At 34.8% G+C, this 71,191-nt stretch overlaps 5 protein-coding genes, 1 long non-coding RNA gene and 2 pseudogenes across 10 annotated transcripts; 6 read left to right on the top strand and 2 right to left on the bottom strand.

Annotated features, from left to right (window-relative positions):
• The first annotated feature begins 10,006 nt into the window (after positions 1 to 10,006).
• On the top strand, positions 10,007 to 13,900 carry LOC104736868 (uncharacterized). 2 transcript variants are annotated; one of them, XM_010456946.3, is made up of 4 exons: positions 10,007 to 10,268; positions 10,645 to 10,713; positions 11,153 to 11,387; positions 12,180 to 13,900. In XM_010456946.3, the coding sequence occupies exons 1-3, from the start codon at positions 10,104 to 10,106 to the stop codon at positions 11,342 to 11,344; spliced, it is 426 nt and encodes a 141-aa protein (XP_010455248.1). In that variant the 5' UTR covers positions 10,007 to 10,103; the 3' UTR covers positions 11,345 to 11,387; positions 12,180 to 13,900. The 2 variants fall into 2 exon arrangements, with proteins under 2 accessions (XP_010455248.1, XP_010455247.1); XM_010456945.3 differs by lacking the exon at positions 12,180 to 13,900 and having other exon boundaries at positions 11,153 to 11,564.
• On the top strand, positions 12,345 to 13,900 carry LOC104736867 (scarecrow-like protein 26 pseudogene; annotated as a pseudogene). The gene has a single exon (XR_015578777.1). The product of XR_015578777.1 is annotated as a scarecrow-like protein 26 pseudogene (transcript).
• A 3,730-nt stretch (positions 13,901 to 17,630) lies between these two features.
• On the bottom strand, positions 17,631 to 17,731 carry LOC147929623 (small nucleolar RNA R71; annotated as a pseudogene).
• Positions 17,732 to 32,347: 14,616 nt separating this feature from the next.
• On the top strand, positions 32,348 to 34,106 carry LOC104736869 (uncharacterized). Its single transcript, XM_010456947.3, has 4 exons — positions 32,348 to 32,598; positions 33,019 to 33,108; positions 33,204 to 33,335; positions 33,897 to 34,106. Exons 1-3 carry the CDS (start codon positions 32,386 to 32,388, stop codon positions 33,276 to 33,278), a joined length of 378 nt encoding a protein of 125 aa, XP_010455249.1. The 5' UTR covers positions 32,348 to 32,385; the 3' UTR covers positions 33,279 to 33,335; positions 33,897 to 34,106.
• A 9,568-nt stretch (positions 34,107 to 43,674) lies between these two features.
• LOC104736870 (WAT1-related protein At4g08290) lies at positions 43,675 to 47,564 on the top strand. 2 transcript variants are annotated; one of them, XM_010456948.2, is made up of 7 exons: positions 43,675 to 45,460; positions 45,645 to 45,707; positions 45,844 to 45,960; positions 46,049 to 46,295; positions 46,420 to 46,578; positions 46,913 to 47,064; positions 47,156 to 47,564. In XM_010456948.2, exons 1-7 carry the CDS (start codon positions 45,267 to 45,269, stop codon positions 47,385 to 47,387), a joined length of 1,164 nt encoding a protein of 387 aa, XP_010455250.1. In that variant the 5' UTR covers positions 43,675 to 45,266; the 3' UTR covers positions 47,388 to 47,564. The 2 variants fall into 2 exon arrangements, with proteins under 2 accessions (XP_010455250.1, XP_087337925.1); XM_087481799.1 differs by having other exon boundaries at positions 45,157 to 45,460; positions 45,645 to 45,763.
• A 4,034-nt stretch (positions 47,565 to 51,598) lies between these two features.
• Positions 51,599 to 52,808, top strand: LOC147929622 (uncharacterized). Its single transcript, XR_015577330.1, has 2 exons — positions 51,599 to 52,113; positions 52,208 to 52,808. It is a non-coding gene; the product is annotated as an uncharacterized LOC147929622 (long non-coding RNA).
• A 4,066-nt stretch (positions 52,809 to 56,874) lies between these two features.
• LOC104736871 (WAT1-related protein At4g08300) lies at positions 56,875 to 59,899 on the top strand. The gene is made up of 7 exons (XM_010456950.3): positions 56,875 to 57,286; positions 57,400 to 57,462; positions 58,296 to 58,412; positions 58,534 to 58,783; positions 59,005 to 59,163; positions 59,266 to 59,417; positions 59,514 to 59,899. Exons 1-7 carry the CDS (start codon positions 56,952 to 56,954, stop codon positions 59,701 to 59,703), a joined length of 1,266 nt encoding a protein of 421 aa, XP_010455252.2. The 5' UTR covers positions 56,875 to 56,951; the 3' UTR covers positions 59,704 to 59,899.
• A 480-nt stretch (positions 59,900 to 60,379) lies between these two features.
• LOC104736872 (uncharacterized) lies at positions 60,380 to 63,707 on the bottom strand. 2 transcript variants are annotated; one of them, XM_010456951.3, is made up of 9 exons: positions 63,456 to 63,707; positions 62,607 to 62,712; positions 62,190 to 62,500; positions 61,944 to 62,049; positions 61,500 to 61,865; positions 61,338 to 61,414; positions 61,131 to 61,255; positions 60,703 to 61,011; positions 60,380 to 60,620 (listed from the first exon to the last, which is right to left on the bottom strand). In XM_010456951.3, exons 1-9 carry the CDS (start codon positions 63,611 to 63,613, stop codon positions 60,592 to 60,594), a joined length of 1,587 nt encoding a protein of 528 aa, XP_010455253.1. In that variant the 5' UTR covers positions 63,614 to 63,707; the 3' UTR covers positions 60,380 to 60,591. The 2 variants fall into 2 exon arrangements, with proteins under 2 accessions (XP_010455253.1, XP_010455254.1); XM_010456952.3 differs by having other exon boundaries at positions 60,380 to 60,617; positions 63,456 to 63,685.
• Between the last annotated feature and the right edge of the window lie 7,484 nt (positions 63,708 to 71,191).

Raw genomic sequence — 71,191 nt, 5'->3', positions numbered from 1 at the left:
AGCAGGTGATGCTTTCGCGGGTGCAGGATGGGTGTGTTCATCTCCTAATGAAACGTTGATGTCCAGGGGAGCTGCCAATTTCCGTCAAAGTCTTTCCCCACTACATGCTGAAGTCGAAGCTTTTGTTTGGGCTATGTGTTGCATGATTGGACATGACTATAGGGATGTGGCGTTTTATTTAGATTGCTCAGACTTGGTGAAGATGGTGTCTTCGCCTCAAGACTGGTCGGTATTCAAGACTTATCTCGAGGATATCAAGATAGACAGGGAGGTAGTTTTCTTCTTTCTCTTTATCATTAGTTTCAAGAAGTGCAAATGTAAGTGCAGATTCTTTGGCACGCCAAGTGCGTACATCTCCGCATCCTGTTTTGTTTGTAAACAATTTTTCTTCCAATTGGTTAATATAAGCTGATCATTTTGTTGTTAAAAAAAAATAGATTTAATTATAACATATTTAAATAAATATTTGTGACTAATATGTCTTCTTCCTCTTGAATTGATAATTCTAGTTTTGTTTTGGAAAATAATATAATCTTTATGTTTAATATATTATTTACCCGTCTTGATTCATTTTGTCCCATCCGTACGTTCATATTCTTGCTTTTATTAGCTTTGAGATCGATCGCTTTTGCTTTTTCATCGTGTTTTTTTACAAAGACTTCTTCGATTGGTTGTTTTGCTGATTTGTGTGGATCTGTTTGATTTTTTGTTTACAGATCATTAACGATCGTGAGGCTGTACCATCACTGTGAATGAGGCTCAGTCAAGAGGAAGCGGCAGCGGTGGAGGAGGCCGTGGTGGTTACTGTAGCGGCGGTGGTTACGAGAGACATAGCGGTGGTTACGTATATGGTGGAGGAAGCGGCGGTGGTCAATGTGGAGGCGACACTCACACCCTTGATCGGCTCTAAATTTTCTTTTATAGCCAATTTCCTTCAAAACGTTTTATATTGCTCTATTTTGTTTCGTCTGTCCCAAAAATCTTAGAAAACCTGTAAAGACTCACAAAGAACCTAAAACACATCAAAAGACTCTATAAACTCTTATATCATGGTTAAAAACCACAAAACCATAATATATCAACTTCCCCAGATTTAGCATTTGTTTGCCCTTAAGCAAAATAGAAGCTCATCTTGTGAAAGAGGTTTGAAAACACGGAACTCACTTAACTGCAGATAATTCTCATTTGCATTCTTCATTTACCTAACTCAAAAACTTACTTCTATACTTAACCATGAGAAGCATCCACAATCCTTACTCAAATCCCAAAATTCTTTGGAACCATTGTTATCTCATTACATAAGTTTAAACACATAAAGGCGAGTTCTTACCATGGGAATATCAATCAGTGGCATATGGACTCTTTTCTTGCCAAGGCATTCTTCATACATCTCTTTCCTCTCTCTTTTCTCACTTCCAAGGAGTTTAATTTCCGTAGTTTTCTTGGGTATCATTTCTTTTTTTATCAACCCCTTGCTCTACTTTTTTTTTTTTGAATAAGGTTTCCATGAGATTCGAAGTATGCACGAGTTTACATGACATCCCTCAGCTCACTTATATCCTTATTAATTTACTTTTCTTTTTCTTCTCTTTTTTTTTTAAAGTACTGAAGGGAAGAGAGAAGGGAGACATACTTTGAAGAAGAGCAGTGTCTTATATGGCTCGAAGAAGAAGTCTAGTCCACTGTATTCCAACTCCCAAGGTAAGAGATTAAGTTCAATTAAAATTTTATAAAAGTTGATATAACGTTAGTTTAACCAAATATCCATTGAATAAGGGCTTTCAAAATTGTTGATACAGCTCACAGCTTTTCCAAACTTCAGTTCTAAGATCAAGCTTAATCAAATAATTATTAAAGTGTTAGCCAAACAAGAGAAACCATTAGTCATGATCATAATTCCCAAGGACAAAAATAAAAATTTGACTCAATAAAACAAAAAATTTATGGTTTTGACTGACACAACTGAAACTTAGAAACAAAAACGTAGTTAGTAAATACCTCTCCCAGACCTAAACAACATTGTCCCATTGTTATCAAGCAAGAGATTGGCGAAGAAAAAATAAAAAAATATTGAAATAGTATGGAAATAGAGAAAAAACAGATTACCACCTTCTATGATGATCAGTGTCAAGCGATACCAGTGATAGTGTCGATCAACACCCTCTGCATCTACAGACATGAAGCTCAAAAAATCCGAGTGTTGGCTGCAAATAATTGTGTTCTATATCGATTTTCGGATGTTAGCACTGCTAAAAAACATTCAAACACAGATTAAACACAACAAACACTTGTTTTTAGTCATTAGCTTTGACTGTGGTGAAGCTCAAGTGTCGGGTGGATCAGAATATGGCAATGTATGCCTCCAAGAGAATGGTCTCTTTATCCAAGGTGGTGTATAAGCTTTAGATGCATGAGGTCTGCCAAGGATGCTAGTAACAGGACCAGGGTCGGGCTTAAGTATGGGCGGGCTTGTTTTATGTCCTGCAAAATTATTAATATAAGAAACAAGTGCTCAACGATAATCGCGCGGCTTGGTTAACTGCAAAACAGTTTTTGTTCCATTAAAATTCTTATTGATGATAGGAAAAGATTTAGTTGAAGAAGGCGCGTACCTTTGCTTTACCTGCGGAGTATGGAGTGTGAGATTGTGAGTTTTCGGCTTCACAATCGTCCCCGGATTTGCAGCTAAGGAATCAACCTGAGAACCTTCGGTTTTGGTCAAGTCTGAACTGACTCGATGGGTGGTGTCGATCAACACTAATGTTGTGTCGATCGACACTGAGTCTGATGCTCTTCTTTCTTTGACGTTTCCGCAATTAATCTCAGCAAACTTCTCAACAGTTTTCAACTCTTTAATATACCCAGTAGTATTGTGTTCATGAAGCGCTATGATCAGATCATCATCAGAAACAAACTCCACAGAAAATGTTTGACCATCAATAGTAGGTTCTGTCATTAGCTTGTCCATCTCAAAGTTCATAACCAAATATTCCACATTCAGGGCTATGTATCCCCTCTTAACATCAATGATGGCACCAGCTGTAGCCAAAAATGAGCATCCTAAGATGAGAGGATCACTAGGCTCTTTGTCATACTCCATCACCACAAAGTCAATGGGAATCATGAAGTTTCCAACCTTAATTGGAATATCCTCTTAAACACCTTCAAGAATTCTTCGTGATCGATCAGCTAAGATGAGAGATATCTTAGTCGGTTTGAAATATGTCATCTCAAGACTTACAACAACAGAATGTGGCATCAAGTTGATACTAGAACCAAGATCGCAAAGAGAGTGAGGAAACCGTTCTGCTGAGATAGTGCAATCAAGTACGAAACTTCCAGGATCTGGTAGCTTCTATGCAATCCTACTTTGAATTACTGCACTTACTTTCTTAGAGACAACCACTTCCTGCGTCCTCTCTTTCTTTTTCTGTGGGGGCTGGTTCAATAGAATCGCGCTGACATCCTTGGTAAGTAGTGCTCCTTCCTCAGGACTCAACCATTTGATACCATTCTCTTAACATAGCGCTTAATCCCAGGAGAAGTTTGACCGCATCAACCAAAGGCATCTCTATCATCACCTTATCCATCATAGCTTTGCATCTAGCTTCTTCAATCTCCTGCTTGGACCTTCTTTACCTAGGAAAAGGGACCTTAGGCTTATAAGCTCGTTCTGAATCAGATGGTGGAACCTGAAGAGTAACTGAAGCTGTTCATGGGGGTGTCGATCGTGCAGGTGTTGAGCTCGCTCGATTCTCTTCTATGTCAAACTATTTTGTTGGTAAACTCTAGTTGTGTCGACCAACACTCTCCCCAATGGTGTCAAACGACACTAGCTTTACAATCCTAACTCCATCTTCATCGTCGTCTCTCACCAATATCGCATTGCAAGCATGCTTGGGATTTGACTCACTTCTTCTTGGAAGAAATCCTTCTTGCCGTCTCACAGAGACACATACCCAGCAGTCTGCACAACCTGATTCTCCAGCTTCTTGACGTGAATGTTCAACGCATCAAATTTTCCGGTCAGCTCAGTTTGGACAGAATCAATCTTCCCATTGAAATCTACTGTTAACTTCTATTGACCTTTCAATATCTTTCCAAGAATTGATTCCATCTTGCTCTCTGAATCGGGTGGAGGGAGGGGTTGGTAAGAAGAAGAACCATAGTTCCTAGTGAAGTTGTTGTTCGGATTTCCTTTGAAGGAGTTCTTCGGACCAAATCTCTGATTTTGATACCCATTGATGTAGTTCACATCCTCTTCATTCTCTGGCTCTGGATCACAAGTCTCAACCTCAGCAGTAAAACGGACTGACTTCTTACCCACAAGAAGACTGTGCACTGTATCTAGCTTAGCATTCACCTTAGCCAGCTGATTTGAATCATAGCTTCCATGCAACCTTTTCCTCTCATAATCTACACGCTTAGTGCTATTGTTGGAAGCTAGATTCTCAATCAAATTCTCAGCCTCATCTGGAAACCTTTTTTAAAATTCCCATGGCTAGCAGCATGAAAAGCTAATTGATACTCCCAATCAAATCCTCTGAAGAAAATACTCAGTAATTGTACCCTTGAGAAGCCATGATGCAGACAATCTCTCTAATAAGCCTTGAATCTAACCCAAGCTGCCTTGAAAACTTCATCTGGTATTTGCTTAAACGTGTCTAGCTTGACTCTCAGCTCATCCAGACATTGCATCATCATAAAAATAGTTGAGAAAAGCCACCTTGATTTCTTTCCAAGTTGTCAAAGATCTGGGATTCAACTGCTTTAACCATTGAGATGCTTCTCCTACAAGTGAGTATGAGAATAGTTTGCAGTATATATAGTCTTCAATAACCCCATTAGCCTTGATACTAGTGACAAGATCCTCAAAGTTCTCAATATGGTCCAGAGGCTTCTCATGTGGTAGGTTTGAGAAAGGTCTATGCCCAACTAATTGGAAGTACGCAGGCTTCAGCTCATAATCATTCCTTGGAAATGGAGGAGGAACAATGGTAGAACAGTTTTTATAAACCAGATAAGCTCGGTTGTTGTCTGCAATAGTCTTGATCAACTCGAACTTGTTGCGGATTGTTAGCATGGTTGGCAGCTCCATGTTCACCTGCGAGGACTAGATGTCAAGTGACACCCTGTTGGTGTCGATCGACACCATCAACGTTTTCATCAGCAACCACTATTTCAGCGATCACATTGCCTTCTGTATCGATCTTTTGGCCCTGCACATTGCGAAAGTGGCATGTTGATCACTCAAATCACCAGCCTCATTTGTTCTCAGAATGAATGTCTTGAGCATCTTCGAAGATTTAGCTGTTTTTCAGGTATCATGTTCTAACTTTCCTAACTCTTGGTTTGTAAGCTTCATTGTTGGACCAGTCTTATTGTTACGAGTGTTAGGCTTAGGAGGCATAAACCTGAAACAAAAAAAGAGAAGAGAAACAAAACGCGTGTCAGTAGTAAATATTAAAGAAAAATTTAGACGAAATTAAAAACTCAAATCTAGTGGTAGATAAAAAGATTCTCCGGCAACGGCGCCAAAATTTGATAAGCTCAAATTGTAATACCCTAGAGGTACTAACAGCTTTGCAGTTGTAGTACTTGGGGGTTGAATCCACAAAGACTCAAGATCACACAATAAATTATAGAGTTTTTATTATTAGGCTAAACAAGTTTATTTGAATTTAAAATAGCAATGCAAAATATTAAATAAAAGATGTGTAAATTCAAGGAATTAAAACGCTTAGGTCTAGAGAAATTATCAGGAAATCATAGAATATTAAATCAATCAATTAAAAACTGTTCTTGAACTATAAAATTGTAAAATAAATCAGTTCTCACTAAAAATATTAATTAAGTTTAAAAACCGAAAAATCTCTTTGTAAAATACAAGTTGAAAACCAATTTTGAAAACAAGTTTAGTTTGTTCACAAAATTAGTGTTAAATCAAATCTCTCTGCAAAAGGTAATCTTGCTCATCAAAGATTTTACCAGGAAAATCAATTATATTTTCATACCAATTTATTTTCCTAGGTTATTAGTTCTTGGTTATCAATCAAGAATTAATATGAAGAACAACCAATGATGAAGAACAAGAAGATAATGAATCCTAATTAATAATCGATTCAATAAACTGTAAAATCCCTAATGAGAAACCCTAAACCTAACAAGCATATCTACTCATACATGATTAGTGAAACAAAAACCATGAAATAAAATAAATAGCATTAAGAAATTAAAAGAAGAAGTAAAGGAGTTCTGAATCATCTTTGAAAATTATGAATCTTCTCTGAATGAGTCTTGATTCTTCTCTACAAAAGCTCTCTAAAAATCTCTCTCTCAAAAGTTGGAGACGCTTGCACCCTTGATTGGCTCTAAATTCTCCTTTTTAGCCAATTTGCTCTGACGTGACACCATCTCCGACCATGTTCTTCGACGCCGGCGGAGCTTGTTTTTGCCGGCGTCTGGAAAACTCATCTTTCCTCCGCTGTCTTAGAACACTTTCTCTTGTTTGGTTCTTCTACTCTCTACCTTTTATGTCTTTTAAGCCTTCCCTCATGTTGTCTTCTTTCCATGGAGATTTTAAGTTCTGCAACAGAGACTGGAGATGGCTTCCCGAGAGTCCCTCTCTAACCAAACCTCTACTCGCAGTCTTGTCTTCGAAGTCAACAACTGAGGAGACCCTTGTTTCCAACTGTTCCTCAATCTTCCATCTTGAGATATGGCTCATTCTCCCTCACAGTTCTGATTTTCTCTCATATAATCTTCAAAGAACACTTGGAAAAACTTATGTCGCAGCCACACCCTCCATCTCGAAACCCTCAAATAGCTTGTGTGCCTCCCCTCTGCTCAGCCGGATGACGCCTGTTTCAACGTCGGTCTTTCGTCGTATCCATACATTTGCGGCTCCCTTACCACCAAGTGTGTCTATGGTTTTGTGTGATGGGCCTCCCATCTTACCTAGGCCCAATAAGCCTATCCTGGCCCACTTCCAAAGTTTGTAATAGAGATCCATTAACCACTTGGTCCAGGTCTGTTTCTAATTTAATGTCACACCCATTAATTTTGATGCTTTGATTTTATGGCTCGAATGGTCGAAGACTCCACTCTTGCCTTAAATCAACATCTTGGCAATGGCTCTGTGATGATCGTTTACAAAACCTGCTGCCAATTTCCCCTACGGCTACACTCGATGGATACATAAGCTTGAAGAGTTTCGGTCCCATGCAGTCAACTTCAATTCGTCGGTGGTGTGATTTTTGTCACCAGTTTGTTTTGTCTAATCTCTTTACACCGATGTATGCTTCTACTGCTTCCAAACTCAAGCTTCTCACAATCCCCAAGTCTCGACCCATTAACAGAAGCTACTGCCCAAATCTAAGAAACTTATGGTTTAGGTCTTGGCTTTGTATCTCTGAAACCTTGGCACCATATTATCCTCTGGTCAAGCTCTGTAAAGACTTACTCTCACTGAACTACTTTCGACGTTGTGACTTTGGACATCGATTTTCTCTACCCAGATCCGATCCTTATAACCCTCTATTGGGATATGGAGAACCGAAGATCGACCGAGATCGACGGTCGAGATGATAAACCCGAAAATAGAAATCATGAAGATATCAAATAAATGTTAATATTGGTTTAGGAAGTTTAGTATATTCACGAATGTATAAATATATATAGTTTACATTTATCCTTATCTTAGTTTAGGAAACTCATCTCTATATAAGAGAATGTATTTTGTACAATTACAATCATGAGAGTCTAATACAATTCTTCCTCTAACACATTATGTGTCTTTACTCTCATCAAATCTATCACCCTCTATCAATCTCAACCCTAATACCTATTAACTCTGGATTAGATGGTCTTGATTACTATGCTAGAAGAGCCTTGGTTCCCCTTGGTTGGGTTGATATGTTCTTGGGTCGGTTTAGGCTAAAACTGTTGAAAAGCAACAGCATTATGGCCACACCTCCACGGAGTGTTGGCTACCGTTGCTTTAACCAGCCACCTTTGTCCCCCCGGAAATACAAGTCCATCTATGTGAAAATAATTTACTTCAGGGATACAACTGTCCTATTGACAAGAGTAATGCTAAGTTCTTAGAAGGCTGAGACTGTTTGCTTTGTCTCTAGTCAAGGTGGGTGTCGAAGCTTCTTAAGCTCTGATTTATCTGTACTGGTTTGGTTTTGGATTGTCCTATCTAGGTCTGTGAATGATAATGTGATATCAAACTCAACTTCTCTAGTTCCGATCATATCTGCTTGGTCAAGTCGAGGAGTCCTCAGTAGCAGTATATTATGTTCTTCAGAATGGTCTGAGCTATATCCTTTTCAAGGCCAGTCGATTAGCAGGTTTGGCTCCCAACTCTTGCGATCCCCGGTTGAAGCTCCTACTAGAGACATGAGGTTCGGCCTTAAAATGCTGAAGGACCTAGCTCCAACTACTCTACCTCTCATGTTGGCGAGACATTCGTCTAGTGTTACCCCTGTAGAACACTCTTTTCAAAGCTCGATTGCGTCAGTTGCTAGAGCCAATTATGATCACTTGTTGGTCAAGGATTTCGCGAAGCCTGTCTTCATGGTCGAATCCACTTTGGTCCCAATAGATCCTTCAAACATTGTAAAAGTTTCAAGAGTTGAGAATCTCTTTGAAGAACTCATGAAACCTTTATTCTCTCTTTCCTTTGATTATCTTGTTGTATGTTGTAAGAACCCACCTCTTTGTGAGGTTTTGAGTTGACTGAAGACAAAAAAATATATATATATAATAAAATAGTTTTTTCTTTCTAAAATTGTATTTAAAATTTTTATTTTTTATTTTTATCTTTCATTGTTACATATACTTTACTTATCAATATCTATGTAAATCACAGCATTTTTGAAGTATACTAGGATTTAACCCATGGTACACCACGGGACAATTATTTAATTTTATTTATAATGATATTTGATTTTAGCGGTATTTAATTTAGTAATAAAATTATATATTTTTATTTTTTTATATTTTTTATATTGAGTGATACAATTATTCTTAAAGTATTATACTTTTATCAGGATTGAAAACACTAAAATTATGAATTATAACTGTTTTTATAATGTATAATTAATCAGAAAATTAACTGTTTTATTTATTTAAAATAATACTATTATTGTTTTGTTTGATATATAATTATTTAATTTAACTGATTGTTTATTTTTTCAGTGTATACAGTTTAATGATTGATTTTCATTTTTTTTATTTTGGAACACATATATAGAAAAGAAATTTGCTATTAATAAGGAATTTAAGTAGAATTAATTAGTTTCTATCAAAAAATTGATTTTGTCAATTTACTATATTTTACTTATTGCTTTTAGTGCAATTTTGTAGGGACTAAAATTTTAAATAAGCAAAATTAAAAGGGTATAACCCAAAATGTACTTCAAAAATGTATATATAGATTGGATTTTCAGTTTAGGAAATTTAGTAATGTTAATATAATTATTGAGATTGTAAACTTTTGTTATAGAAAATCTGTGGTATATCATTTAAATTTGAGAGATTCTAGCATCCATAAAAATATTTTTTGAGATTTAATGAGTTAAAACTTTAATGGGTAGAGTTGTTTTGGGAAAAATCGGAATGTATAGATGTTGTTAAGATTTTATGGCAATAAATGTAACAAATGTTGGTCAATTTAAGAAAGTTTAGTATTTGAGTTTGTCTTTAATTTTATTTATGGAATTTATTTAAGGGTTAATGTTGTAAAATAAAAAATTATATAATTAAAACCTAAAGTGCATAAACGAACGATAATGTAAACTGTGAAGTGAGAAGGAAAAGAAAATAACATTAATTATCTATGTCTACTTTATGTTTGATTTTTTACACTTTGATCTTAAAACTACTTGATTCCCGGGTCTAAACTAGTAAACCTATAACTTGACAAACAAAAAATAATAATAATAACTTATAACAATTTTATTAGCCTAAATGGTCTGATAAGCTACCAAATCATTGACACAAACCAGGCCTAAGCCCATTAACGTACAAAACTACAGAATTTGTGAGATTTTCTCACAGTTTATGCTGACTTCTGAGAGAGAGAGAGAGAGAGAGCGATGAGAGGAGTCGGAGGTCCGTTGCTATCAATCGGAGATCTTCTCGCCGATCTCGTTGAAGAAACTTCCTACTCATCGGAAAACGTTACAACTCCTGAAATTTCTTCAAAACCGGACTCTGATGAGGCCATCTCTGGACCATTGGATCTATCCCGACTCTTTCAGGTCCCTCTTCTGGCCCCATTGATTCAATCGCTTTTTTTTAATCGGTCCTGTTCCATGATTCTCTATCATTGTTCATTCATCACAGTGAATTGCGCCTTAAATTGTATATAGTTTCATTGTTTGTTCAAATTTTATGCATCATCCTGTTTGAGTCTGAATCAAGGTGGTTTTGATATCTGTGTGTCTGTATCGGATCTCTCATTAGAGGAATGTTGAAATATTCTTTTGGAACAGCTCCACTGTTAAATAATCCTCAATCCCCATATCATACACTGAGTTGGTTTTGTTGTTCTTGTTAATATTGTTTATGCGATTAGCATAGTATTTGGATGTAAATATTTACGCAATTATTACAAAAACAGTTGTTTTGTTTCAGGAGAACTATGATAAACTAAATGATGCGTTTGCTGGTTCTGATCACTCATGGACCTCCCTAACATTGGAGGTAATTTGAAATCTTTTCGATTTGACTACGATCTCTTGTTAATCTTTTTTATCAGGCAGATCTTTCCATGCTATAGAGTTTATATATACTCTGTGAAATATGGTTGGTATGTTAAAAGGGTTTGATATAATATGAGTGGCTGATAAATAATTTTTTTTTTTTTTTTTTTTTTTTTTTTTTTTTTTTTTTTATTGTCTGTTCCTTTCTCTGTGGAAGTCTTTTGTCTTTCACATTGTTTAGATATGTACCATGGTTTGTCAGGAGACATACACTTAAACTCATCTTTTTTACTTCTTCCCCCATCAATTTCGGCTTAAGATTATATGTATAAGTGGCTCCGTAGATATGTTTTTTCTTAGAACAGACATATGCAAATGAAATGTTTCCATAGCCTGTCAAGAAACATTTATCGTTTACTTGCTTCCCCCTTCATTTTCAGCTTTGCACTGCCCTAGAAACCGCAAACAAGTTGGTCCATGCCACCACCTCGAATGCTAGATTGTTGTCAGAGAAGGTGGAAGAACTCGAGAAAATTGTTAAACGAGGAGACTCTGCAGTGGCAGCTGCCAGAACGGTTCACGCCACAGTTAACCAGAAAGGATTAGTGGATTACCCTCTGCGTGACAATTAGGACATATAACCATTAACCAATATCAGTTTAATACTCTACCAAGGTACAAACCAACCTTTTGGGTTCTATTATTAAATCTTTGCAAATGGGATCCACAACTTTGTTATTTCAGTCTAGATGTATATGACGATATAAATATATAATCTTCTGAATTTTTATGGAAGAGAAAGCATGTATTTAATTGGATTATTGGAGAATGTAGGATTTGGTTCTCTTAAAATATGATATGGTCTGATCGTATATTTCTGTGAAATTACACTGAAGGTATAATTGTGAGTGTGACCACATGATTTTAGCTGGAAAACAACTTGTAAACTACTAAAATTGCGTCACTGCTTCTGTCACTTTTTTTCCAAACCAAAACCTGTTATAGAGGTGAGGGAGATAAGGTTCTGCTGTTTTCTTAGTCTTCAATTGTGTTAAGAGACTAATCAAAGTGTTCTGAAGATTGTTAGAACGATTCGGAGTTTATTATTAATTCGTTTTTGATGTGATACCTCTTGATTGATTTGATTAGATGTGAACCAAATCTCAATAATGTCTTGGCTTTTCTGTTTGGCGCTTAGGTTCTCTACTCAGCAAAGCTGGCTATATGCATTTTCATATAATATATATAGTCCGTGCACTTCTATTTTATTTTAAATTGTCACTAGTTAGGTTAGACTGGACGCCGATTTTATAATATAAAAAAACTGATCAGTATGATTGGACTAACAATTCTCACTTGTTTTGTTTAATTTCCCAATTGATCATAGTGGTGCATATAACCATGGATTAATATAGTTGGCACTAACAATACTCTCTTGTTTTTTTTTTGTTTTTTTCCTGATCACAGTGGTCCTGCTACTTGTTACAAGGACCACAGGTTGTTCGACCTCCCTGAAAGGGGACCATGTACTTTAGATTTGACTTCAAATGATTTACTTCAAAAAATATTCTCTTGGGTCGTACTACACTATCTATATAATTCTGCAGTGCTCGTTTCTTCATTTGTACCTGCATGACCATGAATTATCCTTACGAGGACTTCCTGGACCTCTTCTTCTCTACCAAAACCAACACGCCTGCCACAGCCGCAAACACCTCCTCCTGTGGTTATAGCTTGAATGATCTTGACATTGATTGGGACTGTGACTTCCGTGATGTCATTGAATCCATCATGGGTGATGAAGGAGTTATAATGGAAACTGAATCTGCTCCAATGCTTCATGGCCAAGAGGGAATTAGTAACTCTACGTCCACGGGTTTGTCCGTGACTGATGGGGTTAGTGTAGAGGAGCCTAAGCTAGATGAATCAAAGGGCTTGAGGTTGGTTCACTTACTGGTGGCTGCTGCGGAGGCATCAACTGGAGCGAGTAAGTCTCGGGAGCTAACTCGGGTTATACTTGCAAGGCTTAAGGACTTGGTTTCTCCCGGTGACCGAACGAACATGGAGAGATTAGCTGCTCACTTCACCGACGGCCTTACAAAGTTGCTTGAACGAGTCAACGTTCTGCGTCCCAACAATCATTGTAGTGATGTTTATGATCAGGCAGATGTGATCTCAGCCTTCCAAATGCTGCAGAACATGTCTCCATATGTCAACTTTGGTTACCTTACCACCACACAAGCTATTCTTGAATCTGTGAAGTATGAACGTCGAATCCATATCGTGGATTATGATATCGCTGAAGGTATTCAGTGGCCTTCATTGATGCAGGCCTTGCTGTCTAGAAACACAGGCACATCAGCCCAACATCTAAGGATCACGGCTTTGTCAAGAGCCACCAATGGTAAAAAATCTGTTGCTGCAGTTCAAGAAGCTGGGCGGCGTCTAACAGCGTTCGCCGAGTCTATTGGCCAACCGTTTTCATTCCACCATTGTAAACTGGACAACGATGCATTCAACACTTCGTCTCTGAAGCTTGTAAGAGGAGAAGCAGTGGTGATCAATTGTATGTTGCATCTCCCTCGGTTTAGCCACAAAACACCGAATTCCGTAATTTCCTTTTTATTGGAAGCCAAAACTCTAAAACCGAAACTTGTCACTCTCGTTCACGAGGAAGTTGGCCTCATGGGAAACCAATGTTTCCTATATCGTTTTATGGACTTGCTACATCAGTTCCCAGCCATATTTGACTCTCTAGAGGCAGGCATCTCAGTCCCAGCACGGGGCTTTGTGGAGCGTGTATTTATTGGTCCGTGGGTTGCTAATTGGTTGACGCGTATCACTGCTGATGATTCAGAAGTCGAAAGCTTTGCTTCGTGGCCACAGTGGTTAGAGACTAATGGGTTTGAAGCCATGGAAGTGAGCTTCGCCAACCGTTGTCAAGCAAAGCTCCTTTTGAGCTTGTTTAACGATGGGTATAGTGTGGAAGAATTGGGCCAAAACGGCCTCGTCTTCGGATGGAAATCTCGACGTCTTGTGTCGGCCTCTTTCTGGGCCTCGCACGAGTCGAATCTGTAAATCTCGACGTTTTTTTTGAATCATATAGTACAGTACATGAGACAGTGGTTTACAAAGACATCAAAATATAATGATATAAAATAATAATAAAGGACATCATATTATGTGAATATCGTACGTCGTATGGTTATGAAATTTAAGAAAATAATATCTAGATATTAAAATAGAAAAAATATTTTAAAATTCTAAAGCCAAAAATCTATAAAACTAAAATAAAAAGTCTTTCTTAATTTAAAATAAAAACTATTTTTAATTTAAAGTTAAAAAACACTTGAATTTTCTGTAATTGATCCAATCAAATTCTTTAATTTCATAATCTTCATTCTTCATATATTCATATTATATTATATTATATTATATATATATATATATATTTTTTTTTTGTTTTTTTTGATGAACCCATGGGTAACTCATAATCGGGTTTACCCCGTTAAACCCAAGAGCCCATTGGACAAACCCATCAAAACTCATTTATTTATATGGGTATAAAAACTTAATACATACCCGTTAAACTAATAGACAAACAGGGTAAACCCATGGGTTTTTACCTATTTTGACACCCCTATGGTTATCCTCCTCTAATTAGCAAATAAAAAACAATATAATATGCAAATAAAAAAATCAAGAAAACAAAATCTATAGACTTTTATTAAATGAGCTTAAATATCAGTTTAAATTAAGAGGATTTGATATACGTTTGTTTGAATTTATAAATGAGAATTTAGATTTTAGATTTTCTAATTAATCAAAATTATATGTATGTTCAGGTTTATAAATAATAATTAATGTTTACAATTAGGCGAATTTATGAGTCGGTTTATGTTTATAAAAAAATATTATAATTTATATTTTACAATTAAGCAATATTATATGTCGATTTGGGTTTATAAATGAGAATTATGATTTTTTTTAATATTAAACGAGTTTCTATGTGGGTTTTGATTTACAAAGGAGAACCAGATTTTAAATTGTATAACTAAACAAGATTATGTGTTGATTTGGGTTCAACCAAATTAATATTTTTGTTAATGATTTTCGTTTAAATTTTTTTATTTATTTAATTTTATTTAAAAATAATATGACATGGTGCATTTTCATTGGTTAAAACGAAAGGGGTGAACAAAATGATTCACCCCTAGAAGTGATGTCAATCCATAAAGGGTGATATGCAAACAATCAAGATGTGAACATGCATTCAAGTTAAGCCAATTATCAAAGATGGTTTTGTTACTAACAACCTAATGATCAGAAATGAAATGCAATGAACTAAACAACATAAAGCAATATTAATGCAATATTTAACTATGGAATAAGAGCAATGACTAAACAAATGCAGAAACTACTCTAAGCATAAACAAGTACTAAGCAAGACCAATTTAAACCACTAAAATGATATAGAACATGAACAAAATAGAGCATGATGAACTCGAGCAAGCACTCGACCGAGCTCAGTAAGACTGTGGTCTAATGACATGGTCGAGTGGGCTAAAACGATGAACTAAGGCTATTCTAACAACTTAAACAACTCAACAAATGATCAGAAGTGATTAAACAGATGATAGACATAAACAGGTCCTAGAGACGGGAGTAATTGGTTGGTATCAAGCTAAGCTTATCCACATTGTTTAACAAACTTCACGGAAGCTATCTGATAACTCTCTAATTTACATGTTTTAAGCATCCCTTTTTGTCCATGTTTTGCATTGTTTTTACCCTAACCTTAGCATTTTTAGGTCATTTACTGTAGGAATCCACATTTAGGCCATTTAGGGTGTTGCATTCTTGCATTTGCATATTTTGGATGAAAACATGTGCTTAAGAGCCGAAAATGGGGAGAAACAAGGTCAAATCCGAGCATGTAGCCGAAGGAGCTATGGAACAGGAAGAACAATCCGAACACCAACCCGATCGAAGAGGATCTAAGAACAGAAAGAACAATCCGAGGACCTACCCGAAGAGCAACCCGAGCTCATCCTCGTGCACCCATCGAGCAGACCCTTGGGCAGGACTGGGAAGCTAGGGTTAATGGGTTTCCATGTATAACCCCCCCCCCTCTTCTTCCTATCGCGCTAGCACGCCGCAGACCCTCAAACCAGAGAGCGAGAGCTTCTGAGAGAGATCTTGAGCGACTCAAACACTTTCTTTACTTTCTTAGGATTTAATTTCATTTCTTTTTGCATTTTTGATTCTATACTCTTCTACTCTACTTCTATTTTTAATATAATGCAATTTTCGTTTGTCTATGTTTTTATGTTTTCTGCAATGAGATCTGAGTAGTGAAGTAAGATTTCTAGGGATGGGATAGACGATTTTGTGTTCTTGATCGGTTAGGATGTCTTAGCTTGGTTGTTTATGTTTTATAAATTCCCGTCTAGATTGGTGTTCTTAATGCTATCAACAGACCGAGAGGTTGAGATTAGATCTAGGGTGTTTTACCACCGAGAGGTGTAGATGAAATTCTTGAATCAATCAATGCTAGAGATTTACTCACTTAGCCTAAGAGATTAGATGAGTAAGGGGTTTATTGACAATAATGAATCGGTTTGTATTGCATGCTTGGTCATGTTTCTCCAACGAGAGTTGGGTAAGGGAGTGATCAAGGTTGATTGTTTCTATCACGAGAGTGTTTTAACAAGATTTTAGAGATTCAATGTCTAGGGAATATTTGCTTGGGCATGTAGGACATCCATACTGGTTAGGAACACTTAGGAGTCGAGTACCCCATCCTTAAGATCTTTCGTGTTTAGATTGTTTACAGTTTATTCATAACTCGATCCCTTACCCCGATCAGGTACACGACCACCTGCTTTGAGTATACCTTCGAGCTGTTCTTACTCATCTTGCTTACTCGACCACCCCAACCGATCTTGTACTCGAATGCTTGCATCGAGTACTTAGGTTGTGTGGTTCTTGATCATTTATTTTCTTTTAATCATCTTAGGATTGTTAGATCAAACTCCAACTATTGCTTGGCTTGACTTGCTTTTTTCTGATTGCATCTTATCTGCTAGCATAACAACCATTTGGATTGATAACCCTTTGTACTACAACTGCATAGGGAATTGATACCCTGGGTGAAAATACATGTTATCAATTTGGCGCCATTGCCATTTGGTTGAATTTAAATTTGCTACGTTTAAGATTTCAGCACTTGCTAGATCAAGTTCGATCTTCCATTTTGGTTTGGTACTGACTTGTTTGCATTCGTGTTTGTTTGTTTTGCATTTCAGGTACAACCCGAGTACCCACCCGACCCGTCAGTCGATCACCTCGATCAAGTTGACCCTCGGGTACTCACTTGGTCAACTCCTTGTGCATGCAAACACGATCCAAGGGTAGCAAACACTTGAGTCCTTTCATCGACAACATCGACAGACCTTGGCTGCTACGTCAACCACAAGTCCATCAACCACAACCACCAACAATTGAGGAGGAAATGAATAATCACAGAATGGTCTACCAGCTCCTCAAGAGATGACCAACATAGGAGCAGGAGATGCTCCATCTACTCACACTCTAAGACATGGCATTGTGCCACCTGCTGTACAAAACAAAAACTTTGAGACCAAGAGTAGTCTCATCTAGATGATACAGAGCAACAAGTTTCATGGGTTGCCAATAGAGGACCCATTGGACCATTTGGATGAGTTTGATAGGTTATGTAGCGTAACCAAGATCAATGGAGTAAGTGAAGATGGATTCAAGCTTAGGCTTTTCCCATTCTCTTTGGGAGACAAAGCACACATCTGGGAGAAATCACTCCACAAGGAGTCCATCACCACCTGGGAAGCATGCAAGATGGTGTTTCTAGCCAAATTCTTCTCCAACTCCAGAACTGCAAGGCTGCAAAATGATATCTCCAGCTTTGTTCAGAAGAGTAGTGAGACGTTCAGCGAAGCTTGGGAACGTTTCAACACCACCAGATGCCCTCATCATGGATTTAGCAATGCTTCATTGCTAAGTACACTATAACGAGGTGTGGTCCCAAAGATACGGATGTTGCTGGACACCGCAAGCAATGGTAACTTCCTCAACAAGGATGTCGACGAAGGTTGGGATCTAGTTGAGAACTTAGCTCAATCGGATGGCCATTACAATGAGGAATATGATCGTACTGTGCGATATAGTGGCGAGGATGATGCAAAGTACAAGAGAGACATGAAAGCCCTCAATGACAAGCTGGATAAACTCCTGAACTAGCAGCAGCATGTCCATGCCATTTCCGAAGAGGAGCAATTTCTGCAACAAGATGGGGAGAATGCTCAGCTAGAGGATGTGAACTACATCAACAACCAAGGAGGTTACAACAACTACAAACCCAACCTGAACCTATCCTACCGTAACCCCAAGGTTTCTAATTCTCAAGACCAAGTCTACCCATCCGCAGTACAAGAGAACCAAGGCTAGCAAAAGCTTTTTGTTCAATACAATCAAGGCTATGCTCATAAGCAGCAGTACTCCGGCAACTACACTCAACTAATTGCCCCACCTGGTTTCCAACAACAGCAAGGACCGCAAAACCTATTGAAACGAGTTCCTTTCTTGTGTGTGTGTGAAATGGAATGTGAATGAATGATATGATGATGATGATGAACAATGGTGAAAGCAGGGTGTTTCAATTCCCCTTATGCAATTGTAGTATAAGAGGTATCAATCCTAAATGAGTGAATGCAAGCAATCAAGGTGTGCAATACTTGTCTAAGTTAAGCCAATTATAGAGGGTGTTTGTCACTAACAACCTATTGCAGAATGTAAAATGCAGAATGTAAAAGCTGAATGGACAAGATACTAAATGTAATGGAACAATGATTATGGCAATAATGAAACTAGAACAAAGATCAAACTATAGTAATGCAGGTAATGAACTAATGCAAGGAAAGTAATGAACAAGAAACTAAATGAATGCAACAGAAATGCAACTAGAATGAAATAAGAAACGAGACAGGACAGACACAAATCATAAACAAGAGTTCTGAGAATGAACTCGAGCAGGCACTCGATCGAGTGTAGATCGAGTGCAGGGTCGAGCTGGATAAAAACGTAAAACAGAGCAATGCAAACAAAACAGAGCAAGATAAAAGTAAATCAAACAACGATCAAACAACAGGATTTAGACTAGGAAATCAATAGACAAGGAAGGTCTTAGGGATGGATTCATGGGCTAAACTTAGGTTGTGGTTATCTAACTTGATCAACAAACCTCAATCAACATGAGCTAATCTCTAGACATTAATCTCTAAGAACATGTTAATCCACTCTCATGGCAAAAACAATCAAGCTCATATATTTCTAGACTTGTTCTCACAAAGTAAAGAATCTATACAAGCAATCATTAAGCAATATGTCAAGAATCAAACAAGACTTCTAATCTCTTAGCAAGCCTAATGATAATCTCTAGATCTAGCCTTATCTATGCACCTTAGACATTGGTGTGATGCTAAGAAGCTTGAGATCAAACCCTACCCTCTCAGTTATAGGATCAGCAATAAGAACATCTAGCCTAGAAGAGATGTACAACAATCAAGCTTGACCAAATCAAATAACCACAACATCCATCCAGCCTAAACCATCCCTAAGAGCTAAGGAAACTACTCACAATCACACATGATGAACAGCAAAGTCATAAACCCAGAAAAACACGAAACTTGCATGATTAGAAAGATAAAACAGAGATCTACAATATTGGAGAAGGAATCAAACTCGAATTCTTGATACTTTGAAAGTTATGAAACAAACAAGTATGAAGAATCTTGTGTTTTTTCCTTCAAAAGAGGTACAAGATCTAAGAAAATAAAAGTGCAAAAAGCATAAATTCCCAAAAGGGTAAAATACTAGGTTTGAGAATATCTAAAAAGCTGCCCCCTGGTGGTTGCAGGGTACAAGGTACTTAAAAATGCTAAAAGACAAAATAGCCAGGCGGCTCGGGCAACTCGACCCGGTGCTCGGTCGAGTGACCGGTCGAGTTGGGTTTTCTTGTGCTCCTTCCACTCGGTCGATTCAGTCTCAGCACACGGTCGAGTGTCTGGTCGAGTGGGCAGTCGAGTGGGACTCCGGACCTTGATTCTCCAGCCTTAACTCCTTTGCTTTCTCCTCATGATTGCTTCACTTCTCCTCAGCATTGCTTTCATGCTCCTTAGGCTCCAAAATCACCTGTTTATGCAAGAAAAGATGCAAATGCATGCAACTACACTCTAATGCAAGAACATTCCTAAAACTATGCAATAATGGTCAAAAAGGACAGCAAATGATGAAAAAGATGTGAATATATTAAGGGAAAACAGGGTAAAATATATGAACATCAACACCCCCAAACTTAGTCTTTGCTTGCCCTCAAGCAAATAAACAAGACATAAGAAGGTAGGTGAGGGTTGAAAGTGGGATCTCAACTCCTAAAGCTTGCAAATAAACCAGCTAGAATCAATGTCCAAGTTACTAGTACTATGATGCAAGTTGGATGAGCTGTACTTAAAGACTTTAGACAAACCTATCACAACCTTTACTGATTTGAGCCTTAGATGTCCACATGCATTCAAATCAACCATTTCCTTTAACATTCATTTAATCAAGAACATGGATCAATCTTATGCAATGCTTTAAACTCATTTGGCTTGAAAATAAAGGTTTAGAGACAATGATGGTCTCTGTTTAGAGTGGGGCTTATCAATATCAAGGTTCTCTCATAAAAAATGGATTGAGCTTTAGAAGAATGCTAAAGGTAAAAACACTTAGACACATACAAGAACAAAACCTTGTCTATCCAAAAGTAACCCAAGTTTTTGATCCTATCATTCTAAACCCAAATGATCCTAGTTCTACCCTTTATCTTCTTCTCTTCTCAAATACCCTTTTCTCTTTTGTTTTCAAGCCTTAGGAGAGGTTTCTTATTTGAATCAACTAGTGGAATGGGGCATTCTTTTTTATTGCTATGGTTCCCTTTTTTTCTTATTTCTTAAGACATAAAAGCATTTTGCTATACTTTTCTTTTCTTTCTTTCTTTTCTTTGACTAGAACCATTTTTCACAAATCTTATAGTTCCCTTTCTTTCACTAGAACTTTATTTAAACACATTCCCTCCTAAAGACTTTAACCTTTTCTTTCTTTTTTTTTTTTTTTTTCTTTTCTTTTTCACAACAGCCAAGTCCCAAACCCAACAATTAAACCACCTAGTCCTATCTAGTTTAAAAATTGCAAACTAGAACTACACAAGGCAATATTCTTGTCAGTTCAAACCTAACACTTTCTACCAAGCTCAATCCCAAAATAGGCCTTACACACTCAAGAATAAACATGGCTTGAAAGAAGGGTTGGTTAAGGGTATTGGAAACTGATTTTAATGATTCAATCAGCTACTTGGATCAACAAGAGTGGTAAAAGGGAGAAAGATGATCCAAATATGTATATGATATCCATGAGTTTAAAGCAATGCACAAACTGATAATTACAAGTCAATATTAGGTTTATATAAATAGGAAATGGCATCAAATCACAACATGCTTCAATTTAGACCAAATGCAATGCAGGAATTCAAGGCTTGGTGCAATCTTATGCTTCTAACTACTCAACTAGCATCAAAGTACTATTAACTTGGGCATTGATCCTAGTTTAGTGAATTAAACAAGCTAACAAGGCAAAACTCATCATAGATCCCTAATGCAAATAATTAACAGTCCTACATGAAACATGCTAAACAAGATGCTATTATGCAATGCAAACTACATGAACACTCTTTTTATAAAGATTTTTGCAAAAATTTTCATATTTTTAGGGTTTTTCTATGTCTTAGATGTTATGCAAATACTAACATGATGATGCTAAAAATTTGAAGTTGAAATAAGAAAACAAAACACAACATCAAATGCTATCTCAAACCCTCCCCCAAACTTAAATCACACAGTACTCTGTGTGAAAGAAATTTGTTAGAGGATTCAAGACTAAAAACAAAACACAACATCAAATGCAATGGTATTTACAAGGAAGGTGATAGTGGTACCTCATGGATTCTGGAAGAAGCTGTCCACATCCTCATTCATGCTCTCATAAGTGTGGTTGAGGTCTGGTTGGTGACTTTGAGGGGGAGATGGAGGCAACTCGACGATGGCAATCGATTGGCACTCGGTCGAGTGCATGGTCGAGTGGGGGGGTCGAGTTGGACTGCGAGTCCCAAAATGTTGACCTTGCTGCTGGTAGATCTGTTGCAGGAGTGCTGGATCCATGAAGTACTGAGGTGGGATGGGTGGATAACTTGGATAGCCTGGAAATGCTACTGGAACTGGGAAGCCATGAGAAGTTCTGGGTTGGGACTCGGTCGAGTGCATCTGGGGTGCTCGGTCGAGTGGGTGCTCGAGTGAACCGGTCGAGTGCCTCGCAAATGGTTTTTCTCAGCTACTTGCACTTCTCTTCCTCTGAATTGGCTCTTACATTGAAGCTCTAGCTGGTTCCACAGGGTTCTCAGCTCTTGAAAGTGCTCTAGTTGAGCTACACCTCCTCAAAGGGCTAGATGGTGTTGGTGAAGAATTCCCACTCTTCAACTCAGCAATCTCCTTCTTTAAACCCTTGATTGACTTGGCCATATTGCCCACCTTCTTCTTTAGCTTCTCAAATTTCTTCCCATGCCATTTGTTCCACTTTTGTAGGAGTGTCAACCTCTTGCTAGTTTCTCTCACTCCTCTACTATCTCTTGGGTTAGGTTCATAATCCTCAAAGTAAAACTGCTCCTCCCCATCAGTCATTTGTACATCTCCAGCTTCATCAACTCTAACTTGAGCTGTCCCATCAAAGAAGTACTCCTCAGCTGGCCAAAAGTCAATGTTTGCTCTTTCTTGTATGGTGGTGAGCTGTTGATTGGGTAGGACAAGTTGCTTTTTCCCAATTGTTGGAAGCTCAAAGTTGAAAATGTGATTTCCTTGATGCATATCCTTAGCTAGTATGAGGGTGGAGGTGAGGTAGTTTGCATCTATCCATCTTGGCAAGACCTTCTCTCCTCTAAGTGGGACCTTAGCAGCTTGTAGTATTGGAGTAATGATGCCTCCAATGGTTAGGGCCCCTCTTGAACCTTTGTTTTGTAGCTTGCCTACCCAACTTCTCAAGTAGATCATGTGATCAATGAGCACCATTGCAAGATCAGTGCCTTCTTTGCTCCCAAGGATGATGCTTCCATCCCTTGCTTCAAGAATGATGCTATTAAGTGCCACATCAATCATCTTCAGCCACCTTCATTCAAGTTTCCAGTTTCCTTCCTAGCAAAGAAGGTGTTTGTTAAGGCCTTGTGGAAGTACCTTAGGACTGGGCTCCTTATCTTGGAACTCTTGGTCTTTGAAGATGAGTAAGTGACATTGTCACCAATGGTTTCCTAAATGGCATAGAGCTCTTCTCTTGGTATCTCCATGCTCCTCTCACTACCAACTTCAAAGCCCAAGATGGTAGCTATCTTCTTCAATGAAAGCTCATACTTCTTCCCCTTGATAGTGAAAGTAACATGAACAGGTCCAAACTCCTTGTCCTTCCTTGAATAGCAATGCATCTTGACTGTGGCTAGAAACTCACAACTTTCTTCTTTATACCCCTCCATGCAAAGCCCCATAAACTTGGTTAGGCTGCACTTCTCAAAGAGATATTCTACATCTTTATCAATGTCTAGCTTTTCCATGGTTTCCTTGTGAGGGTATCTAGTCCCCAAGAACAGCATCCTCAAGAAGGCTTCATAAAGCTGCCTCTTAGTCAAACCACAAGATTCTGCTTCACCATCATCTTCTCCCTCTTTTTCTTCATCTTCTTCTTCACTCTCACTTTCAACCTCCTCTTGTTCAACTGCTGGCCTCTTCCCCTTAGCCTTGTGTCTCCTTATGTGCTCCCTAAGAGTTAAATCCATCTCTTCTTCACTCTCATTTCGCTCAGGGTCCTCCTCAGCTGACTGGTTTCTGACATTCGGTGCTTCACTCGACCGCCTACTTGGACCACCACTCGGTCGAGTGGTTCTTCCAGCTTCTCCTCTTGAAACAAGGCGAGCATCACAACAATCCAGGAAGCTTTCAGCCGCTTGTTGAGACTTCCTAGTAATTTTTGAAGACATTTTCGAATAGAACTGAAAGGAATAGACTCAAAGCTTAAAGTTAATAGGTTAGTGACCCAAAAACTAAAAGAGCTAAGCTTGAGCAAAAAGATGAACTTTGAGAGATATTTTAAACTTGACTTTAACTTGCTTTAAGCAATGAGAGAGTGTGAGAGATACATCATCGAATCAAGCTCTATTTAAAGAAGCTAAGGGGACAAGGAGACAAGGGTGGAGCGTCCATACCATTCAAATTTGAAATGGGAATCTTTGACCTGCTTTTTGCTGCCACTCGACCCCACACTCGACTGCAAGTGGTCGAGCTCTTTGACTAAATTTTGAAATTTCAAAATTTTTCTTCTTTTTCTCCCTCCACTCGATCATTAAAGAGAAATGGGAATCGAGTGGGCCTTGGTTGCTTGTCAGCTCGGTCGAGTACCTCTCGTGGGCTGGTCGAGTGGGCTTGCGAGCCTACTTCCCCAAGTCCAAATCTCTCCATACCCATCTACACTTTCTTTGAAAAGCCTGCCCAACACAAACATAAAAGAAAACAAATCAAAATTACAATGAAAATAAAGCATATGTACAATGATACCTTAGGGACTTCCTCCCTAGTGAGCTTGTTTAAAGTCACTAAGCTTGACTTTTGATGCCTTTTCAAGCTTGATTTAGATACCAAGGAGGTGATGAAATCCTTCCTGGCACCTCTTGATCACTGAGAAGTTGATTCTTGATCACTTCACCCTTAACACACAAACCATATTTCTTCTTAATTTTGAGCCTTGGTCTTGCCTTCCTCAAAGACCTCTTGTTTAGCTTGACTTGGAGATCCTTCACCAATTCAGTCAGCTTTTGAACTGAACCCTTGAGCTTTTCCATTGATTCCTCTTGTAAAGAGAGCTTAGCCCTTGGAGTTGCCACTTCACTTATTCTAGGGGTTTGATAAAAAAAAGAGAGAGTGAATGAGAAAAGGGGTAGATTATCTAGAGCTAAGCTTTGTATGCTTTAATTGTTCTCAATCTTAGATAGTTTTCACAACTGTCTAGCATTCATTCTTTTGAGAGTAAGCCACCCAAAGATATTGTTTGAACCTACCTACCCAAAAGCCTTACCCTTGAAACCGATTGAGCTTGGTTCACTTTCCATTCGCAAGAATTCGCCAAACACTTTATTGAATGTAAAGGAGATGTTCTTTGGAATTGCAAGTCCTTGTTGTTAGTTGGAGGTTGAACTAGATCGATGCATGGTGATAAGCATAGAAAAATATTTGTAAGTATGTTGATTGATCTTAGCACCATTAAACTATCTTTAAGGACTATAGCTTGAATCTTTCGCTTAGCTCAAAAGGTTATGAGTCCCATTTTAAAACCACACCATCCTACTTCCTTGCTAGAGTACTAGCAAAATTTAAGTTTGAGGGTCTAATAACTCTCTAATTTACATGTTTAAGCATCCCTTTTTGTCCATGTTTTGCATTGTTTTTACCCTAACTTTAGCATTTTTAGGTCATGATGTTCATATATTTTACATTGTTTTCCCTTAATATATTCACATATTTTGCATCTTTTGCTATCCATTTTGACCATTATTGCATAGCTTTAGGACTGTTCTTGCATTAGAGTTTAGTTGCATTGCATTTGCATCTTTTCATGCATAAACAGGTGATTTTGGAGCTTAAGGAGCATGGAAGCAATGCTGAGGAGAAGTGAAGCAATCATGAGGAGAAAACAAAGGAGCTAAAGCTGAAGAACCAAGGTCCGGAGTCCAACTCGACTGCCCACTCGACCAGGCACTCGACCGTGTGCTGAGAGGGACTCGACCGAGTGGGAGGAGCACAAGAGTAGCCAACTCGACCGGTCACTCGACCGAGCACCAGGTCGAGTTGGTCGAGCCGCCTGGCTATTTTGTCTTTTAGCGTTTTTAGGGCTTCCACTACTTTTTCTATATAAGGGCTTGTACCTGCAGCCACCAATTGAGCCCAGCTTTTTAGAGAGTCAAAAACCTAGTCTTTACCTTTTTGGGATTATTCCTTTTGCACTTTTATTTTCTTAGATCTTGTACTTCTTTTAAAGGAGAAAAAGACTAAATTCTTCAATATTGTTGGTTTCATAACTTTTTTAATATTGAGAATTTGAGTTTGGTTCTTTCTTCAATATTGTAGATCTTTGATTTATCTTTCTAATGATGCAAGTTTCAGTATTTTTTGGGTTTATGACTTTATTGTTCATCATGTATGCTTGTGAGTAGTTGCTTAGGATCTTGAGGATGGGTTAGGCCGGGTTGTGTTTGAGGTTTGTTTGATTTGGTCAAGCTTGATTGTTGTAGATCTCTGCTAGGCTAGATGTTCTTAATGCTGATCCTATATCTGAGAGGGTAGGATCTGATTTCAAGCCTCTTAGCATCACACCAATGTCTAAGGAGCATAGATAAGGCTAGATCTAGAGACTATCATTAGGCTTGCTAAGAGATTAGAAGTCTTGTTTGATTTTTGACATATTGCTTAATGCCTGCTTGTGTAGATTCTTTACTTTGTGAGAACAAGTCTAGAGATGCATGAGTTTGATTGTTTCTTGCCATGAGAGTGGATTAAACATGTCTTAGAAATATATGTCTAGAGATTAGCTCAAGTTGTTTGAGATTTGTTGACCAAGTTAGATGACCTCAATCATAGTCCAGCCCATGAATCCCTCCTCAAGACCTTTCTTGTTTATTGATTTCTTAGCTTAAATCCTGTTGTTTGATCGTTGTTTGATTCGTTTTGGTATTGCTCTGTTTTTCTTGTGTTGCTCTGTTTTGCGTATTTGTCCAGCTCGACCCTGCACTCGATCTACACTCGATTGAGTGCTTGCTCGAGTTCCAACCCAGAACTTGTGTTTATGATTTATGTTTGTCATGTTTCATTCTAGTTGCATTTCTGTTGAATTCATTTAGTATCATGTTCATTACTTACCTTGCATTAGTTCAATACTTGCATTTCCATAGTTTCTATTTCTGTTTGTCATAATCATTCAGTTCCATTTGCATTTAGCTCCTAGTTCTTGTAGTTTTACTTTCTGCACTTTCCATTTCATCATAGGATTGTTAGTGACAAACAACCTTTACATCTGGCTTGACTTAGACTCATATGCACATCTTGACTGTTCACAAACACTCAGATTGGAATGACACCTCTTATACTACAACTGCATAAGGGGAATTGAAACACCCTGCCATCCATTCATTCATAATTCATCATTCCATATATCATTCAACCACCAAATACAAAATAATGTGTTTCAGGTCATTTACTGTAGAAATCCACATTTAGGCCATTTAGGGTGTTGCATTCTTGCATTTGCATATTTTGGATGAAAACAGGTGCTTAAGAGCCGAAAATGGGGAGAAACAAGGTCAAATCCGAGCATGTACCCGAAGGAGCTATGGAACAGGAAGAAAATTCCGAACACCAACCCGATCGAAGAGGATCTAAGAACAGAAAGAACAATCCGAGGACCTACCCGAAGAGCAACCCGAGCTCATCCTCGTGCACCCCATCGAGCAGACCCTCAGGCAGGACTGGGAAGCTAGGGTTAATGGGTTTCCATATATAAACCCTCCCTCTTCTTCTTCCTCTCGCGCTAGCATGCCGCAGACCCTCAAACCAAAGAGCGATAGCTTCTGAGAGGGATCTTAAGCGACTCAAACACTTTCTTTACTTTGTTAGGATTTAATTTCATTTCTTTTTGCATTTTTGATTCTATACTCTTCTACTCTATTTCTATTTTTAATACAATGCAATTTTCGTTTGTCTATGTTTTTATGTTTTCTGCAATGAGATCTGAGTAGTGAAGTAAGGTTTCTAGGGATGGGATAGACGATTTTGTGTTCTTAATCGGTTAGGATGTCTTAGCTTGGTTGTTTATGTTTTATAAATTCCCTTCTAGATTGGTGTTCTTAATACTATCAATAGACCAAGAGGTTGAGATTAGATCTAGGGTGTTTTACCACTAAGAGGTGTAGATAAAATGCTTGAATCAATCAATGCTAGAGATTTACTCACTTAGCCTAAGAGATTAGATGAGTAAGGGGTTTATTGACAATAATGAATCGGTTTGTATTGCCTGCTTGGTTATGTTTCTCCAACGAGAGTTGGGTAGGGGAGTGATCAAGGTTGATTGTTTCTATCACGAGAGTGTTTTAACAAGATTTTAGAGATTCAATGTCTAGGGAATATTTGCTTGAGGCATGTAGGACATCCATACTGGTTAGGAACACTTAGGAGTCGAGTACCTCATCCTTAAGAGCTTTTGTGTTTAGATTGTTTATATTTTATTGATAACTCGATCCCTTACCCCGAACAGGTACACGATCACTTGCTTCGAGTATACCTTCGAGCTGTTCTTACTCGTCTTGCTTACTCGACCACCTCACCCGATCCTGTACTAGAATGCTTGCATCGAGTACTTAGGTCGTGTGGTTCTTGATCATTTATTTTCTTTTAATCATCTTAGGATTGTTAGATCAAACTCCAACTATTTCTTGGCTTGACTTGCTTGTTTCTGATTGCATCTTATCTGCTAGAATAACAACCCTTTGGATTGATAACCCTTTCTACGACAACTGCATAGGGAATTTATACCATGGGTCAAAATACTGTTATCACTATCCCTAGACAATGATCTCATAAACTTGCTAATCCACTCTCATGAGAATAGCAATCAGGTTTAAACATTCCTAGACCTCGTTTTCACTGGCTAAGACATGGATAAATAGACATTAAATTCCATATTCATTCATTGTCAAAAACCACCCTAGATAACTAATTTCTTAGGCTAGGCACAGTAATCTCTAGTATTAGTCTTATCTAGCATCCTAAATTTCTTTTGTAAGTTAAGACACCTAAGATCTATCTTTAACTTCTCAGAAGATAACATAGAACTCTCCTAACCCAGAAGGGATTTGTAAACAAACAAGCTTAAACAATCTAGATAAACATATCTCTTAACCAACCTATCCCATCTCTAAGATCCTAGTTCACTACTCAGATCTACACATCATGATGAAGAACACAAACCAAGAAAATGATGATATAGACATGAACATATAGATAATGATGAGATCTACAACTTAATACAAAGAAGTAAAAACAAATATTAAACAGATCCAAAGTTATGAAGGTTACAAACTCTCGAAAATCCTAGAAAAAATAAAATGATGCAATAAAGTAAAAGGAAGCCAAAAGTAGAAAAGAATAGGTTTTTGGGTGACTCACTAAGACTCCTAAGGATATTTATGACTACTAGTGCGGCTGCAGGTACAAAGCATATATATAGTAAGTGGGGAAAGCCCTAATTGGCTATAGGACAAAAGGCTGAGTCGGCTGGGAAAATGCTTGACCTTGTGCTCGGTCGAGTGCTTGGTCGAGTGCCTTCTCAAGCTTGTCGTCACAAGTTCGAGTCCCTCTCCCTGCTCGGTTGTGTGCCTGGTCGAGTAGGGTGGTCGAGTGACTTCACGAACTCGTCTGTCCTCCTCTTTGATCTTGATCTACTTCACTGAATGCCTTCTCTTCTGTCACATCTCCCTTCCATGCTCCAAAGCACCTAAATCACCTGTTTATGCAAACAAATAAGCAAATGCTATGCAAATTCTATCATAATGCATAAACAGAAGCTAAAATTCACAAAAGTTTAAGAACTAACTAATAAACACTGCAAAACTGGACATAAAACTATGTTAAAACATGGTAAAATATAGAGACATCACTTCTCTCCTTCGCTTCACAATCTTAGGCGTTCAAGAGAAAGGGAAAAAACAAACAGATCCAAGGCTTCCAAGTGTATAATAGGCAACAGTGAAGTTACTCCGATCAATACCTTTGCGATATATAACCGATTTTTAAAAATCCGATCCCTTTTGAGATCTGAAGCTTCTTCTCTCATCTCTAATTCTTCTGTTCGCGAAGTAAGTTCCTCGATAAATGTTAATTTTTCTTAGACAAAACAAAAATTCGTTCTGTTCTTTAGTTTTCGATTTTGCTATGTTTTTAGAAGAAGAAGAAGATTGACGGAAGACAATATATTACATAGTTGTTAATCAATCCCAAAAAAATCTATTTATCCAAGTGGTTATGGAGTATGATTGATGGTTAAGGTTGACGCGGGTTCGTATCTGGGGAGTAGTAATTTATTTTGATTTTATTTAAACTATCAAAACGACGTCGTTTTGATGTCCATCTGCCACTTGGTCACTTTGTTGGCGTCTGACTCAGTACCGTTAAACGACCAAGAAACACCGTTTACGGCTAAATTTTACAAAGTTTAGGTCGGAAATTTGAAATTTTGGCTAGTTCATGTTGATAATTGCATGGTACCATAGTTTGGGTATAAAAAACCATTTTGGAAATAGTCTGAGTTGATTTTGGTCGTTTTCCCTATAGGCTACACCTAGACTTCTATCGTAGTATTCAAGACGATTCCTTAAAATTCAGGATAGCCTTCATAAATTTTGGATGACACAAAATCAAATCATTACTCTTATATGTATAAATAAATATCATGATGTACCAAAATCCCTCACTAAATAGAGTAATTTATGATATATTAAAGCAACCCATAAAGAAAATATTCAAATACTCATTCTTTTAAATTTATGAAGAAATTTATAATGTTTAGGAAGACATCCTTGAAATTCAGGATGACCTTCATAAAATATCGGAGTCTCTTTAAACACCAATTTTTCACCTATATCTATGACGTGCACAAAAACAAATCATTGCCCCCACATTGATGGAAAAATCTGTGATACATTGAGGCAAAACATAAAAATAAAAAGATTTTAAACACATTTTTTTAAATTAAAGACATTCAAGAAAGATTACATAACATTCAGTATGATAGTCATAAACGTGAATTCACCTACCATGTTTTGAACACATATGCTTAGGGATTATGTTAAATTAGATTGTGTTACATTAAGGCAAACCATAAGATAGGTAGTCTAATTATAATTTAGGATGGACTCCTTAAATTAGGAGTCATTGGCGTTTACGAAGATCTTCTTAAATCATCATAAGGAATATTCCTATTTGCTACTTTTATTATAAAACATCAATATGTGCACAATATCATATCATTATACATCACTAATAGAATAATATGTGATACAATAAAGTCAAACACATATAAAGATATTCAAAACACACATTTTAAAAAAAAATAGGAAAGATTTCATAGTTTTTAGGAAGGTATTCTTGAATTTTAAAAAGGCCTTCCATAATGACCTAAACTCAAACTTCATCGTCATCTTCTCATCAACTCCATGCTCTCTTTTCTTCTCCTCTCAAGACATTACGCAAATCAAAAACACAACAAAGCTCGAGTATCAATCAATCACAAGAACATCAACAAGTTTCTAATGTAAAGAAAATTCCCCTCCTTAGTGTTCTAATTAAGTAGCATAAACATCACATTATCGAGATATATCTCAAATAATCTCTTTGTGGCTGCATCTGTATCAAATCCTTCTACTCCTTTGACTGAAGCAACACCTCCTAAAAACATGGCTTCAGCTCTACATTGCCCAGCCCAATAAATCAACGAAATCAATCTAAACAAAAATTACCATAAAAACAGATTCACAAATTGATTTGCCAAAGCTTTTTTACCTTATCTCGTAAGAGGAATGAAATCATCCACAATGACGTTAACTCCCATCTCAGCAAAAACATCAATGACATCGTGTCTAAAAAGCTTTTCACTATTACAAAGGACATCGTCCATATCAAATAGAACTGCCGATACTTTCCCCTAATCATCCGCGGTAATTGTAGCCGGAAGACTCTCCTCCGCCACACTCACTATCATAGACGACAAGAGCACTGTTTAGCTTAATTAAACTCCGATTTTCGATCGGAATCCGGTGAATGAAGATGCTTTTGATGTGGATTTTTATTGTATTGGAATCAATCGATCGATTTGGCACATATTTGAAAAGATCTAAGATCGGAAATGAAGATCTCAGTTCGGAATCTTCACTGCAACATTCGTTGGAGCTTTGAGATCTAAAATTCATAAATTTGATTTTAGAAAAAAATAAATTTTTTATTTAAATTAAATAATAATTTCAATATATAAATACTAGTTTTGGAAAATTTGAGTATGTATGTTAATATTAAAAGAAAAATTTTAAAAAGTGTTATTATAAAGTATTTCTCTAATTTTAAACATAATATTATAATTTTATGTTTTATATGATATTTTTTATTAAAATTAATATTATATATTTATTTTATTATTAATTTAATAAAATAATCCGAAAACTAGTCTGCGACTAATTTGTATTTCATTTTTAATTTTATTGTTATGCGAACTATCCAAACGAACAATTAACACTTAGCGAATTTTTAAACAAGGGTTTTGATCCAATGTCGTAAAGTAAAAAAAAAATGAATTTGTGGATTTTAAAACTAAAATCATGGGCCGAATCATTTGATCGATAATAAAAGGCCCAAAAAGTCCGTTAAGAATATGAAGAAATAATCGGATGATCTGACAAAAATGGTGAACGCAAATGGCGGCGGCGATGTCAGCGACTTTGGTGTTCGCTGCAAGACGTCGTCCTTTGGCCTGTAGTTTGTCGTCTTCCTCGAAACCAAGAAACACGAGAAGGCTTGTTCTATACTCTAAACCTGGATGTTGTCTCTGCGATGGTCTTAAAGAGAAGCTTAACGCTGCCTTCTCTCTATCCCCCGGTTCCAATTCACTCAACGACGTTGTTCTTCAGGTCTCACTAACCTAAAATCTCGCAGTTTTTTTTTTCATAATTTAATATGATTTATTTGGTGAATTGAAGATTCTAGATTGATTAAGTGGATACATATGAACATGAATTTGATTTTGTTGGCAGTTGTTAGGTTATAGGGAATCATTGTGATTCTGAAAATGTTATTAGAGCCTCATTGAAGATAATTTTGTTGGGATACAATCCAAGTCCCATATCTGATCTTTGAAAATATTAAGTTTGACATATTAAGGGTTATGGGGAATCCACTAATTGCCAATTGGTTTAAAGTTGGAAGCCCAAGATAAACACAAATTTAACAGATTTAACACATTGTCGAGTCGGAAGCAATGATTTCTAAAAGAATTGAAAATTTGGGAGTGACTCCTCTGTGAGATTAATGTGATTTTGCATTGTTGTTAGGTAAGGGATATCACTACGAATCCCGAGTGGGAACGAGCTTATCAGTATGAGATACCGGTTTTGGCTAAAGAGAACTCTGATGGCAAAGAGGTGTGTGTGTGTTGTTCAGTTCTTAATCCAAAACCATTCTTTGTTGGGTAGAAACTGTGAAAAAGATTTCATACCCAATGATTACGTTATGGTAGGAAATTTTGCCGAGGTTATCTCCACGTTTAAGTGCGGAAATCATACAGAAGAAGCTACTTGCTGCCTTTAGTTGATCAATTACGTGCACGACAACCGAAAAATAAAAAAGAAAAGAAGAAAACGTGTGTTAGGTTTGTACTCGTATCTGTGCTACCTTGTGTTTTTTTCTTCATACTTTATTGCTTTATATGAATGGCCAGTTTTCCTACGCTAGCCGCATTTTTGCTTTTTTGACTAATCCATTAAGCTAGAATTGTCGCCATAGTTTTCTTTTTTCCTTTCTCTGTACTGTTATTGTTAGCCTTTTTGGTTTTGATTGTTGCCAATACTATGACGTCTACTAGGCACTTAACTTGTTCAGTTTCTTTAGAACCATTTATATTATGTTGCTGCTTTCTTCTAGTGTTGAAAAGAAAAAGGTTTGATGAACTTTCTTTTGATCATGAAAGGTATTGTTGTGGCAAATTTGATTGTGAGGTTAGAGATTTTCTCAGAAGAAGTCTTTACATTTAAACATCTCTATGACTTTCACGGAACTGCCAGTCCTTCATCAACTAGTTTGGATTTGTATATCTTTCCGCATTTATCTACTTTTTTAGTATAGATTGCGATTTGTCAAGCAGCACTAATTTTTCTTTCCATAACTTTCATGACTGACCATGATGTTGTGTGCAATGTCATTCCCAATATAGGTGCTTGCGATGCAGACACCTTGCAACTCAGAATTCTATTTCTCTATGTCAAACTGAAAGCAAGTTTGCTCATGTAAGCTTTCATTACCTTGGGATAAAATATCTGCTAGTTGTTCAATCATTTAGGTCTCTTATGTTACTTGGTGATCACTCTGGTTTTATGAATCCCTTCTCGCTCTTCTCAACAAATATATTACTACATTCATACTATGATAACATATTACTATATTAGACGAAACAAGCTGGGGCATTTGTGGTGAGTGACAACAATGGTTAAGCAAATTGATTTTGTATATTCTAGAGATCCTGATGGTCCTCAGCCTAAAATGGTCCCTGCATCTACGACATATTTTCTTCACTTGTCACCTTCATTGTAAATGTATCTACCTGATAAGCATTTTTACATATTATAAAAAAATTCTTTATCGATCAATCAGTGGTTGCATCTTTTGGCTTTATTATTGAGTAGAAGAGCCATAGGATTTTGGTTTAGTGGAAAGAATCAGTCTTGATCATATATACTCATCATGTTCGTTAGTGCAAAATCTAATCTTCGCTTGAAACAAAACATCTTTTTGTTTAGTTGAACAAAAAGTTTGATGATAGTGTCGTATCTTGAATTATTCATTCTCTCTTTTTTTTTTTCTTATCATTCTTTCTTTAAAAAGTATTGTTTTATAATCTTTATAGGGTGGGTGATAAAAGCAATTAGCTAGCTTTTAGGCATACTCTTGTGTACCTAGTTGGTACAAGTAATATGCATTTTCGCATAATCTGTATCTATTTTTTCATCATTGGCAATGGACTGATTAGCCCGGTTACGCTTATGATATTATCCTTGAAATTAGCAGATAGTTTCTTGCGAGCTATTGTTGATTGATTTATATCTTTGTAATTTGTCGATGTGAATCACTAACTTTTATCAAATTTGAACTTTGGAAACAATTTATTACCTATTTTACACCACAGTGCATTGTGAAGTAAGCAATGGTTTGGTAAGATAAGAAAGCAAATGACATTGTTCACAATAATCATATAGTTGTGAAGATCTTTTTTGTTTTTTTGTTTTAACCTTAGGTTGACCAAGAGCTCAAAATCATATTTATATCCTCCTATTCATGAGGATAAAGTTGGCCAATCTTTTGTTACTGATATACAAATCTTTTGTCACCACCTTAGGGCATCTCCAATCCACCTCTATATTTGCTTTTTAACTCTATTTTAGAGTAAAATCTACTCTAACCCATCTCTATTGTTACCTCTATAATAGAGATCTCTATTTTTTCCTCAGAAACTCTATTTTTTCTTCTAGAGTTGAACTTTTTTATTTATAAAATGATTCTTGAACTTTTAACACTTTTATATTTATCATCAAAATAAATAAAATATTTAAATAGTTTAATAATAATTTAATGAAGTGGAGGTTTTGTATTGAACAACACAATACTGAAAGTTTGTAGCAAGATTCAATTCTCATATCAAATAAACAAAAATAACAGTCAAGATTTGGTTTGGTACAGAAGCATTACTCTTATGTTTCACAACTATAAGCGTTCAATTCGCAGTCCAATCCGCAAAAGCTAAGATTTGCTTATACAACATAACGATAGGTAACATAATGACCAGCGGTTTCACTCGAACGAATGGTCTTCACGACCTGCCCACGTTTTTAGTCCGAAGTATCTTGTGATTGGATCAGTCACTTAGATCCTTGGAAGATAACAAAACCCATAAATAAAATATAAATTTAAATAGTTTAATAATAATTTAAATATTTTAATAATAATTGAATTTGTATATTAATAGGATAATTGATTATAAAGTTAAATTTGACTAATTTTAATATTTTGTTTTAAAAATTTTAAAGGTTTTCGTATAGAAAATTTTTAAAGGTTTTTGTATAGAAAAACATTTTTAAAATTTGAGACTATTATTTGCAAAAGAAAATTTATATAAAATCTTATTAAATATAAATAACTTAAATATTTTAGTTTTTATTCATACCATAATAATATTTTTAATACAACAAAGACTAATTATTTAATATTTTGGTAAATTACTTCTGGATCCACCAATATCCCTAAAAATTTGTCCAATCGAACCAAACGACGTAGATGGAAGAGGAGCTTGCTGGTTTTGTTGTTGATCGTTCCGCTTTTGTAAAATTTGCGCTTGTTGAGCCTAAATGTGATATTTAAATAATATTTATGAATGTTAAAAATTTAAATAATATCATAATTTTATGAAAGTTTCACAAATACTAAAATAAATGGGTTAGTTTGCAACTTTTATAAGTAAAAGGTATTAATAGTAAAATAAAAAAGGAATCTCTAGTATAGAGGAAAAAAATAGAAAACCATTGGAAATGCTCTTATAGGTAAAAATAGGGAAAACTATTGGAGATTGTCTTAATACGATATTGTTTTCCTAAACGTTTATCATTCACTATTTAATTAATTTGTTTTTTTGGAATTCTAAATAATGCTTTTTTTTATCTCTCACTTTGATATATCAAGTTCTAATGTATTTTTCTTCTTATAATGTACAGTATAGTGTAAAATTGTGGAAACTCGTATATTGGGTTTCTGCACGTTTCTAAGTTGTAAGTTATTGATATTTTATAAACTCAGAAAAGAACACACTTATGTAACAAAAGTTTTTTTTGTAAATAAAATTTTACTTCCACTGAAAAAAAAAAAAAAAAGAATAGTGGAAAGAGTAAAATTGCCGTATGTATGGCATTTATACATCGTTTATACGATGTTTATGAAACGTGTATATAGGAAAATCCTATGTATATTATATATATATTCACTTGGTAAAGTTCCTCAAGCCAATCATAAGTAGGGTTTGATGTATTTGCGAATATTCTAGATACCAAATCAAATTATTCACATGATAAATTATTGACTGCACAAAGATATAATATAAAGTAAAATATATTATCTTAATGGCAATCTAATAAGACCAACTACAGTAAAACCTCTATAAATTAATAATATTGGAACTAAGACATTTTATTAATTTATAGTGATATTAATATATCTATAAATAAATAATTATTTTTTTATAGTGTAAATTAATAATTATTTATTTATAGGTATATTTTTAATTATTTAATTTTTAAAAAATTATGAATTGAGACAATTTTTGCAAAATAAGATTAGAATTTTGGATGTTGTAAATTTTATGGTATTGGAATTGAATTTGAAATAATTAAAAAATATTATTGACAATGAATTACAAATATTATAGACAAATTCACTTATACAAATAACGTAAATATTCAAATTTATGAATAAGAATATCAATTATCATATTTTAATAGTCTATCAAACTATCGAAATGCAAATGATGCATATTTAGAAATTGAAAACTTTAAAAGTCTTAGCTGTTTTATGAAATGTTATAGAATATTTTATATCATTATAGTTTGAAGATACAACATAAAAAATATTTTATAATATGAGGTTTAAGAGAAACATACTTTACTATTTAAACATATAAATATATATGTAAATTTACGCAGCAGAAAAAAAAAGTATATGTAAATTTACATAATTATTAATTTATGATATTATTGGGACCATATTTTATATGGGGATTTCAAAAAAAATATTATCTTATTATCTTATCGAATTTTGTTATTTTTTACACTGTCCCGACTTGGGACTACCAAAATTTATTAATTTATAGTGTTTATTAATTTATAAAGTATTAATTTATAGAGGTTTTACTGTATATTGATCTACTTTAAATCATTCCGCATATATAAAACCTCAATTATGAGTATTCTTCCTATCTACCCTTAAGCACTCTCCTAAATCACACAAACTTTTCATTTCCTCATCTACATGTACATAAATTCGCTATTCTCACCATCATTTTTTTTATAGTTATATAAGTCTCGATCTGTTAACTACAATATGGATTAATTTTGTAGGTTTGATGAACCTATTGTTCATTTCGCTTTACTAAAAGTGATATTTATATTTCCAGTAAAGATTTAAGTACTTACATGTACTATTTAGACTAAATAATTAGTCGTCCTTTGTTATTAACTAGTAAGTTTTAAAGTTTTCAAAGGTTGAGAAAACAGATCAAAATTTATTATTATAAATGTAAAATTTGATGAGAAATGTTTTATTTTATTATTTTGGACAATTTTGTATACCTCTAAACAAATATTATTTATTAATTTGTATTTTAAAATTTTGTAATGCACCATCATTAATTAATAAAAATGCATCTAAATTTTTTAAAACCTGTTTTAATTTTGAAATAAAAATCTAAAATTTGGATTAAATAGGAAACAGAATACATCCCTTCTATATTAATACAGAAGCACTCTCACTAAAGAGCTGAGGTGCCGCGCTCATAGAGCTTCTGTACCTTTTTAATAATTGCCATTACTTATCATTATTATTTACATATATATGCCATTGAAATATATGATGCAATATTTTTTTCTATCAGTTTTTAAAAAAATGAAAGTTTTAATCAACTATAAAAATCCAAAAATGTATTTAATTATCACTTTCATAATCTATTTAATTATTAAAAGTAAATTACATTTCACAAAAAATTATAAACCATTTATTTATTTTTTTGAAATGTTAAAGTTATTCTCCTTTTTTGAAAAAGTCTATTGACTATTCAAATATATTTAAAAATTTTAATTGAATAAATTATCACAATAATCATAAAACTAAATTACATACCACAAACAATTTAAACTTATTCACCAAAAAAAAACTTTTTGAAACGCAAAACTTATTCTCGAGTTTAAAAAAATCGGATAACTATTCAAGTATATTAAAAATTAATTATCACAATATAATCTTAAAAATAACTAACATTTCACAAACAATTTAAAAAAAAAATCTATTCATGAATTTAAATTTTTGAAAAACAAAAATTTTGTCTACTATTTAAAAATTCTAATGAATATTTAAATATATGTGACTCAGCAATCTTAACATGGTATCTATGCTACTGAATTTTTTCAAAACCCTAGGCAATCAGTTTTCCCTATAAGTTTTCACGAGAACTATACTTTTTGATTATTTACCACATTTTATATATTTTCCCATTGCAATTTTACACTTAGGATTAGTTTAAATTAAATTGATTCGTCTAAAAAACTATTGCTTTGTCTATTTAATGGCATAGTGATGTAAATAACAATGTGTAACATAAAAGATGTTAATTTGATGTGAATGTGAATTTGATTTAGAAACACAAAAAGACATCAAAACCTACTCCAGCACATTGAAATTCTTTTTCACGTTTTAATATTTCATAGGTGAAACGTATTTTTACACAAAATAAACGCAAACTTGAATAAACGAAAAAATAAACTTTACTTACAGATTTTTTTTTACACAAACGAATCTTAAATCTCAAATAATAATATTATCCATAATATTTTATTTGAATTGATTTATCCTGCACTATGTGCGGGTTGGTACTGAATTGATGTATCCTGCACTATGTGCGGATTCATACCTAGTGAGTATTTAAAGTAAGTTTTACAAGTTTTCTTAACAGTGCGCATTCAAGCAAAACTTCTTTTATTTTTGTACAGATGGAGTATATGTTACCAAATCAATGTTAATTTTCTCGAACATTAATAAATAAATCTATTAACCTTTTCTTGCTAAAGATAAATAATTCGCCTCAATTCTTTAGATCTGATAATCATTTTAATTACATCTTTTAATACCCATATATACGATGGTTTATTTATAAAATAAATATTTATCATTTTCTTTTCATTTATAACTAAGATTGAAGCAGAATGAACTTTGTTTATCAAGACTAAGATTAATAAACTAATTTGAACTGTTTCAAATATCATACAAAAAACTAAATTACACCAATTTTTTATATATAAATATAGATATGAAAAGAAATTTTAGTGGGTGCAGTACTCTTCTTGTTATACGTAAAACAGAATGGAGACTTTCTTTCATGTTAACAGAAAAGTATTGGGGATAAGGAAGTCCATATAGTGCATGCTTAATAAGCAGCAACCATCAAACCACACTTTCAAGTTTCAAGCGCACATTTCTTTATGTCTTCATATGACTCTCTCTCTCCACATATTTCGAATATTCAAAGATTTCGAAAATTTTGATATATACATGTATTTTCTTAGATGAAAAAAAAAATAATCAGTGAGTTGAAGGAAAATGCAATTGTCAGATTACTTTTTTCGTATAGAAAAGCAGTACAAATAAAGTATCTTCGATAGTGAAGCCCATATCTTAACTGTCATTAGCTCCAGGGGGCAGATTCATAAAACTAAAAAAGAAAAGAAAATATAGATGATAATATATTTTTTAAAAGATATATATGAAAAATTATGGGTTAATGGTGGTGAGCATCAAGTAGTAGTATTCATACGTGGTTAAGAAAGAGAAGAAAATGAGGAGATGGGAACAAACACATGGAACTCCACTCTTTCAAGTATTTGTGATTCATGCAAGTAAGGTACCCCCACAAGCCCTTTCAATTCCTCATAATTGAATACTTAGTCATCATTCACTTTCTATTTTCATTAATATATATACAACAATTTATCCACAAAACTAACTCTTATTTTCTTTTTAGCTTTGCCTATAAAGTGCCAATTATATACAAAAACTAGACATCACAATAAAAAGGTCTGCTAGAAGAAAATTTCTAAACAAAAGACAACAAAGATTCGATGAAGTGTGTCTTAATCCGGTTCAACCCTGAATCCTAAAATCAACATGTGTCATAAGTTCGAAATATGTTCGTGAATTGTTTTCTCCTCCATATATATAAGTTATTGGTATCACAGTGATCACTAGTACTGTCACTAGTAAAGTTTATATGAGTCACATAACTATTGATTTCACTTCCAATAATTTGTGATAAGAACCCTATATAATATAAGTCTTATTTTCTTAATAAATTATTTTTTAAATCAAGCCTAATGATATCATGAATGGGTGGACAATTCTATATACATTTTCAAAGTGGTGCACTTATTATATTCCTATGAACTTTAAATAGGTTTTTGGGTTACACACTAGTTTTGCAAAGATAATCTTCAAGCCAAAGTTCAAGAAAACACTTTACTTAATAGACTTCCATGTTTTCTAACTTTTGTTCGTAGTTTGTCGGGAAAACCGTAGCATTAAATATATATTGGGAGGACATCCATATATAAGGCAATTAGAAATTAATTAATACCCAATTAACTAAAGCTCCAATAGGATTCATATAGTATTTGGGTATTATGATGTAAAGTGGGAATGGAAAGAACTTGAGAAAAATTGATTTTATCGAACATGTATTTTATCCACTTAGGCAATCGCCTTTGTATACACGATTACAAGATAAGTTTAACATATTCGATGCTTATTTATAAGATATATTTATATCTTAATCCTCTAATCCTTCTAATTACTTGGTTCTAGAACCATATTTTTTTAACATATTACATATCATACATTACTACTAAAAAAGCTCATATTATTCAATCCAATATTTTAAATAATTTTATATGATTTTGACGATTTTAGATGAATTTAAAAAAATTGTTATTTTTTTGTAAAAGATTTCAAAGTCCAGTTAAAACCATCAGATTTATATTTTTCAGTGATTTAACGTATTTTTCCAAATTACTAGTTCAAGAACACTAAAATTTACAAAAAAATTTAAAATCTACAATTAAATAACATCAACATCACTAATACAGTTATTCATGTTTTATTGAATATTAAATCCCATGTTTGCCTTATGCACAATTAATTACGGACTAGTATTGATCGTCATAATTAGTCGACAACTTCTTTTGTTTTTTTCAACAAAAAATCAGCTCATATGAGTTAGTTGAATGGGAAACTGTTTACATATAAGACATTATGTAAATATGTGCATGTTTGATGTGCCAAAGAATCCGCAGTTATATTTGCATTTCTTGAAATAAGAGATAAAGAGAAAGAAAAAACTTCTCTTTGTCAATCTTGATATCTTCGAGGTATGGCGAAAAAAGCCGGTCAGTCGAAAGGTGAATACACCATTTTTACTAAATCTGAGCAATCTGTAAAAAAGACCACATCGCGGTAGTCATGTCCGATCATATACCATATAGCCTAGATGAAAGGTTCTACTTCAGCATGTAAGGGAGAGAGACTATGCCAAAAATTGGTGGCTCCCATAGTTGGCGACGAACCCTTATGCATCGTACAAAGTCATCCTGCACCAGCAAAGGAGTCACCCGCCTTCCAAGATCCATCAAAGAAACATCGATAACCCGAGTAAATAGTGGGAAGAGGAGCTGATGTCACCCTCAGTCGAGGGACTATAGTGAGGATGAGCTTCTTCATGTGCCTACTACCAGGACGTCGCTTCACCTTCCACTACCCGGACAATCTCCTCTGGCCATTCAGCCTCATTCTCAAAAACACATGCATTCTACACTTTCCAGATATACCACATAATCCAAGGGAATGCGAAGACACTGGAACCCGGGTTCTTAGGGCCCAAAAAATGATCCACATTTGCATACACAGAACCATTGGAAAGTAGTTGGATCCCACCGGAACCTGAGATAAAGCCCAATTCTGACGAGCTGGTGGACAAACAAAAGGGCATGATTTATTGTTTCCTCATCAGTCCCATCCTGCAAGAGTTCGTCGTCCATCCAGTTGTGAGACCCTGCAATCTTTCCCGAACAAAGGAGAAGACCTTCGTTTTAGACCCTCTCAAACTCTCAGGTAACTCTAGATTCATATGAACCCAAACCGCCCAAATTTGTGATCCCAAGAATTCCCTACATCGCCGTCTTTTCCCCCTCATCAACCGTATGACCAAACCGAATGGAAGATTTCACAAAATTAATTTGTTGTTCTGAGACAGCCTCATCTTTTTTTTAAAATACCAAAATAACTCCACATTGTTCCTTATCTACCTTACTAAAGAAAAAAGTATCATCTGCAAACAACAAATGCGTAATCGGTGGACATTTATTTGCCACTTTGATCCCTTTAATCAGCTTATCCATTTCCGCTTTCTGGATATTTGCAATTAAAACTTCCGTACATAAAATAAACAAATAAAGAAAAAACAGATTTCTCTATCGTAACCCCTTCTTCGGGACAATCGATCAATTTGGTTGACCATTCAGAAGAAGTTTGTACTCAACCGAAGTAACACAAAACATAAATCATGAGATCCATTAATCGACAACTTCATTAATTGACAACTTTCTGACTTAATTAGTAACAAACATATAGCTTCGGTAAGGAAGTGATAGATTTAGCGATAGTTTGTTTAAGTTACGTTGTAAATTTTTCGTAACTATATTAAATAATGATAGTTCAACGATGAACATTTTTATCATTATTTATCGATGTATTAACAACATATTTTAGTTCCATCGTTGTTCCGTAATAAAGCGTGGTTGCATTTGCACAAGAAATGTTAGTTGTTACATATTATAGTGTTACATCATTTTAATTGTATGTTGATTTCTAGCCGACTTCTCTATTTATTCCTTTTATGATAAAAGTACTTAACTCTTTTTGGAAAACCAAGAAAAGATTTGCTCTACGTTATAATATTTATTTTTGTTTGTGTTTTCCCAAAGGAAAAAAAAACTTCTGTGTATCCATATTATGATCTTTTGGTGAAAGTTATATCGGCCCTCTTCAGCAAAAAAAAAAAAAAAAAAAAAGTTATACTGACTTTGTTCTTTTTTCAATCGCTGAAATTAAAATAAAAAGCCAGTTAATTAACACACAAGTATGTAGAGAGCGTGAAAAAAAAATCATGACACAAAGGATAAGGGTAAGAGGAATTGCTTATATTATCTATATTTTCTGTAATATTTCCAAAACTAATCCTAAACAACACCACCTTCTACCATCACCTACCACCACCACCTCCAGCCTCCGTCCAGCCACCACCGCCGTTCAGCTGTTCACCACCGGCCACCGTCCAGCCTCCGGCTACCCGTCAACTCTGACCACCAACCAACGTCAGCCATCGGCCAATTCCGACCAACTCCGGTCAACTCTGGCCACCGACCAACTCCGATCACCGGCTAACTCCGGCCACCGGACAACTCCAGCCACTGGCCAACTCCAGCCACCGGCTAACTCCGGCCATCTCCGGCCAGCGGCCACCACCACCTCCTCCGACTTCCGTCCAGCTACAGACCATCATCCACCACCTCCACCTCCAGTCGCCGTTCAGCCGCCGGCCACTGTTCAGTTCCCACCACCACCACTAGTAATTTTAAATACCCTTGATCCTATTTTACTAATTTTTTCAAATTACCTGCTATATTCTTAATTGTATTCAAGATTTTGGCTATCAGGCAAATTGGCCCAGAAAGTAACTCAATATTTATAGTGATGCATATTGTATGCTGAAAATAACATCGACCCAATTTTTTCACTATTAACGTTATCGATGTTTATATTCAAGTTCAACGACAGTTATAGTGTCTCTATTATAATTTTGCATGCATTTGATTCTCGGTCGCTGATGTAGCGATTACTAAACAAACATGCATATCTAATCTATGGTATTGAGATTATGTTCTGTATTGAGTTATATTTTAATAATATTTAACTTGTAATCAATTTAAACATTATAAAAAATTAGAGAAGCTACCAAATTAACCAAAAACAATCATTCTCTCTCTGCTTTTCGTACAAAGAAAAAGACAAACATAAATAACTTAGGCTGCTTAATCTCATATTACATTTACACATCATTCTCTGCTTTTCGTACAAAGAAAAAGACAAACATAAATATTTTTCCAATAACTAACCAGCGGTGTATACTCGAAACCCGAAGTCGCTCCCACGTGATTTGTGATGAAACATTTTAACAAAAAACGTTCGGACTCTTCGGGACACTTAAACGAAACATACACGTAGCTAAAATTAGACGTGTAGATTTTAGGTTTACTTGTTTATCAAGTTGGGCCAAACACTTTTAACAAAAAAAAAAAGATAAAATTAAATTGAAAGAATTTTATCTGTGACGTGTGCAACAGGATATTAGTGTTATAGCAAAAGAATCATCAGGGCATTATATGGTTATTGTTTGCTTTACAATTTGCAAGAACCCATACCAATCAAAAACAGCAATTATTACGCCCTCTTTTTATTGAATAACGTATCTCATTGGTCGTGTCCCAATAGATATTTCTTTATTTTTTTTTCTTTTGGTAATCTACATGACTCTTGATCAGGGGGGAAAACTAGTTCTCACATTTATCCAAAACTCTATATCACCTTTTTGATGTTTTATATATAAGAAGACCCGTTCATCATACTCTCTTCAATAACCTTGACAGAAAACAAAATAAACAAAGTAACCATGGAGGGTATAAGTGCAACTATGCAGAAGTGTAGGCCTTATATTTTAATGATATTTTTGCAATTTGGAGCAGCAGGAACGTATATTGTCATTATGGCCACTCTCAACCAAGGCCAGAACCGTTATGTCCTAATTGTGTATCGTAATCTTGTGGCTGCTCTTGTCCTTGCACCTTTTGCACTCATCTTTGAAAGGTCAGTATTATGTTTTAAACAATATTATTAATGCTGACAAAGTGAGATGTTTCTTAATTAGCATGTTGTTGCCTAATAATAGTGATTCGTATTGTTGTTAAAACATCGAATCAGATAATTATTTTGGACAGGAATAACAAAAACCTCTGAAAACTGAATGTTCATTTCGATTTCGGTTTTGTAGGAAAGTGAGGCCGAAGATGACAATTTCAGTTTTCTGGAAAATAATGGCACTTGGTTTCTTAGAGTAAGAATAAGCTTCCCATATCACATAAGTCTCAAAACAATCAATATTATGCTTTGGTAAAGAAACAAAAAACAGAGTCATGATATACTATAAAGTGGCAAGTACCCTGAATAGATACTGTCTGGTCTGTGTGTAGGCCAGTCCTGGATCAGGGTTTTGGTTACTTGGGGATGAACATGACATCAGCAACATATGCATCTGCTATTATGAACATTCTTCCTTCTGTCACATTCATAATAGCTTGGATTTTAAGGTAATCTATGTTTAAACACACACACACACACACACATATATATATATATATTGTTTAATATTATAATTAACAAGTGATATATATACAGAATAGAGAAAGTGAACATAGTAGAGGTACGAAGCAAAGCAAAGATAATTGGGACATTGATTGGTGTGGGAGGGGCATTGGTAATGACACTGTACAAAGGTCCACTTATTCCTTTACCATGGTCTAACCCAAGTACGGATCAACAAAACGGACATACCAACAGTTCACAAGACCATAGCAATTGGGTTGTTGGAACCTTGTTAATACTCATCTGTTGTGTTGCTTGGTCTTGTTTCTATGTTTTACAGGTTAGCTCCTTACTTTTTTCAATTCATACATAATATACACTAATCAACCAAAATAATATAAAAGTCGAAGCTTTTTTTACAGCATCGACCAATACTTAAAAACATTTCTATATTTGAAATGCAGTCCATAACCATAAAGACTTATCCCGCCGATCTTTCACTATCATCCTTAATATGCCTTGCTGGGGCTGTCCAAAGCTTCGCTGTAGCACTTGTGATGGAGCGACACCCCAGCGGATGGGCGGTTGGATGGGATGCAAGGCTTTATGGTCCTCTTTATACGGTTAGTAAATATCAGTTTTTACTGCGGTAAACTAATCTCTTTAGAATAAACTAAAAAATATATACTTTCTCTGTCTCATAAAGATTGATGTTATGGGATATTTTTTTGTCTCACAAAGATTGATGTTTTGTAAACTTCAAGAAGTAATCATTGAAAATATTTAAAAGTTTGAATTGTTATTGGTTTAAAATTAAATAATATCTCTTTAGTTAAAGGAAAAAATATATTTAAACTAAGTAATCATTGTTTTCTTAAAATGTGTAAAAGCTTCTAAACATCAATTTTTATGAGACAGAGGGAGTATATACTAACCAAATTTGGCTAAATATTGAAGGGTATAGTAAGCTCAGGGATAACGTACTACGTGCAAGGAAAGGTAATGAAGACGAGAGGGCCAGTTTTTGTCACTGCCTTTAACCCTCTTTGCATGGTTCTTGTAGCTCTCCTTGCTTCTTTTATTCTTCATGAACAAATCCATTTCGGATGGTACGTTGACACACATTGCAATTATTAGTACACATCTAATAAATGCCATCAAGATACACGTTCTTGATCCTTGTATTTGGTTATGTTGCAGTGTAATAGGAGGGATAGTTATCGCTGCGGGTTTGTATATGGTGGTTTGGGGCAAAGGAAAAGACTATGAAGTATCAGGATTAGATAACCTTGAAAAGAGTAGCCTCCATGAATTGCCAATCACAACTAAAGGTGACGATGACACCAGATTGGCTTCTTCTATAGCCGACGGCAGCAATTTGAGCGTTCCCGATGGTGTTGGGCATCACAACACATCTGGGGAATATAAGTGAAGAAAGCATTCAAGAGTTATAAATAAATATTTGTATCCGACCATGAATAAATTAAATAATTATATATATTTGTATGCATATGTTATTAAATTATGCTTGGACAGTCACGTAAGATGTAACTGATCAGCTAGGAATCACTAAAAATTAAATACAAGGGTCATGATTGGGTGTGTCTAATTTTAAATTTCTTATAAAAAACAATGTATGTTAAGAAAAATAAAAAAAAGAATTGCTTTGCAAGCGTAGAAATATGTTAATTGTCACTTAAAAATGTTTACGGGTAGCCAAACTCACATGTATCTGATGAGATACTAGCCTGGAAAGAGGGATATGTTAGCCTGGAAAGAGGGATATGTGAGGGAGGTTACATGCACTAAACATCATATTGTCACTTAAAATGTTTACGGGGTAGCCAAAGTAACATTATACGTCATGCCGTCATGCCGTCATGCCGTCATGGTCACCTCCAACTTTGTTTACCCGTGATTGTCAAGTTTCAAGTTATCTAGTCGACGACCTTAGGCCACAAACAAACGAAAAAAAAAAAAAAAAACAAACAAACAAAAAACACCGTTTTTGTTTTTTCACGGAAGACTAATCTCCTCCAACTTTTCTCCTTTTACTACTACACCAAAACGACTTGATTAGAGAGATCATAGTTTTTTCCTTGAATATTTTATTTTAATACATACATTTTTTTTTTTCAAAACTCATCATTAAAATTAACATTTGGGTGAATTAGTGTGGTAGTCAAAATAGGAAATATATTTAAGAATATAGCAGGTTAATTCAAAAAATTAAATATCTAACATAAGAGGTAGTAAAAATTATCAGTAAGGGTGTTGATGGTTTAATGGAGGTGATGGTTAAGAATGGCCGAAAGTGGTGGCCGCCGTAGTTAGTGGTCGACGGTGGTGGCCGGCAGTGGTGGCCAGAGGTTGGTGACTGGCGGTTGTGACCGGAGATCGGTGGCTGGTGGTGGTGGCCGACGGTGGTGGCCAGCAGTAGTGGCCAAAGGTCGGTGATCGGCGGTAGTAGCCGGTAGGTAGCCAGCGGTGGTAACCGAAAGTGGTAGTCTGAAGTATGGCCGGTGGTAGTAACCGTAGATCGGTGACGGGTGATGGTAGTAGAAAGTGGTGGTTGATAGGGATAAGTTAGTCATTAATATATAAAATATATAATATATAACAGTTTCATAGTTAAAATAGTTAGACAATAAATTCAAGTTTTTTTCTTGGTTATAGGTTCAAATTTCCCTTAACATTTCATTAAAAAATTTGCTTGTTTTTCCTTTTCATTAACTAGCCACCAAATCTCGTTTTGAAGGAATTTTTTTGAAGTGAGCAATATTTTTTTTTTTTGTGAACAATATTTTTTTCTTTTTATTTTTTAAAAATTCTCTCAAAAATAAAACGTGTGAAGCCACATTTTTTTAAATTTGTCGTAAGTCTATTGATCTCGGCACAGCTTTGAGTCAATCCATTCTATGTCGTGTAATCGTGTTAATCATTGAGTGTCCTCCGGATCCATGCATATGTTTGTGCATGGTTAGATCAGGCTCATCACTTTCCAGCACTAGATAAGAATCGAACTAAGAACATACGTCACAACATTTATACTATACGGCTAGAATATCCTCTCTGCTGTTGTGATTGCTTAGGTCATTAGTACACTCTTCATTCTCAACGACCTCCAGTTAGCTCCATTAAAGTTAGATCACTTTCAATTCATTATGTAGGATCTGTATAGTTTAAGATCAATAATAAGAAAATAAAGAAAAAAATCACAAAAGGAGAGAGCATGGAGCCATGGGACCCATGTTGAGCAAACTAGAATCTCAGCTGACACATGTAAATTTTATACTTCCTCTCTTGCTAACTAACCCAAGTTTTAAATTCTGATAAATTAAAAATTTACTATGATAAATACGTTAATTTCTGTGATTAACAATATATATAATTATAAACCAATAGTTTTTAACTACTTTGCAGAAGTGTATAACAAAAACTAATAACAGTGTATAACAAAAACTAAGAAAAAATCTATATATTTAAAATAATTATTAACTAAACGTATTGAATCAATACCATTATTGATGACTGATTTGATTGAAAGCTGATCAACTTTGTTTAGGTGCTGTCATTCACTTCGTCACATTATTTAATTTTTCTTTCTTGTTTTTGTTTTTAATTGGGCTAAGAAAGTAGATATTTTATTAAAATGAGAATGGTTTAAATTTATTATCATAGACTCAAGAAGTAGTCGCATGGTAAACAAATGTAATAATATGGAAGCACAATTCAGAGACAACTTTTTCAGTACATACACTCAACATAAATAAATAAACAATAAGCTAATGGAGTTAGACGAAGTGATAACGGTTATAGGGCTATTCTTGGTTGATTTGCTAAAAACCAAAGGCGAAAGAATATTCATATTTTCATAAGTGCCTATTTACGCAACGCAATTAGCACTAGGAACCTTTCATTGAGCCTCAGTGCCCTGGATCACACAATTTTTTTTTTTATTTGTTAATTCTTCTGACTTCCACTCATTTTTTTTAATATAGTTATAAAAGTGAAATGATTAAAAAAAAAATTCCAAAATCGAAACAGTTTTGTGTTTAGGCACGGATGCTTGTTTATCAGGATGTCTCAATGTGGTATGGTAGTGTTTTGTATGAGAGATATATAAAAATTTCGAAACGACCATTATTAGGGAAATTACCCATAATATTACATAAAACATGTTTTATTACTAGAATAAAACTTTTGAACATTTTCTTACCAAAACATTACATAAAAGTTTTCACATTACTTATAAACCAATAAAAATGTGTTTATTTACGATATATGCCATTCCTACTGATTGATATATAAATATATGTAATTCCGTTTTCTGCTTACAAATAAGAAACTCACTAAGGAAGCAGAATCCGAGTAAAGGAAGATTTGACAAAAAAAAAAAAACATCATTCCAAACCCAAGAAATAAAAACAAATATAGGGAGACAATTTAGACATGAAGTTTTCTCCATGTCTAAAGATTAAATTGACAAAAATTTGTCCCAAGCAAAATGACTCAGGTGAAGGTTGGAGAGATGCTTCAAAAAGTATGGCTAAAAAAAAATGGCGAAAACACATGTGAGATGAAAGGAAACAGAGGTAATCAACATTCAAGTAGTGTTGAGGGCACTCAAAGTTCAAAGTTCGCATGATCACTAAATGAAAGCACGATATATTATTCTCATGTTCATTGTTCATGATTTATAGTCACACTGGCCTACATGCCTAAAAGCCAAGTGTTTATTCTTCCTTGAGCTTCAATCTGCAAAAACTGAGTTTGGATTGTCCTCGTACTTGGCTTACCAACCATCTTTGTAATATAACCTTTGAGGTAGGCTTAAGTTAGCAATTTAATATTCTAACTAAACTGTATAGCAAATATTTTTTTGGTGAAGTTCTAACAATTATACTTTTTAATTCGTGTTCTGTTAGTGATAAGAACTAAATGGATGTCTTTTGAAACAATAGTGTGAATCAGATATGAGAATATTAAAATTCGTGTTCGGATACTACTAAGACTTTCCTCAATGGCAGGTTCTAAGGAGTTCTTAGCTTTTTAGTGGAAAAAAAATAAACCAGAAGAAAAGAATAAACGTAAGAGAGCCCCTTATTTAGTAGATCCATTTCTGATATAAGAGACGAAACGTGTCAGCATTCTATTGGTCGAACAAAAAATAGAAAAGGAAAAAAAATTAATTGGATCGAATTTCATTTCTTTCGTTCTCTCTCTCTCTTTCTCTCGCGATTGCGAAAAGACGAAGATTTTACGAATGGAATCGAAGGGTGTATGGTTGAATCGTGAATCGTGATAGATTGAATCGTAAATCGTCTCCAAGAGGATGTATGAGAGGCGATTTAGAATCGTGAATCGTGAATTTGGAGTCCACTCAATCAGAAGAGACTGAATCAATTGGAAGCAGAGGGTAAGTTTCTCAATAAAATTAGTGATTGAATCAATCCTGATTAGTGTTTTATGATTAGGGTTTTTTTATTTTGGATCACAAATTGGTTAATTGATAACTTTATGTTTTTTGTTCTGTCATAGCTTTGATAACCTTGGGTTAAGTAGTAAAGATTGAGACTTTAGCTTATTGTTCTGTTATAGAGATCACTGATGCGTTTAAACGCAATCGATCGGATCATCTAGATATCCCTTCAACATAGGTCGTCGAAAGGATCTCGGAGACCCGCCAAAGCATGGATGTCACTGTCTGTATGGTTTCTTAAAGACTTGGTGTTTTTTGTGATGTTAGCTTACTGTAGTGGCCTTCTCTTTGGTCGTCGTGTTCTGAAAATATTGGAAATGGATGACGAGTATGAGGGCAACTGAATCAGGTTGCTGGTGAGGACAAAGGGATTTTTACAACAACCACACTTCCTCTTATGCTCACGTTCTACGTAATCTCATCTTAATCCTTATAGGGACCGAAGTAGTGGAGAGTTTTTTACAACAACCACACTTCCTCTTACGCTCAGATTTTATAATATCAATGAGTCAATTATAGGGACCGAAGTAGAGGAGAGCACTTCTTAGTGAGGTGGGCAATCCCTCAGCTTCACGATGTTGATGCATTGGGCAAAATGGTTGATCCATCTCTTAATGGACAATACCCTGCAAAGTCATTGTCACACTTTGCTGATATAATTTTCCATTGTGTTCAGGTAAAAGCACATACTGACAATTAGAAACTGGAATGAGATGGTTGTGATTGTGTTTGCTTGACCAAAAAAGTTATTTTCTTTTCTTCTTTTCTAGTCTGAACCAGAATTCAGACCATTGATGTCTGAAGTTGTTCAAGATCTACTAGATATGATCAGATGAGAGCGCCATGGTTCAGGCGAACCTAGTGCAGACTAGTGATTTGTAAAGAAGCATTTGTTATCGGATCATCTCTGTGAATTCGTGGAAACAAGAGATGTTCAGTTTTCAGAAACAACAACAACATAGGGAACTAAACCAGACACAAAAAAAGAGTCAAAGGCCTCAGGAGGAGGCTTAAGCTGATTATACAGCCAAGAAGAGGCTTATTTCATGTGAATTAACTCAAGCAAAAGGATCAATGTGCTTGCTTCCAATCATCGATTATTCAATTGGTGGGGAGTTTCTTTTTGTGAATCTTGAATCATTTGTGTTAGTAATATTTGTTCGTTGAAGACCTCTACTGTAAACTGGTGTGTGTTACTCTGATTCTTTGAACTTGTTTTGCTTAAAAGCTCATAGATCTTACTTTGTATTGTATTCTTTTCAGGACTGAGCTAATAGGGACTGTGTATTTGTAGCTGGAACATATACTTGGTACTTATAAGTAGATGTCTAAGATTTTTATAAAATCTTAAATGTTTACACATTTATACCACTTCTATTCTATTTACAATTTTTAAATTTCAAAAAACAATATTTTCAAAAATAAGAGATCCAAAATTAAAACCTACCATTGGAGGCGAAAATTTTAACTAATAGTTCATGGGTTCTTTTATTCAAAACAATACACAATTAATTCATAAAAAAATCAAACAGTGTTTAACAACCCACTTATAAGAACCCACCGATAATCTTGTCCTAAGAACCAAGTGGGTGTCTTATGGAACAACAATGGATCATATTTGTAGTTGTCTTATGGAACAACAATGATCATATTTGTAGTTGTATTGGATAAGATTTCTAGTGGTCCAGTGGTTGGTGAGAAATGAAAATGTGATAAAACAGTTTATACGGGGGTTGAGTTTTTCTGAAAACAAAAATATCATCTATATAACAATTTTGAATTTAGGCTTAGGCCCACACAGTTACCCTGTTCAATGTTAATCCAGTAGCAAGCGATCTAGCTATCCCAAACAATAGCTTGATGCTGCTAAGAAAGCTGCTTCACTCGCCTTTCAATGGATCTAGGCTTATGCACCTTTCAATGGTGCGGTAGTCTTTTGGAGAGAAGTTCACTTTGTAGCATTTCGATGTGAATACCTTCTTATCATGGGTAATCCCATATGGAAGGCGCATAAATGACTTAATGTGTACATTCATCTTGAACAAAATTCTAGTTTTCCAAATGTATTACCACCGGAAAACATTAAATATTGTCTTTGACCTATGTTGTAGAAAAACAGAAACGAATACATGGAAGAGAAGTATTTTGAAAATAAAAAAAAATATTTTCATAATAGTAAAAAATGGATACAAATTGGAAACGTGTATATATTAAAATAAAATATCAAACGTTAAAACCATATAAAATAAACAATGTTTGAAACCACTCTAAGATATAAATATTAAATAGTTTAACTGATGAAAGATAAAGATTAAATCACTCAGATTCATAAGTTTAGGTTATTAGGAATTGCGTATTATTTTTTTCTGTTTTCAAAATTTTCCATATCCTAATGTTTCAGAAACAAACAAACAAATATCGAAGAGAATTTCTATGCAACCTAGTTTTTGACACATGTATAAGTATATTTTCTCAGAATTAATATACCTTTCAAGATACTCGATGAAAAGAATTCAGATTTTTAGAAATTATGAAACAAACTTTCCATATGGAGATAATTTTAAAGGATCTAAAACCAAATCCTTTGGCAAAATGTACCACACAAATATTATTCTACTAGATTTTAACCCGCGGTATACCACATGTATATAATTTTTGTTATTATTTATATTGTATGCTATATTTGTTTGTTAAATATTGGTTGGTTTGTAAATAGAGGAATAACTAAATTTTCTGAACGTTTGTGTGGCTAAATATTTATATTAATTTTTTATCCCGCAATAACTTCATGACCATTTGTTTGCTATCTTTAGTTTGTTTTGTTTAGTGCTTGAGTATCTATTTTGATTTTTAATTATTATAACAAAAAGTAAGGAATTTAAATACAAAATAAGTCATTTCTATGCTGTGATTAAGTCACATTTTTCCAAATGATTTAATTATTTTACACAATCTTAGTTATATTAACTTGATTTTATATGTCAAATATTCTAATATTAGTAGTGTTGACAAATAATAAAATAAGGATTTAACCCGTGTTAGCACAAATTTAATGATCTTTTATTAATTTCAACATGTACTCTTTATAACTTATCTACTATATAACCATACTATATAGTTTTTTTTTTTTAATTTTACATATTCGTAATATTTTAAAATTTTATTAAGTTTCTATATATTAATTATAATATTTAAATAAATATGAATCGAAGTTCTTCTTACGTTAAGAAACAAAGCTCAAATTGTTGTTTTCTTTGTTTGCAAAGGATTCGAAGATATAATATCTTCAAAACACAATAGAAGGTGTGGTTAAATATATCATAGTTTTTGTTTCCATATTGATTGATGTAATTTTTTAGTTGGAATTGAATATAACATATTTAGAAAACAAAATCTGAAGTAAAACTATTTTTGGAAATTTGTTAAGAATTAACTTTGTAAATAAGTATAAATAAAAGAGTAGAACCCAAAATGTACTTAAAAAATGTATATATAGATGCCATCCAGTTAAATCCTTGCTTACTATATTCACTTAAGCTTAGTGCGAGATTAAGTGGAATTAATTGCGTCACGTTAGAGCACTGAGACAAGACAGCACTTGGTGGTCAGTAAGGAAAAAAACCCAACTTCTAATATGCAAAAATTTTAAATAGGAAACCAACAAAACACAACACCTGAATACATAAATTTAAATGTGCAGGAAAATGCATTATTCATTGCCAGGAGGTCCACTTGAGTCTTGAGCTATCCATTTCTTTCTTTCCTTTGGGTTTTGTTATTACTAAGATTTGTTTTTTTTTTCCCCTTGAAATATGTATATTTGTATGGATATTTTTAAAAATACTCATTTTCTATATACAAAATGACTAAATTCTAAACGTTAAACTCAAATTACTAAACACTACCTCTTTAAAACTATACCCTAAATATAAAATAGAAAACCCAAACCTATAAAAAAAATCTAAAAACTAATTTAACATATTGTAATTGTATAAAAGAAGGTAAAACTGAAAATTACCAAGAAAATGGGTATTTTTGAAAAGAGAAGTCCCAAAAGAACATTTCTAACAAATTATCTATATTTTATCATACCATTCGAATATATTCTGATTCAGAACATATAACTTGATATAAGTATTAGGTCTGGTATTTTATCACTAATGGATAAGGGTATCTTTTAGTTAAAATTAAAGTAAAAAGGGTATAAAGTAATTCTATATATAAAAAAAGAGAGAGAATACTATACTAACGTCAAAATTTTGGATGTATAGTACTTGTATTGTTGTCTGAGTCAGTTTTCTCACATTTGGTCCAGAAATGAACGAGCATGAAACAATAATTTAAAATGTATTTATAGACGTGCATGTTTGATGTTTTTTCTTGTCTTTTAGAATTCTATTGGTTCATTTCGTTGATCCTTTTTGCTCACAACACACAAACATCAAACATGCACGTCTATAAATACAACGAAATGAACCAATATATCTGTCTGTTTAATTAAGTTTAAATATTTTTGCAGATTTTTGTTAATAGTTCTATTTTATCCACATTTTTTAAAATCAATTCATCCTTGAAAAAATATTAAGTGTTCTAATAAAGGGTATAATGAAAATTAATTTTTATAATTGTGTGAAAACTTTTAACAACACATAATAAAATGGAGAAAGGATATGATGTTTCTGATTTTAAGGTTAATTTTAATTTATTTGTCTCCTTAAAGGTATTTATAAACCAGTAAAGGTAAAGCGAAGTTATTTGCCCTCGCTTATGTTCACTGGTTGGGTAATTGTCTAGTTCACGCGGCGAACCAGATTTCTGTTGCCAGGTTACCTAGCATTTGAAACACACTAATGGAAGATGGCCTTAGCCATCGACTGTTTCTAACCTTCTTATAGTTTGATTCATATAAATAAACATGCACATGCAGTTTGAGAGACCCTGAAAATTAAATCAGGTGTTTGTGTTACCTGATTTTCCTAATTAGGGGACAAATTGTTAAGTGATTTGTCTAACCTAATTTACAGTGACTCTAATGAGGGGTAATGAAAAACTTAAAAAGAATTAAAATGAGTAAGATAATAATAGTTTTTGAATACTTTTAATATCTAGATGACATTTTCGGATTTCATAGATAAATAGAGTGATAATATTTAAAATATTGTGTCATCAATTGAAAATAACATACACGATAAACAAACTTTATTTACAATTTTTCATGATTTGTTGTTTTTGAAAAAGTAAATAATATATAATCAATTAATGCACAAACTCTAGAAGTTTATTGGTCCTCCTATTTTGCAAATTTCCGTAGGAACAAAAGAAATTAAAAATTTCCCAATATGTCTTTTTTTTTTCCTTTCTATAATGCCCTTTGTTTTTGTTACTCATATCTTTGCATTATAATATTCGAGAAGATACGTAGACGTATTATTGAACCAACAAAATAGTGGTATTTATCTTTTAAATCTAACTTTTGATGGACTATAAGAAGGATCATTTCCTATTTGGTTTTGTATGCTTAAACAAGTATCTCTTCATCGTTCACGAAACATCTTGTATCTAGAGAGAGATATAACAATATATATATATATATATATATATATATATTATATAGAATACTTACATCTCAAAATCAAGGGCTCAAAAATGAAGGGAGGAGAAAAACAATGTGGGAAAGTGGATAAGTTGAAGCCAATAATAGCAATCATATCACTCCAATTCGGATATGCAGGCATGTACATCATTACCATGGTCTCCTTCAAGCATGGCATGAACCATTGGATCCTTGCTACCTATCGTCACGTCGTCGCCACCATTGTCATTGCTCCTTTTGCCCTCGTTCTCGAGAGGTATGTATGTTTCATGATGTTGTATGCGTTGTTTAGTTTGGTTTTTTATATCTAAAGCCATGGTGTGCTATATATATAAGTGTCTCAATACTAATTTAACGCATACTTTTCAGGAAAATAAGGCCTAAGATGACATGGCCATTGTTCTTTAGGATTCTTGCCCTCGGATTCCTAGAGTAAGCTCCGTATACATAAACCTTATCCCCTTTTCATGTACATGCATAATAGCATATATATGTCAATATGTGTGTGTTAGGTGTGCACACACACATATAGATATATATATGTTTATACATTAACATGTGCACACATAACACATATATACATATACTTATATATATATATATCATATTCAAACGATAAATTTAGATTAACAACATACTATAATTTTATAAATAATTATATAGGATTCTCGGGCCTAATAAAGACGAATGAAAAAAATTGTGAGGTTGATATATTTTCATGATAATATATACGTCATGCCTAACATTTAAAGCACTTTTTGTAAAATATTAGAGACAGTTCAAATTAGTTTCTTAATCAATGAAAATAAAAAATTTAAATAGAAAAACAATAAAACTATAAATACATATTTTACCAATATACCAAATGAAAATTAAAATTTTTGATTTGCATAATACTATAGAGGAGGACCTATTGTCTTTTTTTGTTCATGTAAGATTTTAAAAATCGACAAATAAAACAAAGTTTTTATATAAAAGCCAATTTAATAATTTAAATAAAATAAATAAATTTTCGTAGAAATGAGGTGTAAAACAATATTATTTTGGTCGAATCTATACGAAAAGATTCTAGTGGTGAATTTGATGAGATCATCACTCATTGCCGTCTTCTCATAGTCATTCACTTATTTGCGTTTCCTTTTTATATTTTAAGAGTGATTGTGAAAAACCTAGAATATGATTGGTTGATGCAAAATTGAAGCATATGATTAGATACATAATTAATAAATTGATCAATTCGTAATTGTTGTTGCTTGTCTATTCAGACCACTTTTGGACCAGAACTTGTACTACATAGGAATGAAAGCCACGTCAGCTACGTACAGTTCTGCCTTTGTTAATGCACTTCCTGCCATTACTTTTATAATGGCTGTCATTTTCAGGTAATTTGTTTCTAATTAGATTTAATATTGTTCTCAAATTTTTTAACTAGCAAACGTAAACATAGTTTTCTTTTTACTAATTTACTAATTTACTAATCATGTATTTGTTTAATATAATCAGGATAGAAACTGTAAACTTGAAGAAGGTACGAAGTCTTGCAAAGGTGATTGGAACAGCAATCACTTTAGTAGGAGCGATGGTGATGACGTTGTACAAAGGTCCAGCCATTGAGCTCTTTAAGAGTGCTCATACCTCTTTACATGGTGGCTCCTCCAGCAGCTCATCCGAGACCACTGACCAGAACTGGGTCACCGGAACCCTAGCGGTTATGGGTAGTATCACCAGTTGGGCAGGTTTCTTCATTTTACAAGTAAGCAAAAATTTAGTCTCATATATTTAGATTCTCAATTAGTGTGTTCAAATTAGTCTATGTAACACACCATAAATATTATAATCACTATTTATACATATATATTGGATAATGTAAACTAATTTGTGATATATTGGTTAAAGCTATACATAATTTACATGGCATTTTAACAAAAGATGAATAGTATATATTAAAGTTAATAAAGTGGTTAATTTTTTCAGTCATTCACGTTAAAAAAATATCCTGCGGAATTGTCATTGGTTATGTGGATTTGCGGATTGGGAACAATATTGAACACCATTGCTTCGGTCGTGATGGTGCGTGACTTGAGCGCCTGGAAGATCGGTATGGACTCAGGCACACTTGCCGCGGTTTACTCCGTAAGTTTTCACCGTTTAATACGAAACCATCTGATTTTATAATATATAATCACAAACTAGTAAATATTGATATTAATATGGTAATTGTATGGTTAATATCAGGGAGTGGTTTGTTCTGGTATGGCGTATTACATACAAAGCATTGTGATTAGGGAACGAGGCCCGGTTTTTACTACGTCGTTCAGTCCTATGTGCATGATCATCACTGCCTTCCTTGGCGTGCTAGTTTTGGCTGAAAAGATCCACCTTGGAAGGTAAACTATAGTTATATAGAAACGACACTAGTACAAACGATTAGATTATATATGCAATATATGTAACTAAGTAGTTGTTTGATTTTGTCAATGCAGTATAATAGGGGCGATTTTCATCGTGTTTGGGCTATATAGCGTCGTGTGGGGAAAAGCTAAGGACGAAGTGATTTCGGTTGAGGAGAAAACAGGATTGCAGGAGCTTCCAATCACCAACATCTCCACAAAGACAGAGGGTATTGGTGGTATTCCCATTGCAATAGACAAAGGTGTGGCTAACAATACCTAAACAAAAAGACATTGCTCTCAAATTTTGGAAGGCCAAATTTCCAAGAAGGGAAATTTGTTTATCTTGTTTGTTTTAATGTTGTTTACATTTTCAAGCTGTCTTGTGGTAAGTATTAGATTCAACTATATAAAAAATGTTGTATCTTTTCTGTAATTGTGGAATATCACGGAAATGGAAGAAATCTTAATTTGGTAAATGTATCGTTAGACGCCAAATATGAACTTAGTATTGACAAGATTAATCTTTAAAAGCCTATGAAACGTATAGTGATGATGTTGTTAAAATATTTTTAAAAAAAGTTTGTTGCAAAGTATGGAGAACTAAACGTTCTAGGTTGACATGGCGATTAAGAAGATATTTAAGAAGATTTACAAGTTTTAAGTTCAAGAAAATGATTAGGACTAGAACGGAGTTGGAAAGAATAATCTTGGATCTGAGTGAGAAACGTGTGGATCTCATCGTGACTGCTAAAGATTGGCTAATGTTTAAACTACCGTGTTTATTAATTAGTGTCGAGTCGAGTACTCAACTCTCATATAAGCAAAGTTTTATGGTAATGATTATGTAAATGAAAAACTAGGGAATTTTTAACGTTTAAGCATGTTGAATCATAGTGAAACTTTGTGTGTGGTCATTTTCTTATTTTCACAATTGGTATCGAACTAGGAATAGTACGTGACTTTGAACTAGGAATATCATATTCATTCGAAGTTTTAGCTGAAACCTAATCCAGTGTTATAGTGCATCTCTTAAAATTCATATCCTAATGTCATGACCATGATTAAACACTTCTAAAAGTAGAAAATATCACCACTCTACAACAACACATAGAGAAACTAAGCTACATTGTTCCTGGGACAAAGCTAAGCAAAGCCGACGATTATAAAATTATTCCCTGTCCTCTTCATCACCATCTTCTGCAACAAAACCAAGATAATCATCAGTTTTATAAAAAAAATATATTCTGCTGAAATTTGATGTAACACAAAGGATTCGCACCAGTGTTTGGTTCTCCTTCATTTTGACTTCCCTCTCCGCCTTCTTCATTACCTCCCTCGTCCTCTTCTTCTTCTTCTCCTACTACTTCCTCATCTTCTTCTTCTCCTACCACTTCTTCATCTTCTTCCTCATCCTCTTCATTATCAGAATCTTCTGATTCATCGCTCTCGCTTTCTTCTGCTTTTATTGGCTTCGGAGGCGGCAAAAAACTTATTGTGGATCTTCTCCTTGAACTCGACACAATGTTGCTCGTATCAATACCTTCAAGCTCCTTTGTTCTTTCTTTTCTTTTCTTGACTTCCTTGATCTCTGTCACCAGGTCAAAACATATACATTGTTAATAATTTATATGGTTTCACCCTAGAATAACTCGAATGTGTCTTACACTTTCCTAATGGTAGAAGAAACTTCGTAAGTGTGAACATTACCTTTTTCTGAAGGATTTGCAGACAATCCTTCTTTGGCGAGTATCTCCTTTAGTTCTTTTACCAGAGTATCCTCGCGTTTCTCCTCGGGCGCCTGCTTGGCTTTCCTGTAAACCGATGGAGAAATACTGGCAAGAAAGATATAAAATCAAAAATCCTGGAGTATGAACCAACACATATTTTTAAAATCTACCGGGTTTGATTAAAAACCTCATTCCACAAGATTTGATGATCGATTTAAGATGCTCAACACGCCTGCCGTAGCCAGCCGTTGGAGTTTCCTGTTTCTGTAGACAAACAGAAACCAAACGATGTATATTGTGCACTGTTTTTACAGGAATCGAGATAGGAGCTACAACAAAGCTGCTATACCTTCACAGATTTTTCTGAAGATGATGCCTTTTCTCCTGCATCACTGTCGCTCTGTGAATCTGTTTGTTTTGTCTTCTTCACAGATGAAACTTTCTCCTTTTCACGTTTCCTCTTTCCGGTTCCCTCTGACTTTGATGACTTTCTTTTCTCACCCGTCTTCTTTTTCACAGCTACTTCCATGTCCTCCTCCTCGTCTTCACCATCTGAATCAGACATTTCTTCACTGTCTGAATTTTTAGCTGGTGTGCTCTTGACATTCCTTGTTACAGTTGTCTTCGGAGCCATTTCCTTAGTCATACGTTTTGTAGTTTTCTTCGGAGCCGTAGCCTTACTTATAGGTTTTGTAGTTTCAAGAGCTTGTAGTACCTAATTAGCCAAGAAAAGCTATAAGAAGAATGTGTCTCTCAGTTATAACAAGAAACATAGTAAATTACAGTTACTTACTTCATCTAATTCTTCATTAATGAATTTCTTGTAGGGGTCAAGAGAATACTTTTCTAACTTAAGATCTTGCTCCAAAAGTCGACGAAGTAAACCCATTGTAATTTTCCTGAAACAAAGCAAGCGATTATAAACAAAGATAAAGTTCCTTTCCCAAAATTATTGACGACAGCAAACTGACATATAGAAAAATGTTTCCTAACGGTTAAAATATGGCATCTGAGAAAGGATAAGACATAATCGACTTACTCAGAATTAGCGTTAATATAAGAAGACCTTTTACGAAGGGCTTTCTTTATGTCACTCTGGAGGACCTCTTTGCTCTCCTCATCTTTTGTTTGCTCAGCTACAGATTTGGACGTGTTCTCCTCTGTCAGAAGTCCCATCACAGGAGAATCTTCGGTTTTGTCATCATCACCAGTCATATCTGCCTTGACATCTTTTTTCACCTTGTGCTCTTCCGATAACTTTGCTGCCTCTTTCACTGGAGTTACATCATCTTTCTTCTCAGTTTCTTGAGAATTTTCTGAAGTTTCATCATTCTCAGCACCTTCTAAGCACTGTTATCACCAAGAAAACATATTGAGGCATAATTAGTCAGCTGCAAGTAGTAACATATTTTCTCTATTTCATGCAAAACTTGGCATTAACTATGGCAAAGGATACCTGAACCAAATGTTGTTTAACAAAGCTCTTATGCACATCCAAAGCATGTTTGTCCAATTTCAGATCCTCCTCCAGCAACCTCCGAACACTCTCACAGGTGAGGCTGCTGCAAAACCAAATTCCAGATAATTGTGCTTCAGAAAACCTTTCTCGGATACTTTTGACAATTATCAGAAACCCTTTAAACCATAAACTGGAGATATCATCAATCTTCAGCCATTCCTTTGAATGAAAATCTTCGTCTCATATACTTAAACGAAATGAAACCATTACAGCCCTCATTTTCCACGAAATCAAACTCTAAATCATAACCAAGCTCTGACACAAAGCTATCCTACCAAGGACAGTGATTGCTACTCGAACATCTCAATGCACAAACCTAAAATTCTCATTTCTTCGTTTCAATATAGCTTTCACCAAAACTATGCTTTGGAACCATACCATAAGGCTTCAGTTTCTCCACGAAATCTAACTCTACAACATCACCAAACCAATCTTATACAAACCTAGCCTACCATAGACACTGAACGCTACTACAACAACTCAATCCACAGACCTAGATTCTCATTATTGTTCGTTAAAACCAAATTTCACCAAATATAACAAACATCACTGACCCCAAAACCCTAGTTTCTCCCCAAAATCCAACTCTAAATCATCACCAAACCAAATCTTACAAAAACCTAGACTACCCCCACATACACTGAATGCTACCTCGAACAACTCAATTCACACAGACCTAGATCCTCATTTTCCTTCGTTTCACCAAATCCAAACGAAAAAAACAACACTGATAATTTTCGTGAAATCGAAGCGAAGAGAGAGATGCCTTAAGAAACGATTTCTTACTCTGCTTTATCTCTGAGGTAGGTTACTCGGGACTGCATAGCCGCGAGAATCTGGGACTCGATAGCTGCTTTTGTTGTTGTTGCCTCAACATCCTTCGAATCAACCTTGTCACCGGCGATCTCCATGGCCGTGTTCGTCGTTGAGTCGCCGCCAGACATTTCTCTAAGTAGACAAAGGAAGTTGAGTAGAAGAAGCAGATTTTATTACCTCTTTAGTGTGAATCGAACACCATTAATGATATTAGTTAAAATCGTGATTGCGTGAGGTCAAGGGGCATATCTGTAAATTATTATTATTTTTTTTTTTTTGACGACATTTTATTTCTTTTAATTCAAATAATGTAAAATTTATTTAGAGAAAACAAAAATGTGTAAAATGAAAGTGGTCAAAGCACTCTCAGATCAACAACTAACTAAGTACCCACCCCCGTTATATACGGAATAAATTGATTCAAACAATCATACATAATTTATGAAAATAAATTTATATATGAATACATATATTTAAAAGAGTAATATTTGTATTATCATTAGTTTTAACATATTAAATATTGTAATAGACGAATTATAAGAAAGCGCTAGGCGGTATCTGGGCGGTGATCCAGCGCCTAGAACGCTTAGTCGGGGTTTAGATAGTTTTTAGGCGGTTTAAGCGTTAACAACATAAAACATTATATATATATAATTATATCAAAATATGTGTTATAAAAATAAAAAAATATATAAATTATAAACAAAAGTAACAAAATATATTTATTTAAGTTATATTAACAACCTATTAATGTTTATAATTACATACATAGATATAAAATATAATAATTTAAATATATGTAATTTAAAAATCAAAAATAAATATTAAAATAAAATTGATGTAATTTTAAGCGGTTTAGGCGGTTATCTAGGCGTCTGCTGAGCGCCTAGCGCCTAGACGGCGGCCTAGACCGCTTTCTTGAACACTGATTATAAAATTTTTTTTACTCCGACTCTTATAAATTTATTTTATAATTATTTAAAAAACAATCAACCAATAGTATAGAAAAATAATATCTTACACGTAATAAAATTACAAAAATATTACATTTATTTTCTTATTATTTGTTTAAATATATAATGGCATGTTACTATAAATAATATTACCAAATGAAGGTGAATTATTAAAGAGTGTTTTGAGTTAGGTGATTTTTGGTATTCTTACTAATTAATTTAGACATAAATTAGATATTAGATTTTATAATACTAATTTTGAAATGTTTATAAAAGTAAATGTTAATAAAAGAGGTGCATGTTGTTATATTTGGAAAATAACAAATAGTTTTAATTTATTTTATGAATTTCGAATAAAATATATAATGATATGAATGTAATTAGTATTAACGTTAACTAATGAGGGTTATTTGCTAAATAAAATGTCTCGAGCTCTCTGACGATAACACATCAACATTTTTTTAAAAATGCTTCTTTATTAATATATAGGGATATCATCGAGTACCAAACCAAACTCTTAGACCATTTCCGAGTCGTGTCAGTACATTACCAAAATCCGTTCCAAACTTTCAAAAACAAAGACACTTTCCAATTTCCAAGCAATCTTCTCTCTTAGTAAGTCCAAATGTTGAATAGTGAAGAACATGTGTAAAACGATTACAAGAAGAAATCAGCTGGAGAGACTTGATTCAAATTTTTAAATAGAATCAAAAAGTACTTACATAAAGCAATTTGCCATGACAAGATTTAAATTTCAAAAGAACTAAAGAAGTTGTGGCAAATGATATGTCCACTGAGAGCACGCACTATCACATCAATGATCAAGTCTCGCTCCCTACGAATGTAAGGATTTGATAAATGGATCAGCCTGGCTCATTGATGAGAAAAAAAACTAAAGAAGTTTAACAAGACAAGAAATAAGTTAACACTTGAGACTTGTTCAGACATTTTTGTCTATCTCTAGCAGATAACACACTTATTAATACATCTTTACAACTTGCATTGAGACTAAAATTCTGGAAACAATTAAAAATACACAAAAGTTAACAAGTAATACTCAAATGCACAATTGATCAAATGATATAATGGATAGAACTTACCTCTTTGAAGATTATTTTGCAACTCAATTCCAGCAAGCATCTGCTGAGTGGTAACCACTCCTTTCTCATTCAATTGAATCCCACTCTTTAACCATTGCTCACTGCACATTACAACCTCAATCATATAATGAGTTATGCAAGTCTAGGATACGATTTTGATGTTCATATATTTCACCCTGTTTTACCTTAGTATATTAACATCTTTTGCATGATTTACTATCCATTTTGGCCATTATTGAGTAGCTTTAGCACTGTTTATGCATTAGAGTAGATTTGCATTGGATTTGCATAGTTTCTTGCACAAACATGTGATTTGGGATCCTAAAGAACATGGAAAGAATGCTGAAGAGGATTGGAGCTATCAAGTGAAGAAAACAAGGGAGCTAGAGCTGAAGATCAAGTTCCGGGAGACTACTCGACCGCCCACTCGACCAGACACTCGACCGTGTGCGGAGAAGGACTCGACCAAATGGAAGAAGCAGAAGAGAGGTCACTCGACCAAGCACTCGACCGAGCACATGGTCGAGTTGACCGAGCCGCCTCCATATTTTGTTTGCTAGCAGATTTAGGGCTTCCCCACCTTTCTATAGAAGTCCCTTGTACCTCATGGCCGTTCACAAGTGAGAGAGTCAGGAATAATATCTAGTAGCCACAAAAACCTAGTATTTACCCTTTTGGGTTTATCTACTTTTTGCTTAGATCATTAACCACTTTTGTACCAAAACCAAGAATCTTTTGATACTTGTTGGTTCCATAACTTTCTAAGTATTAAGAATTTGAGTTTGATTTCTTCTTCAATATTGTAGATCTCTATCTCATCTTTCTAATCATGCAAGTTTCATTGATTTATGGGTTTATGATTTTGTTCATCATGTTTTGTGATTGTGAATAGTGGCTTAGGATCTTAAGGATGGATTAGGCTGGGTAAAGGTTATGGGTGTTTAGATTGATCAAGCTTGTTTGTTATATATCTCTTCTGGATTAGATATGCTCTATGCTATCCTTATACTGAGAGGGTGAGTATAGATCTCAGGCTTCTTAACATCACACCAATGTTTAAGTTGCTAGATAAGGCTAATGCTGGAGATTATCATGAAGCATGCTAAGAGATTAGATGTTTTGTTTGATTTTTGACAATAATGATCTGGGTTTTAATGCCTGCTTTTATATGTAATAGCTAGGGAGAGCTAGGTCTAAGAGTATCTAAGCTTGATTGTTATTGCCATGAGAATGGATTAACAAGTCTTGGAAGATCATTGTCTAGAGATAGCTCATTGTTGATTGAGGTTTGTTGGTCAATCTAGATAACCATAGCTTAAGCCCAACCCATGAATCCATCCTTAGGACCTTTCTTTGTTTATTGACTTCCTGTTTTAATCCTGTTAATTGTTTGCTGTTTGATTCACTTTTGCTTGCTCTGTTTTCATTGTTGTCCTGTCTCTGTTTTACATCCGCATTCCCACTCGACCTACCACTCGATCGAGCATCCGATCGAGTGTCTGTTCGAGCTCCATCCAGAGTTTCTTGTTTTAGTATCTTTACATTCTGCATTTCATCATTATCATTAGATTGCTAGATAAAAACATTCATCACATTTGGCTTGACTTAGATAAGTATTCACATCATGATTGTTTGCATCACACTCATTATGGATTGACATCCCTTATGCTACAACTACATAAGGGTAATTGAAACACCTTGCATCCACCTGTTCATCCATCATCTCTACCATCATTCATCAACACCCATACAAAACACCATGTTTCAATTTGGCGTCATTGCCATTTGAGTGTTTGTTTGTGACATTTAGGATTTATACAAGTCTAAGATTAAGTTATATTGTTCCTTTGATCACTACTGATTAAGATTCTTCATCTGCTTGTTTGTTTTGAGTCTCAGGTACTAACTCGACCAACCACTCGACCGTCTGCACGATAGAGTACCTGATCGAGTCACAACCCGGATTCAAAAGGAATACTCGTCTCAGTTAGTTCAACCTTCAACTCGCTCGATTGAGTGTCTGCTCGATTCAGTAATCATGTTTCCAAGCTGTATGTTCCATTATGTACCCACGCAACAGCAACCAGGATTCCAGGCTCAATTGTATCCCCCTCCAAGATTCCAGACCTCACATGCCCAAAAACCTGACTTAGGAGTTATAATGTAGCAACTTTTGTTTAGACAAGTAAATGGGCAGATTGAGGACGCAAAGCGGTTTCTTGAGCTGAACCAAACGTTGAATTATTATTCTAATGACCTGAATAACAAGTTTGAGAGTCTGAACTCTAAGGAACCACACGATCAAAACCCAAGGGAGTTTTTCCTAAAGCTATTCATCTCTATGAGGAAGCTGTCACTGAGGGCAGTGAGGTTCAAGCTGGGGAGGATTCGTCACTAATTGAAGCTCCGAGTAAAGGTTTTACATAGCAGACTGAAGCCGGCAAAGCACTCGACCAGGTGCTCGACCACACACACGATCGAGTACCTGATCGAGTCATTGCTACAGAAGCTGTTAAGCCTGTTAGATACATTCCTCCTGCTTACAAACCACCTCTACCATTTCCAGGGCATTTCAAGGAACAAAGGCTCAATGAACTCAGGGAAATAATTGAAAAGAATGAATTGATGGCTTTGAAAGAAGTGTCATTGAGAAGAAAGAAGAAGAGAAGGGACCTGTTGTGGAACATTATGCTCCATATCCTCTCTACAAAGGCATGCTGCTTGAAATATCCACGAAAAAGGCTCAGAATCAGGACAAGAGGGATCTTGAGAAGATTGGGGAAGCTGTTATCCCAACAAAACTAGAAGACCCAGGTCCATTCAACTTACCATGCTCACTGAATTATATGCACTTCAACAAGTGTATATGTGACCTTGGAGCCTTTGTGAGTGTTATGCCCTTCTCAATAGCACAAAAGCTGGGTTATGAAGAGTTCAAGCCAAGCAACCTCTACATTAGTCTTGTTGATGGCTCTAGAAGAGATGTGATTGGTAAACTGGAAAGCTTTCCAGTGAAGATAGGTAAAGCAAGGATACCAACTGACTTCATCATCCTTGATATGGAACAAGAGCTTGATGATCCAATTATCCTTGGAAGGCCATTCTTGGCCATAGCTGGAGCCGTGATAGATGTTAGAAAAGGTATAATCAGCCTGGAAATTGCTAATGGGTTGACTATGAGGTTTGACATCATGAATGCAACAAACCAACCCACCATTGGAGGCCAGCCTTTTGTCATAAAGGATATAGCTGATGCTGAACCAGTAAAGGAAGATGAGGATTCTAAGATCAAGGTTCCAAACAATGAAGAAGCTGTTCAAGGACTTAAGGATACAGTTCAAGAGTTGACTGGTCTAGTGAAGGATCTGCAAGTTCAGTCCAATAAGAGGTCTTTGAAGAAAGCAAGACCAAGACTCAAGCTTAAAAATAAACAAAGTTCAAGTATTAAGGGTGTAGTGATCAAGGATCAGCACCATTGTGATCAATTTGAACCAGGGGGGACTTCATCACCTCCTTGGACTCCAAACCAAGCCTGAAAAGGCATCAAAAGTCAAGCTTAGTGACTTTAAACAAGCTAACTAGGGAGGAAGTCCCTAAGGTATTTCTGTCTATATGGTTTAGGATTTTTGGTATTTTGATTGTTTTTTTTGTGTTCTCATGGTCAGGGAAGCAAGAGAGTCTAAGCAGAAGAACAAAAGATTTCTCAGCAACCAACTCGACCACCCTACTCGACTGAGTACCAGTCGATGGCCATAGTCGAGTTGCCTCCTTCCCCACCTCCAAATCAAGCTCCAAGCTCCAGCTACACATTTGAAAGCATGAATGAGGATGTGGACAGCTTCTTCCACAATCCCTAAGGTACCAACATCAACTTTACTTTGTAAATACCATTGCATCACTATTTTTATTTTGAGTCTTGAATCCTCTTACAAAATTTTATTACACAAGGGACTGTGTAATTTAAGTTTGGGGGAGGGTTTGAGATAGCATTTGACATTGTTTTCTGTTTTCTTATTTCAAATTTTGAGCATAATCATATTAGAACTTGCATTTCATCTATGACATAGAAAAACCAAAAAAAATTAAATTTTTTTCACATAAATCTTTAAAAAAGAAGAGTGTTCATGTAGTTTGCATTGCATATTAGGATTTTGTTTAGCATGTTTCACATAGGACTGTTTAATATTTGCATTAGGGATCTATGATGAGTTTAACCTTGTTAGCTTGCTTAAATTCACTAAACTAGGATCAATGCCCAAGTTAATAGTACTTTGATGCTAGTTGAGTAGCTAGAAGCATAAGGTTGAACCAAACCTTGAATTTCTGCATTGCATTTGGTCTAAATTGAAGCATGTTATGATTTGATACCATTTCCTACTTATAAGAACCCAATATTGACTTTTAATTATCAAATTGTGCATTGCTTTAAACTCATGGATACCATATACATATTTGGATCATCTTTCTCCTTTTTACCACTCTTGTTGATCCAAGTAGCTGATTTAATCATTAAGATTTGTTTCCAATACCCTTAACCAAATCTTCTTTCAAGCCATGTTTATTCTTGTGTGAGTAAGGCCTTTTTGGGATTGAGCTTGGTAGAAAGTGTTAGGCTTGAACTGACAAGAGTAAAGCCTTGTGTAGTTCTAGTTTGCAATTTTCTGGTTTAAATTCTGGGTTTGGGACTTGGTTGGTTTGAAAAAGAAAAGAAAAGAGGGAAAAGAGAAAGAAAAGGGTAGAGTCTTTAGGAGATGAATGTGCTTAAGTAAATATAAGCTCTAGTAAAAGAATGGGAAGTATGAAATTGTTAAGGATGGTTCTGATCAAAGAAAGAAGAAAGAAAAGAAGAGTCTAGCAAAAAGCTTGTATGTCTTAAGAAATGAAAAGAAAAGGAAACCATAGCAAATAAGAAAGAAACCCCATTCCACTAGATGATTCAAATAAGAAACCTCTCCTAAGGCTGAAATACAAAAGAGAAAAAGGACAAAAGAGAAGAGATGAAGTTAAAGGGTAGGACTAGGACATTTTGGGATTAGAATGATAGGATAAACACTTTGGGTACCTTTGGGTAGACAAGGTTTTGTTCTTGTATGTGTCTAAGTGTTCTTACCTTTAGCCTTCTTCTAAAGCTCAATCCATTTTTATGAGAGAATCTTTATATTGATAAGCCTCACTCTAAAGAAAGATCAACATTGTCTCTAAAACCTTTATTACCAAGCCAAATGAGTTTAAAGCATTGCATAAGTTGATTCATGTTATTGTTTAATGAATGTTAAAGGAAATGGTTGATTGGAATGCATGTGGATATCCAAGGCTTAAATCAGTAAAGGTTGAGATAGAGTTGTCTAAAATCATTAAGTACAACTCATTCAACTTGCATCATAGTACTAGTAACTTGGACATTGATTCTAGCTAGTTTATTAGCAAGCTTTAGGAGCTGAGATCCCACTTTCAAACCTCATTCTCTTACTTATGTCTTCTTTATTTGCTTGAGGGCAAGCAAAGACTAAGTTTGGGGGTGTTGATGTTCATATATTTCATCCTGTTTTACCTTAGTATATTCACATCTTTTGCATGATTTACTATCCATTTTGGCCATTATTGAGTAGCTTTAGGACTGTTTATGCATTAGAGTAGATTTGCATTGGATTTG

This window comes from Camelina sativa, chromosome 13 (assembly GCF_030686135.1).
Source record: "Camelina sativa cultivar CO46 ecotype springtype chromosome 13, ASM3068613v1".
Lineage (NCBI taxonomy): Eukaryota > Viridiplantae > Streptophyta > Magnoliopsida > Brassicales > Brassicaceae > Camelina > Camelina sativa.
Note: the sequence above shows the minus strand (reverse complement) of the source record. Positions and strands in the feature narration are given on the sequence as shown.

What these genes read in the sequence shown, in the direction of transcription:
- LOC104736872 (XM_010456951.3), bottom strand. Translation starts at nt 63,613, where the DNA reads ATGTCTGGCGGCGACTCAACGACGAACACGGCCATGGAGATCGCCGGT. An exon ending in TTAAACAACATTTGGTTCAG is followed by an intron (nt 62,501 to 62,606) that starts GTATCCTTTGCC and finishes TGGTGATAACAG; the next exon opens with TGCTTAGAAGGTGCTGAGAA. An exon ending in ATCAAATCTTGTGGAATGAG is followed by an intron (nt 61,256 to 61,337) that starts GTTTTTAATCAA and finishes CTTTCTTGCCAG; the next exon opens with TATTTCTCCATCGGTTTACA.
- LOC104736870 (XM_010456948.2), top strand. Translation starts at nt 45,267, where the DNA reads ATGGAGGGTATAAGTGCAACTATGCAGAAGTGTAGGCCTTATATTTTA. An exon ending in ATGGCACTTGGTTTCTTAGA is followed by an intron (nt 45,708 to 45,843) that starts GTAAGAATAAGC and finishes GTCTGTGTGTAG; the next exon opens with GCCAGTCCTGGATCAGGGTT. An exon ending in GAACAAATCCATTTCGGATG is followed by an intron (nt 47,065 to 47,155) that starts GTACGTTGACAC and finishes GTTATGTTGCAG; the next exon opens with TGTAATAGGAGGGATAGTTA.
- LOC104736868 (XM_010456946.3), top strand. Translation starts at nt 10,104, where the DNA reads ATGAGAGGAGTCGGAGGTCCGTTGCTATCAATCGGAGATCTTCTCGCC. An exon ending in ATCTATCCCGACTCTTTCAG is followed by an intron (nt 10,269 to 10,644) that starts GTCCCTCTTCTG and finishes GTTTTGTTTCAG; the next exon opens with GAGAACTATGATAAACTAAA. An exon ending in GGACCTCCCTAACATTGGAG is followed by an intron (nt 10,714 to 11,152) that starts GTAATTTGAAAT and finishes CTTCATTTTCAG; the next exon opens with CTTTGCACTGCCCTAGAAAC.
- LOC104736871 (XM_010456950.3), top strand. Translation starts at nt 56,952, where the DNA reads ATGCTTAAACAAGTATCTCTTCATCGTTCACGAAACATCTTGTATCTA. An exon ending in CACTTGCCGCGGTTTACTCC is followed by an intron (nt 59,164 to 59,265) that starts GTAAGTTTTCAC and finishes GGTTAATATCAG; the next exon opens with GGAGTGGTTTGTTCTGGTAT. An exon ending in GAAAAGATCCACCTTGGAAG is followed by an intron (nt 59,418 to 59,513) that starts GTAAACTATAGT and finishes TTGTCAATGCAG; the next exon opens with TATAATAGGGGCGATTTTCA.
- LOC104736869 (XM_010456947.3), top strand. Translation starts at nt 32,386, where the DNA reads ATGGCGGCGGCGATGTCAGCGACTTTGGTGTTCGCTGCAAGACGTCGT. An exon ending in TCAACGACGTTGTTCTTCAG is followed by an intron (nt 32,599 to 33,018) that starts GTCTCACTAACC and finishes CATTGTTGTTAG; the next exon opens with GTAAGGGATATCACTACGAA. An exon ending in AGAACTCTGATGGCAAAGAG is followed by an intron (nt 33,109 to 33,203) that starts GTGTGTGTGTGT and finishes ACGTTATGGTAG; the next exon opens with GAAATTTTGCCGAGGTTATC.